General features: G+C 41.1%; 1 protein-coding gene across 2 annotated transcripts; it reads right to left on the bottom strand.

Annotated features, from left to right (window-relative positions):
* Positions 1-50,014: 50,014 nt before the first annotated feature.
* LOC124612752 (cytochrome c oxidase subunit 7A, mitochondrial-like) lies at positions 50,015-71,485 on the bottom strand. Of its 2 annotated transcripts, none has more exons than XM_047141142.1 (3): positions 71,362-71,485; positions 71,145-71,282; positions 50,015-50,548 (listed from the first exon to the last, which is right to left on the bottom strand). In XM_047141142.1, the coding sequence occupies exons 1-3, from the start codon at positions 71,374-71,376 to the stop codon at positions 50,411-50,413; spliced, it is 291 nt and encodes a 96-aa protein (XP_046997098.1). In that variant the 5' UTR covers positions 71,377-71,485; the 3' UTR covers positions 50,015-50,410. The 2 variants fall into 2 exon arrangements, with proteins under 2 accessions (XP_046997098.1, XP_046997099.1); XM_047141143.1 differs by having other exon boundaries at positions 71,145-71,279; positions 71,362-71,479.
* Between the last annotated feature and the right edge of the window lie 604 nt (positions 71,486-72,089).

Genomic DNA, 72,089 nt, shown 5'->3' with positions numbered 1-72,089 from the left:
CAGTCAATGCTCACTTGGTTAACACCATACCCTGGCATGCAATATTGAAGTAAATGCAAACTGGCAATAGCCATTTGAGGTATATGAAGATGTATACAACCAGTGACGTGGGGAGTGGGAGGTTGACATTCAGAAGACAGAACTCTTTGTACGGATAGGGCTGCCGTAGTCCATGTCTATGAGGGCTTGTTCTAGTTTTGAAGGAGTTCTGTTTTTTTTTTTTTTTTAACTGAAATGGAGAAGCCCAGTTCTTCTATGTGTTTGGAGGAATTTGATCGATTGGAAATAATTAGATTTTAATAAATCTTTTTTAAAATTCACTAAATGATCACTGACATATAGGTAGTTTGTTCATTCATTTTATATTAAAAAAGCCACAGGCAAGTGTGCTCATATGCTCTCCTATACACATATTTTCCATTATTCTTTATTGTGAACAATGAGAAGCCACCGAAAATCATACGCACCACATGCCACCCAGACAGTTGTGCCCAGGTAAGCCAACTGTGCACATATAAGTGTCGCTCCACATGTCCATGCCGCAAACATATCCCAATACTGCAGTACACCTCTAATATTCCCGTCTTCCCTGGGACACTTGCTTTGACACAAAATTTCTTTATGGTTTTTGACCATATTGTCCACAGACATACTTGTAGTGCTGGTAGACTCTGCTATTTCTTGTATCTCTTGTTCAACTAATGCCTGTAGCTGTTCGTCCAAACTTACCAAAGTGTTTAGTTCACTTGTTGTGTCAACCAATTTCCTACAATGTTATAATGTCTTTAACTGGTCTTGTGTACCTGAGATTTTATCATTTAATGTCTTAAATCCATCATGTACCTCTTTGAATTGCTCTTCATCCTGCTTCCTTATTACATGACATTGTTTTCGGATGCATATGTGTGTATGTGCGAGTGTATACCTGTCCTTTTTTCCCCCTAAGGTAAGTCTTTCCGCTCCCGCGATTGGAATGACTCCTTACCCTCTCCCTTAAAACCCACATCCTTTCGTCTTTCCCTCTCCTTCCCTCTTTCCTGATGAGGCAACAGTTTGTTGCGAAAGCTTGAATTCCTTGTGTTTGTTTGTGTGTCTATCGACCTGCCAGCACTTTCGTTCGGTAAGTCACATCATCTGTGTTTTTAGATATATTTTTCCCACGTGGAATGTTTCCCTCTACTATATTCATTCTGTAGTTTCTTAGGTAATTTACCAAGGTCAGGTCTACATTAGTAATTTTATCATTTAAAGAGTCTACTTTCGTAACTGCCTCCTTGCCTTGTCTTTTCAAAACTGACAATGCTTGTCCTTGGGTTGTAATATTATTTGACAGTTCTTCCAATTTCTTTAATTCTTCTGACATACTGTTATCCATTTTGCATGTAGAAACCAGTGTACAGTATAGACAAAATTTTACACACTTCCTTACACTTCAAAAATATGACTGAACACCATTGTGTAAAACCATTGAAATGTATCTCTACAACTTTTGATATGATAAACTACTAAACAAAATTTTTAAGTCAATGCTGTGCACAGCTCACCTGCTTAACAGTACAGGTAGCTGCACCACAGTGCCGATGTGTCATGTGAGTGTGAAGTGGTGTAGCAATAAGCCATTGTGCAGTTCTTGCGCATTCACGTGACTAGCCAGTGCACTGCAAAGTAAAGCTATGTTGCTGTTGTTTTGGTTTATGTCTGCCGAGATGCCATTGGACAATGATACCGCAATCATAACCTTGAAATCAGCACTCTAAATTCTCCTGCATCATCAACGTAATGCTTCTCAACTCACATGGCAGAAGTTTTCACTCAAGCATATGAATTTGCCTTGTGGCTGACCTTGTAATGGTCAACTATTTTCCTTCATCCAGTTCTTTGTAGCAATATACATGTCTTTAGTTTTAACTAGACGATAATTACTTCTCCTTAAGTTCTTAAATTATTTTGGATGACACTACGGAATGTCATCCCCACTGTTTACTTCAATTGCTCTGGCAACATTGTATTTTCTTGCGTTATTTATTGAAAATTCTTATTTCTGCAACATGTAACATTACACAAATGTAGGCAAGCTATTCGACCACCTGGAATTAGTATGAAGTAGGATGAAATTGTTTGTTTGGCTGAACACTAGTGGCGCAATGCTCAGGATGTGGCATGGGTGGCTCAGCCAAGGTGCTGCAGCCGCGCAAACCACAGTGACCACACCAGACCAGGCCAGCTCCGGTGAAAAGCTGTGAGGGAAGGTCCAGATGTGTATAAATCCTGGTACGGGGATGAAGAGATAGAGAAAGTATACGAGGATATTGAAAGGGTAATATTGTATATAAAGGGAGATGAAAATCTGATAGTCATGGGAGACTAGAATGCAGTTGTAGGGGAAGAAGTAAACGAAAAGGTTACAGAAGAATATGGGCTTGGGACAAGGAATGAGAGAGGAGAAAGACTAATTGAGTTCTGTAATAAATTTCAGCTAGTAATAGCCAATACTCTGTTCAAGAATCACAAGAGGAGGAGGTATACTTGGAAAACACCATGTGATATGGGAAGATTTCAGTTAGATTGCACCCTGATCAGAAGAGATTACGAAATCAGATACTGGATTGTAGGATGTACCCAGGAGCAGATATAGACTCACATCAAAATGTTGCAGTGATGAAGAGTAGGCTGAAATTCAACAGATCAGTCGGGAAGAATCAATATACAAAGAAGTGGGATACAGAAGTACTAAGGGATGATGAGACACACTTGAAGTTCTCCAATGCTATAGATACAGCAATAAGAAATAACTCAGTAGGCAGTACAGTTGAAGAGGAATGCACATCTATAAAAAGGACAATCACAGAATTTGGAGAGAATAACATAGGTACAAAGGAGGTAACTGCGAAGAAATCATGGGTAATGGAAGAAATACGTCAGGTGATCGATGAAAGAAGTAAGTACAAAAATGTTCAGGGAAATTCAGGAATACAGAAATACAAGTCGCTGAGGGATGAAATAAATAGGAAGTGCAGGGATGCTAAGACAAAATGGCTTCATGAAAAATGTGAAGAAATCGAAAAAGAAATGATTGTTGGAAGGGCGGACTTAGCATACAGGAAAGTCAAAACAACCTTCAGTCACATTGAAAGCAAGGATGGTAACATTAAGAGAGCAACAGGAATCCCACTACATTCCATCAGAACAGCTTAACAGCTCATGCATCCAAGTTGCTGACAAGAATAACATAAAAAAGAATGGAAAAGAAAATTGAGGATGTGCTAAATGATGATCAGTTTGGCTTTAGGAAAGGTAAAGGCATGAGAGAGGCAATTCTGACATTGCAGTTGATAATGGAAGCAAGACTGAAGAATAATCAAGACATGCTCATAGAATTTTTCGCCGGCTGGAGTGGCCGTGCGGTTCTGGGCGCTACAGTCTGGAGCCGAGCGACCGCTACAGTCGCAGGTTCGAATCCTACCTCAGGCATGGATGTGTGTGATGTCCTTAGGTTAGTTAGGTTTAATTAGTTCTAAGTTCTAGGCGACTGATGACCTCAGAAGTTAAGTCGCATAGTGCTCAGAGCCATTTGAAGAATTTGTCGACCTGGAAAAAGCATTCGGCAATGTAAATAGTGCAAGATGTTTGAAATGCTGACAAAAATAGGGGTAATCTAAAGGGAGAGAGGGGTAATATACAATACATACAAGAACAAGGAGGGAATAATAAGAGCAGATGACCAAGAATGAAGCATTCACATTAAAAAGGATGTAAGACAAGAATGTAGTCTTTCCCCCTGCTGTTTAAACTGTACATCGAAGATGCAGTGTTTGAAATAAAAGAAAGGTTCAGGAGTGGGATTAAAATGCAAGGTGAAAAGATATCAATGATAAGATTCACTGATGACATTGCTTTCCTGGGTGAAAGCGAAGAAGAATTGAAGGCATGAGAATGATAAGTGGATCAAGACCACCTTTTTTTAAAATTTGAGTTATTAGCACAAAATACAATTAAAATGGATGCTCCATCTATTGGTGTGTGAATGGTACTAAAATACCTCCCACAGAAGGTGTTAGATGCCTCTGCAAGTTATCACTTGGTAGATATTCACTTTTCATTGAGAGTGAGAAGTGGACGAAGACCAGTAAAATCCTATTCTCACGCTGAATGTGACAGGTATACCATGGCTACATCTACATGTTACTCTGATGAAAGTGTTGATGATCCTAGTTATGTTGTGACAGGTTCTAGTGACAGTGCTGTTAATTATATTCAAGAATCTGCTAAGAAATCCAAGAAAAGATCTAGAAATGTGGCACAATGGAAACAGGTCAACAGAAAACTTAACCGGAATAGTGGACAAGCATACATGTCCACCAGTCGAAAATTAGTTCCAGAACATAAATCTGAGAGTTGCCAATGAAAGAGGCAATGCACAAAGAGGTTTCCTGAAGATATAAAGAAAAATATTCTTGACAGTTTTAATAACTTGAAAGTAAAGAACATACAGGATGCATATCTGTTTGGTTTGATATCAATGCAGCCGGTTTCAAGGTATGTATAATATATATTATTACTTAATTATTTTGTTATTGGAGATTTACAAATGAAAATGTGTTTTGTATATTGTATGAATTAAGAAATCTTCAATTTAATATTTTAGGAGATAGCCTGATTTAATACAGAGAAGAAATTAGGTAAAACGGTGCAACTTAACCGAGTCTTTGGTCTTCGTATACTCCAAAGCACAAAAAGGGTTCATTTTACTACAAGGCATGTAATTGACAATATTCCATTACATTTTTATTGATGTGTAAACATCTTAGCTCTCTGTTCCCGGTATGGGTTATCCGCAACTTCGAGTGCCAGATGCATAAATAATTCCCATGAAATGCTGGTAACTCATAGAGCTGTGCCGTAGGTGAGTGGTAAAGCGTTTGCTTCATGTGCGAGAGGTCGATGGTTCAAATTCCCCTAGTGGCATAAAGTTTTTTAGTTCCTATATTACTATTTACAAGTGTTTTTTATATAAGTTTTTTGTAAATTTACTTTTGTTTCACTGATTGACTTTATACTCCATATAAGAGAAGTTCACTTTGATACCACAGTTAGTTCTCATTTTGTTGCTTTTGTGTATGCTGTATTTATGAATATTAATCAAGTTCTATGTGATTTAAGCAAGTGCTTTTATTTTGTACTTTTAATATTACTTTCTTTATTAAGAATGAGTGTGGTGCAGCCTGTGTTGAGTCTGGTCACTACTGTCCTGTTTTAATAATATTATTCCATTCTTTACGCTATTCTCATATTGTTTTATTACAAAATAAATCTTAATCAAAACATGATTATGATCAAAACCAGTGCACAACCTCAAATATTATTTTCCCAAAACAAACTAAAACAAGCTCATATGTTTACACATCAATATTTTCGTGAGTACCTTGGCATTCACACCATTTTTTATATAATACCTGTACTATATTGTTTTATTTATTTACCTATTTTAGGTTCATGTGGGTACAAAGGAAGCAGTTGTTTGTAAACAAGCATTCTCTGGTCTTCATGACAAAAAAGGGAAGGACTGACAGACTACTGCAGCATAGTATTCACAGTGCTTCCCCGCCTATGGATCAGAGACATCTCTCTGAAAATTCAAGATCTAGTAAGGAGCCTCAGTCTCTCATAGCTCAAGTGGAGGATCACATAAGAAGTTTCCCATTCCAATCATCACACTATTCGAGAAATGCTTCCAAAACAAAACATTCAAGCTCAGAGTTGACAGTAAAGAAGATGCATCTCTTTTATTTGGAAAACTTTTTAAGAATGAGCAGGACCAGTAAAGTTAAGGTGAAACCAAGTGCTAATTACGAGTACTACAATAACATTTTTCACACATGATTAAATCTGTCATTTGGAGCACCAAGGTTAGGCACATGTCCCAAGTGTGATTAGCTGAAAATTGATATCGAGACTGAAAGAGATGAAACAAAGAAAATGCTACTTATCGAATCGCTTGATCTACATTTGGCTAAAGCTTCTATTCTCTTCTTGTCCAAACTATTTATCGTCCATGTTTCACTTCCATACATGGCTACACTCCATACAAATACTTTCAGAAACGACTTCCTGACACTTAAATCTATACTCGATGTTAACAAATTTCTCTTCTTCAGAAACGCTTTCCTTGCCATTGCCAGTCTACATCTTATATCTTCTCTACTTCGACCATCATCAGTTATTTTGCTCCCCAAATAGCAAAACTCCTTTACTACTTTAAGTGCCTCATTTCCTAATCTAATTCTCTCAGCATCACCCAACTTAATTCGACTACATTCCATTATTCTCGTTTTGCTTTTGTTGATGTTCATCTTATATCCTCCTTTCAAGACACTGTCCATTCCGTTCAACTGCTCTTCCAAGTCCTTTGCTGTCTCTGATAGAATTACAATGTAGTTCTAATGGAATGTTGTCTACTCACGCGGCCTTGTTTCGACTTAGGTCTTTCAGTGCTCTGTCAAACTCTTCACGCAGTATCATATCTCCCATATCATCTTCATCTACATCCTCTTCCATTTACATAATATTGTCCTCAAGAACATTGCCCCTGTATAGACCCTCTATATATTCCTTTCACCTTTCTGCTTTCCCTTCTTTGCTTAGAACTGGGTTTCCATCTGAGCTCTTGATATTCATGCCAGTGGTTCTTTTTTCTCCAAAGATATCTTTAATTTTCCTGTAGGCAGTATCTGTCTTACCCCTAGTGAGATAAGCCTCTACATCCTTACATTTGACCTCTAGCCATCCCTGCTTAGCCATTTTGCACTTCCTGTCGATCTCATTTTTTAGACGTTTGTATTCCTTTTTATTCCACATTACCAGGTGCAGATATTAATAGTGACCACAACTTACTTATGGCAGAAATAGAAATAAGAATGAAAAAACTGAAAAAGGCGACAATGGTGAAAAAGTGGGATCTAGAGAAGATAAGGTCCAACAAAGAACAAATTACAGAAATGCTGTCTCGGGACTTTCTAAACACATTAAGAGACAAAGAAGCACCTGATAATGCCAACGAGTATTGGAATATGCTGAAAGAAGGAATCATTAAAGCAGGACAGCAAAATATAGGATATGTAAAAGGGAAAAGGTCAAAAAAACCATGGGTCACACAAGAAATGATTTCCAAGATGGAGGAGAGAAGAAAATTGAAAAACAAGAACACTGAAGATGCAAGAAAGATATACCAAAGGTTAAATAATGAACTGCGAAGAGAAACAGAGCAGTCTAGGAAAAAATGGCTAAAAGAGGAATGTGATGAAATTGAAGAACTGGACAGGAAGGGAAGGTACGACTTACTATACAACAGAGTAAAGACTATGACATGGGAACAAAACAGAGCAGGAAGTGCTACTATGGAAATTTTGAGTAAAGACGAAGAGGTAGTGTACAAAGATCGTGACGATGTCCTCCAGATATGGGAAGAATATGAAACTTCCTGGCAGATTAAAACTGTGTGCCCGACCGAGACTCGAACTCAGGACCTTTGCCTTTCGCGGGCAAGTGCTCTACCAACTGAGCTACCGAAGCACGACTCACGCCCGGTACTCACAGCCTTACTTCTGCCAGTACCTCGTCTCCTACCTGTTTGGAAGGTAGGAGACGAGGTACTGGCAGAAGTAAGGGTGTGAGTACCGGGCGTGAGTCGTGCTTCGGTAGCTCAGTTGGTAGAGCACTTGCCCGCGAAAGGCAAAGGTCCTGAGTTCGAGTCTCGGTCGGGCACACAGTTTTAATCTGCCAGGAAGTTTCATATCAGCGCACACTCCGCTGCAGAGTGAAAATCTCATTCTGGAAACATCCCCCAGGCTGTGGCTAAGCCATGTCTCCGCAATATCCTTTCTTTCAGGAGTGCTAGTTCTGCAAGTTTCGCAGGAGAGCTTCTGTAAAGTTTGGAAGGTAGGAGACGAGGTACTGGCAGAAGTAAGGCTGTGAGTACCGGGCGTGAGTCGTGCTTCGGTAGCTCAGTTGGTAGAGCACTTGCCCGCGAAAGGCAAAGGTCCTGAGTTCGAGTCTCGGTCGGGCACACAGTTTTAATCTGCCAGGAAGTTTCATATCAGCGCACACTCCGCTGCAGAGTGAAAATCTCATTATGGGAAGAATATATAAAAGAGCTATATGACACAAATAGCAAACCAGAAACTCTGGAACTTGAATCACACAACAGTGTAAGTGATGAAGGAAAAGGACTGACCATCATAATGGAAGAAGTAAAGTCTGCCATTGCTGCAATGAAAAATGGCAAAGCAGTAGGTACAGAAACAATACCGGGAGAAATAATAAAATGCTTGAACCACAATGGAATAAGAGAAATATTGAGGTTATGTAATAAAATATATGACAGTGGTGAATGGCCTGACGACTTTTTGACAACAGTAATGATTCCATTACCAAATAAAGAAGGAACCAAGAAATGCAGCGAGCACAGGACAATCAGCCTCATTTCACATGCAGCCAAAGTGATGTTAAGAATAATTAATAAAAGACTTGAAAAAGTAATAGAGGAGAATCTCGGCGAGGAGCAGTTTGGCTTTAGACGGAATACGGGCACCAGAGATGCAATAGGGCTCCTACGAATCTTGGGAGAAAGGTTTATTGAAAAAGGAAGAGACCTATATATGTGCTTCATCGATTTACAAAAGGCATTTGACAATGTGGTTTGGGACAAGCTGGCGACTATTATGAGGGAAAAGAAAGTGGACTGGAAAACCAGAAGACTTATAAACTCATTATACCTTAATCAAAAAGTTTCAGTTAAAGTGAGAGGAGAAAGTACAAACTGGATCAGACTAGGGAAAGGAGTAAGACAAGGATGCTGTTTATCACCTACTCTTTTCAACCTGTACTTGGAAGATATGATTGACCAATGCTCATTAGATGACAAAGGAGTAGAAATTGGAGGAAGAAGAGTAGGGTGCTTGAGATTTGCTGATGACATGGTCCTTCTAGCCACAGGGGAAAAAGAATTACAGGATTTGGTGGACACCATTGCAACTAACGGAAAAAAATATGGAATCAAAATTAACACAAATAAAACAAAAGTATTGGCAATAGGAGGAAATAAGGAAATAAAAATTGTGCTGAATGGAGAAGCACTAGAACAGGCGCAAAATTTTAAGTATCTTGGAAGCAGGATAGACACCGACTGGAAGTGCACCACAGAAATTAAAACAAGGATAGCAATGGCAAAAGAGGCGTTTTATAAGAAAAGGAGAATCTTCTGCAGCGGTCTGGACAGAGAACTCAGAAAGAGACTCATAAAATGTCTTGTATGGAGTGTTCTTCTATATGGTGCTGAAACATGGACTATGAGGAAAAAAGACACAGAAAGGCTGGAGGCTTTTGAGATCTGGACATGGCGGAAGATGGAAAGAATAAGTTGGATGGACAGAGTAAAAAATGAAGAGGTACTGAGAAGAGTGGGAGAGAAAAGACAGTTATTAGATGTAATAAAGAGAAGAAAAAGAAATTGGATTGGGCATATATTAAGAAAGAATGACGGACTGATAAAAACAGTTTTAGTAGGTTATGTAGAAGGGAAAAGGAAGCGAGGAAGGAAGAGATTCCAGATACTGGATGACATGATGGACGGTACAACATACAGCAGCCTTAAGAAGGAAGCAATGGATCGCAAAAAATGGAGAGGCAAAGGACCTGCTAATATAGCAGGTAACTGATGATGATTCCTTTTTGCCTGCTTCACTTACTGCATTTTTGTATTTTCTCCTTTCATCAATTAAATTCAGTATCTCTTCTGTTACTCAAGGATTTCTACTAGCCCTCATCTTTTTACCTACTTGATCCTCTGCTGCCTTCGCTATTTCATTCCTCAAAGCTACCCATTTTTCTTATACTGTATTTCTTTCCCCCATTCCTGTCAATTGTTCCCTTATGCTCTCCCCGAGACTCTGTACAACCTCTGGTTCTTTCAGTTTATCCAGGTCCCATCTCCTTAAATTCCCACCTTTTTGCAGTTTCTTCAGTTTTAATCTACAGTTCATAACCAATAGATTGTGGTCAGAGTCCACATCTGCCCCTGGAAATGTCTTACAATTTAAAACCTGGTTTCTAAATCTCTGTCTTATCATTATATAATCTATCTGAAACCTTCTAGTATGTCCAGGGTTCTTCCATGTATACAGCCTTCTTTCATGATTCTTGAACCAAGTGTTAACTATGATCAAGTTATGCTCTGTGCAAAATTCTACCAGGCAGTTTCCTCTTTCATTTCTTAGCCCCAATCCATATTCATCCACTATGTTTCCTTCTCTCCCTTTTCCTACTCACGAATTCCAGTCACCCATGACTATTAAATTTTCATCTCCCTTCACTACCTGAATAATTTCTTTTATCTCATCATACATTTCATCAATTTCTTCACCATCTGCAGAGCTAGTTGGCATATAAACTTTTACTACTGTAGTAGGCATGGGCTTCGTGTCTATCTTGGCCACAATAATGCATTCACTATGCTGTTTGTAGTAGCTTACCTGCACTCCTATTTTTTAATTCATTATTAAACCTACTCCAGCATTACCCCTATTTGATTTTGTGTTTATAACCCTGTATTCACCTGACAAAAAGTCTTGTTTCTCCTGCCACCGAACTTCACTAATTCCCACTATATCTAACTTTAACCTATCCATTTCCCTTTTTAAATTTTCTAACCTACCTGCCCGATTAAGGGATCTGACACTCCACGCTCCGATCCGTAGAACGCCAGTTTTCTTTCTCCATAACGACGTCCTCTTGAGTAGTCCCCGCCCGGAGATCTGAATGGGGGACTACTTTACCTCCGGAATATTTTACCCAAGAGGATGCCATCATCATTTAACCATACAGTAAAGCTACATGCCCTCGAGAAAAATTACAGCAGTAGTTTCCCCTTGCTTTCAGCAGTTCACAGTACCAGCACAGCAAGGCCATTTTGGTTAGTGTTACAAGGCCAGATCAGTCAATCATCCAGACTGTTGCTCCTGCAACTACTGAAAAGGCTGCTGCCCCCCTTCAGGAACCACACGTTTGTCTGGCCTCTCAACAGATACCCCTCCATTGTGGTTGCACCTACGGTACAGCCATCTGTATCGCTGAGGCACGCAAGCCTCCCCACTGATGGCAAGGTCCATGGTTCATGGGGTTAATTTTCAATATGACTGTAAAATGACTTGTTCTACATCATGACAATTTATCGTGCAAAATGATCCATAGAACATGAAAAGTAACTAATTTAAAGCAAATTGCCAGTCCCAGAGCACTTTGAAATCTTACCAAGATCTGACTGAATATTTACGCAGCTTCTTTCAGACAGTACTTCATCATAGGTAACTGCATCATCTTCAAAAAGGCTGATTTTACTATTAGTATTGTCTGCAAGGCCGTTAATAGACAACATGAACAGCAAGGGTCCCAACGCACTTCCCTGGGGCACACCCAAAGTTACTTCTACATTTGACAATGACTGTCCAATGTAGAAATAACTTATAAAAGCCCAGGAGCTAACTCACTACAAATAATAAACTTTAGCTGTGCTCCTGCAGTCAAATAGTCAAAGCATTGACCAGAATTGTGAATTAATAAAATACACAGGAATATTAAATACAAGATAAATAATTAATTTAATAGAAAGGATTCCATCAAATGTCTGTAATTGACACAGATGACAGAATTATGTTGAATAATGTTTATTCAAGAAAATACAACTCAAGTAAGTGGAAAGTGGTCCTATGATATCCAAATAAATTGCTGACAGCAAATTACCTTATCAAATGTAGTAAAGTTGTGTTGCAAGCATTATGATAATGGTAGTAGGAACTCCCAGCTAAATAGCCATCAAAGACTTGTGAAAACTAAGACCATTTTGTGATCACAATACACAAAATATTTGCTAGCTAAAAATAGTTCAGAGCTTAACTAGATGATTTACAAATTAATGTGAGAGATAATGAATAGAAACTCGTACTCTGTGTGTTCTCAATTCCATAATGCAACTGGAAAAAGTAGGAGCATTATAGTGACTGTTCATTGCCCAGAATAAATCACCTATATGGCCAAACCACACACATTATGACAGTCAAGTCTGCTTTCTTCTAGCATAAATGTAAAAAGTGTCCAGAATCTTTTCCTTGAGTGCAACACCTGAAAAGTGTCTGTCTCCACTTGACTTCAACAATGTTCCACTACTGTCTGCTTTTCCATTGGCTGAAGGCCATCTTGACCAAAAATACATCATTCTTAAGTTCTACAGACATGGTTTGACTCAGCCTGACCACGTCCAGCATTAAACTAATATATTTGAACAGTATTTAAATAAAGAAATGTTGTAAACATTTGGTCACAATCAGACCATATGTCTGCTTGATAGAACTGTCTTTTCGTTCTCATTTCAACAGTCGTGTCAGCTAACCACACGATTGGCCAGTTCTTACATTACCATGATTTTGTATTAGCAATTTTAACCAATAGTGAAATAAATAACTGGCAAAAATAGTACACATTCATTAAATAAATACACAAGTATGACAAGGTATGAGGTATTTGTGATGTGTCCATTTGCTGTGTTATTGTGGAGATTATGGTGTTCTGAGAGAGAGAGATGTATAATGAGAAGGATAGGAGTTGTCATAAATCAATAAATACATGATGTGATCGAAAGTGTCCACACACACCCAAAAACATACATTTTTCATATTAGGTGCATTGTGCTGCCAGGTACTCCATATCAAAATTCTCAGTAGTCATTAGACATCATGAGAGAGCAGAATAGGGAGTCCACGGAACTCATGGACTTCAAACGGTGGTCAGGTGACTGGGTGTCACTTGTATCATACGTCTGTACGTGAGGTTTCCACACTCCTAAACATCCCTAGGTCCATTGTTTTCGATGTCATAATATAGTGGAAATATGAAGGGACACATATAGCACAAAAGCGTACAGGCCAACCTCATCTGTTGACTGAGAGAGATTGTCGACATTTGAAGAGGGTTGTAATGTGTAATAGGCAGACATCTATCCAGACCATCACACAGGAATTCCAAATTGCATCAGGATCCACTGCAAGTACTATCACAGTTAGGTGGGAGGTGAGAAAACTTGGATTTCATGGTTGAGCAGCTGCTCATAAGCCACACATCACGCCAGTAAATGCCAAATGCCTCACTTGGTGTAAGGAGCTTAAACACTGGATGATTGAACAGAGGAAAAACATTGTGTGGAGTGAAGAATCACGGCACATAATGTGGCGATCCAATGGCAGGGTGTGGGTATGGCGAATGCCCAGTGAACGTCATCTGCCAGCATGTGTAGTGCCAACAGTAAAATTCGGAGATGGTGGTGTTATGGTGTGGTCATGGTTTTCATGGAGGGGACTTGCACCCTTTGATGTTTTGCATGGCACTATCACAGTTCAGGCCTACATTGATTTTTTAAGCACCTTCTTGCTTCCCACTGTTGAAGAGCAATTTGGGGATGGCAATTGCATCTTTCAACATGATCGAGCACATGTTCATAATGCACAGCCTGTGGCGGAGTGGTTAAATGACAATAAAATCCCTGCAATGGACTGGCCTGCACGGAGACCTGACCTGAATCCTATAGAACTCCTTTGGGATGTTTTGGAATGCCAACTTCATGCCAGGCCTCACCAACCGACATCCATACCTCTCTTCAGTGCAGCATTCCGTGAAGAATGAGCTGCCATTCCCCAAGAAACCTTCCAGCATCTGACTGAATGTATGCCTGCGAGATTGGAAGCTGTCATCATGGCTAAGGATGAGCCAACACCCTATTGAATTCCAGCATTACCGATCGAGGCCGCCACAAACTTTTAAGTGATTTTCAGCCAGGTGTCCACATACTTTTGATCACTTAGTGTAAAATAGACAGAAATACTTAGCTTTCAGGGATGACAGCTTTGGTGCAATCCTATCAACTAAGATATCTTTTGGTGAAATGCTTGAAGTGTTTAAAAATAGTTAATTCAAAGGTTCATCATGAACCTGTAAAATATTTACTTTTGTAGTTTTGAAGATACTGAAAATATTGTTATATAAGTGGATGTGCTTCATTTTTCTGAGGTCACAGGTGTATTCAGATTTGCTTTATTATTTGATTGTGATTTTTGTCGTATTTCTAAGTGCTGTAAGATGCGATCTTTCAGTTTGTCTGACACTCCACCATTGCTGGTGGACCAGCAATAGCAAGGAAAGAGTTTCTGAAGAAGAGAAATTTGTTAACTTCGAGTATAGATGTAAGTGTCAGGAAATCGTTTCTGAAAGTATTTGTATGGAGTGTAGCCAGGTATGGAAGTGAAACGTGGACGATAAATAGTTTGGACAAGAAGAGAATAGAAGCTTTCGAAATGTGGTGCTACAGAAGAATGTTGAAGATTAGATGGGTAGATCACATAACTAATGATGAGGTACTGAATAGAATTGGGGAGAAGAGGAGTTTGTGGCAGAACTTGACAAGAAGAAGAGGCCGGTTGGTAGGACATGTTCTGAGGCAACAAGGGATCACAAATTTAGCATTGGAGGGCAGTGTGGAGGGTAAAAATTGTAGAGGGAGACCAAGAGATGAATACACTAAGCAGATTCAGAAGGATGTATTCTGCAGTAAGTACTGGGAGATGAAGAAGCTTGCACAGGATAGAGTAGCATGGAGAGCTGGAGAGCTGCATCAAACCAGTCTCAGGACTGACGACCACAATAACAATAACAACAACAACAACAACTTTGCAAATTAATTTGTACATCTATTTGTACTCTTAACATCACCATATAATCCCCCCCACCCACCCACACTTTCAAAATGAAAACACCGATTGAGTTAGCAATTCCTACCTACCACCTATTACACATTACAAACATAGAAATTCTTCTACAGAATAGGAGTAGTTGTCAAGGAGAAACTTTTTTCAATTTATTTTCAAATTCTACCTAGCTATCTGTTAGACATTTTTGTTACAGTGTTGTGCACCTCTCTCTGTCCTAAAAACAACCTTAACGTTAAGTAATGAATGTCATTTTTTCTTCTAGTATTGTAATTATGTACCTCATTGTTCCTTTTTAACTGTAGTGGATTATTTACAACAAACTTCATGAGGAAATAAATATACTGTAAAGCAGTAGTCAGAATAGAATTGGAAGGAGAATCAGCATTGGTCATATTTTTTTGTTTTATTATCTGCAAAATCGATTTTTGGTCACTTAGACCAAATTTAGCATTGGAGGGCAGTGTGGAGGGTAAAAATTGTAGAGGGAGACCAAGAGATGAATACACTAAGCAGATTCAGAAGGATGTATTCTGCAGTAAGTACCATCCATTGGTTGGCTATACCATCAATCCCATAAAACTTCAATTTATCTATGAGTCTACTATGATTCACACAGTCAAATGTCTTGGATAGGTGATAGAAAATATGTACTGGTCCTATTTTGTTATTTAATCCTAGTAATATGTGGTGTGTGAACATGTAAATGGCATTCTCAGTACAGCCAGCCTTCTGAAACCCAAACTGTGATTTGCTGAGGTAGTTACTGATGTCTCTCTTATCACCTTTCTTAAAGAGCATTTTAACAATGACATATTTTAGTCTTTCTGGAAAAATGCCTTGAGTTAGCAATGCATTACATACTTCAGACAATACCAGACTTATTATATGGGAACAAATCGTTAGTACTCTACTGGAAACACCATCAAAACCAGAAGTGCTTTTGTCCTTGAGAGAATGTATGACTGTCTTAATTTCAGAAGTAGAAGTTGGTGTTACATTCATATGATGAAGTGACTCTCATAAAATTACATCAACATATTGCTGTTATCTTTCTCTTGACCTGTTGGTCCCTATGCTTTCTACTGTGTTTAAGAAATGATTATTAAATACATTTACTACCTCCGACTTCTTGTTTATAGCCCATCCATTCAATTAAATAGTAATGTTACCCTCTTCTGTGGTTGATTGTCCTGTTTCGTTGTTCACTATACTCCATATTGCCTTAACTCTGTTGGCAGACATACTGATTTCTGCCATTATGTGCATATTTCTTGATTTTTTAATAACCTTTCTTAGTAATGCTGAGTGTCTTTGTATTGCGCAACTACTGCAGGGTCTCTACTTGTTCTTACCAAAAGATACTTTTCTCTTTTCCTTACACAAAACGCTTTAATTCCCTTAGTGATCCATGCCGCCCCCCCCCCCCCCTTTTTTTTTTACGTGGCTGTTTAATGTCCCTTCTGATTAGCTTATGCAGAAAGCTATTTTCAAATACTAATATGAATTTGTCATGGAATAGATTAAATTTTGTATTGGCATTTGGTTCTTTATAAATTTCATCCCAGATTATTTCTTGTAAACTACTCTTAAAAACATTTGATGATTCTGACTGATTTCCACTGAGGTGTATCCACACTGTAAGGCATTATGTCATTTATCCTGACTAACTGTGCACCATGATAAGAGAGAGCATTCGTTACTGGGTAAACAGTTATTTTCTTGCTTTGTGCCTCATCAAAGAAAACATTATCGATTAAGGACCTACTGTCTTTATCCACTTATGTTGGAAAGTTAACTACTGAAAGCAAGTTGTAGGATCCAGATAAGATTTCCAGGTCAGGGTTTGTTGAATCCATGGGAGTGTGTCACAGAGATTTTGAAGGAACTGAACTGGAAGACTCTTGAAGATATATGTGAACTATACCAAGAAAGTCTATTAACAAAGTTTCAAGAACCAGCTTTAAATGATTATTCAAGGAATACGTTACAATGCCCTGTGTATTGCTCACATAGAAATTGTGAGGATAAGATTAATTACTGCATGCACAGAAGTATTCAAACAATCACTGTTTCTGTGCTCCATACATGAATGGAACAGGAAGAAACCCTAATAACTGGTACAATGGGATGTATCCTCTGCCTTGCACCTCATGGTGGTTTGCCAAGTACAGCTGTACATGTAGATTAAGTCATCTAAATGCAAGCTATGTCAGACTCTGATTGCCTGCATATGTTGTAGGTATGCAGTAAATGGACATTTTTTTAAAAAAAAAAGAAAGAGCATAGCACTTGCAGATGTGTAGCAATGGCAAAACTGCCTATGGGAGCGTTAAGAGTCCTATAGCGAAGTTGTCCCTTCTCCCTCAGCAGTAAAACAGTGGTGTGTCCCCATTTTGGTATATACGTTACTGGCCAAACCCGATTTTAGGATGAACTAGTTTCGCCTAGGTCACACTCATTCATCCTGTTACCGAGAGGATAAAATAGTTTAGCCTAGGTTGAATTTACATGCTTTAGGATAAACTGGTATGTCCTAGTCTGAACTAGTTTCACCTAGTTTGTATCTTCTATAAGCTTTTCAAAGTAAACTGAATAAAGGCACAGAAATAACATAGTCAATATGATTCATTAAAGTTATTTATTAACTAATCAGTAATTTCACATCTGTCATTAGATCAACTTACATATACCCATCCACAGAAATCACCTTATCTGCATTTTGCTTATTTACTTATATTTGCAAGGTTTACTTTGGGGACACTTAGAATTGCAGAGTATTTTGTTTTTCTTACACTTGTATTTGTTTTTGTACAGTTTTTCATGCAACTGCATTTCACAAAGCCTTGCCCAGATTTAACAGAATGTTTTGTGGCTGCGGTCCTTAAAGGTACTTCAGTATCCTGGTTAATATCTCCCACATCTAAAAACTTTTGAATGCAGACTTTGAAATTGGTTCTTAAAAAATTAAAGAAGTTACAACAAATATGGAAAATTTTAATAAAATTATGCCTGCAATAAAGTTTTTGAAGTACACCATGTTTGGTGCCAACTTTGTAGAGGCCCTCATCAGTCTCTTGAAGTATTACTCCAATTATGTTTCAAAGGTCACCTCTGCCTTTATCTACATCTAGGATAGGTATGGTTACGTTGTCCCCCATGTCAGAATTTTTCTAACATTTTGAATGTTGTTTGTGTCAATTTTTCACAATGTTATCATCATCACTGTCTTTGTACTGTTCACTACTGCTGTCATCTTCAATAGCCTTCACTAGGTCATCTTCGTCCTGAAAATCATTTCTGATTTCTTGAGGCAACGAGGCAGTTGAAAGTCCTACTCTGGGTTCGATTCCGAATAATGCTTTGTAAGGTGATTGTTTTATGCCAGAGTGGTAAGCTCAGTTATTCATGAATTGGACATACCTTAGTCCTTCCAACCACTTCGTCAAACTGCTGTCCTTTAACAAAGAACTTATATTTTCAATGTCTTTGTTGGCACGTTCAACAGAACCCCGACTTTGGCTGTTCCTGTATTTTCAGTTCTGACCAAAGATTTGATAGTTCACTTATAACAATACTGACAAATCTCTGCCATTATCAGATTGATGAATGCACGGCACCCCTACAGTTAGGAGTATGTCATTCAAATGATAAGCCACTTCTCCAGCCCTCTTTGGTGTTAACACATGAAGGAGAACAAATTTTGTGAGATGGTCCTCATAAACTCGAATGAATTTTAAATTCCTGTCTGATTGCGTTTGGAAATCAATCAAATTGAAATGGAATCTGCTCTTCATTTCTGAATGGACAATTAATTGGCTTTGAAATGAGCCCTCTTTTCTTTTTTGTCTTCTTTTGTTGACAAACATCACACGTTGATAAATAGAGGTATATCATTTCCTTTGTGATATGGAATATTTTTTTGATGTCTTGGCTAACATCCTATCATAACCACCATGAACCACAACAACATGAGCTGTGTCAATCACATCATAAAGTTCATCAGCTGGAACAACATATTTTATATTCCCTTCACACTGTACAATGAGTTTTTCACATCACCAGCTTTCAAAACAGCAATCGTTTCAGTCTTCTTTTTTGTAATGATGTTCTTTTTACCAATTTTTCCGTGTCTTCCACTTGTTTAACCAAATCTGCATATTCGTCTACTGATAACACATTATAATGAGAACACTTTTTGTTTTCATTCTGCAAAATTTCCTCCAGAAAGAACCTTTTCTCTCCACAGCTTCTGATTGGCTTGTCTACTACAAAGGCTCATCCATGATGAAATGCCTCACAGTAATTATACTAGGATTATAATAAAGTCTTTTAAACAAAACCAGCAACTTAACACGCACACTCATCGATGCAAAATACCATTCAAAACAAAGAACAGTGCAAGCAAAGAGTGGTTGAGAGGTGCGAGGGGGCAAGCCAGAGATGATTTGGGGATTCCCCGTTCGTACAGGCAGCGATGAGCATTCCGACTAAGCAAAATTAGACTAGGACGTACCAGTTTATCCTAAAGCATGTAAATTCTGACTAGGATTTGACCTAGGCTACACTGTTTGATCCCATTGGTAACTGGATGAACGAGTTTGACCTATGTGAAACTTGTTCATCCTAAAATCGGGTTTGGCCAGTAACATACACACCAAATCGCTCATTCTCAAATTACATTTTAACGTAGTCAACTCTTACCTCACAACCTTAGGTTACAAAACGATAAATAATTCCTTGCAGACTGACTTGCCAGCATAATTTTTTAACGGTTTTATTGTATCTTATACATTAGTGTCTTTCATACTTCATATCCCTTGATATCGTATATAGTAATTTTTGTTTTGTTTTCTGTGACTTTGACTTAATGCTTTCTCATTTTGCTGTTTTGTTTGCTATAATGGTCATATAAACCTCCTGGTCGTTAGCACCTTACAGTGTAAGGTTATACTGTTATTTGTGTATGCAATTTTGAGCGTATGCTATTGATAATTATATGAATATTTTGTAGCTTTGATCATATTAGGTCAGCTTTGTTTCTTGTTGGGTGTGCCACCTGTTAGTTTAAATACCTGTGATTACTACTTATGAGACAGCTCATTTATAACAATTTTTTAAAACGAGAAGACTCATTTTACATTGAGTGTATGCCGAGTTCTTTGTCTCTTGTCACTCCTAGCGACACACTGTTTCTCTGCCACAACCTAAGTCTGCCTTTTATACTACAAAGAATACCTTCTGTCTATCCACTGAGTCAGCTAATTTATGGAGCAATATAGGGGGTGAAGAAAAATGCCACACTTGGCAGTCGGCATGCGATTTCTCATCACAGTTCAAGACAAAAGTGTATCTAGCAAAACCTAATTCCATCAATATGTATAATAGAAATGAGACTTAAAACATGAGGCTCTGGCAATGCCATATCTGTGTGCAGCCTGTCCTAGAACAGCTAACATGAATTATGCGCTGTCCTGGAGTTTTCTCATTAGTCCAATGAGATCAGGCAATGCTGCAGGAAACAATACACAGACTCGCTGATGTTCAGGTCATGTTCATGCCAAACATTTCTTTCTTTTTTTCTCTCAGTTTAAGCATCAAATTGATCCTGTTTACATCTCCACATTGCAGTATCCTGAGTATTTCTTTCTGTTATTGTTGCCTTTATTTAAACATTAAGACATAACACAAACTTCTTACAGATGTAAACAACCACTCTGTTTCACCCATGACACAAATAAACCCAATAGAAAATAATATAGGCTACTGCAACATGATCTGTATCCCATGAGATACAAAAAACACATAAGTAGGCTACACTAGATTACACATTATACTACGCACAATAATTCCATTCTGTACGCTTGACAACTAGGCTTATCTTCACAGTTCTGGTACATTCATGTATGAGGAACATTCACTTTAAGATGTGTTCAAAGTGACCACCTCGCAGTTGCAAACATTTTGCCACTCGCTGGATAGTACTTTGCTGGAACCTATACAACATACCTGAATCCACCGTTTGCTGAAGTGGCATGCATGTGAGCTATTAGGTCGGGTACATCCATGGGTGGATTACTATAAAAGTGTTCCTGTAAGTGCCCCCTAATGAAAATTAGTGGATTAAGGACTGAGGAATGTGGAGGCCAGAACATTGGGCCTAAATAAACAATCCATATTACTGGAAACACTTCATTTAAATAGTTAGGCGTGTTCATTCCAAAGTGTGGTGTTGCACCTCCGTGCTGAAACCATAGCTGTTGCCAAACACCAAGGGAACATTTTCTAATGTGTCAGGCAAATTACTACAAAGAAATGCACGATACTGAGGCGCATTCAACTTGTCCAGCAATATGTAAGGCCGCAAAAGCACACCTCCCATGATTCAAGCCCACAGGTTTATGCCAAAGTGTGCCTTTCAAGTCATATTCATGAATGATGCCTGTTGTGTTCTGACCAATAGTGGCTGTTGTGGTGGTTGAAAATACCTTCACGAGTGAAGCTATATTCGTCAATCTGTATCACGTTATTTATAAAATGTTCCTTGTCTTCCACTTCACGCAAAAGCCAGTCACAAAACTGTATCGTCAAATAGGGTCTTCTGGCCACTGGAGTTGAGTTAGAGTATCATGATATGGATGCAGTTCTTCATCGAGCAAAACTTCAACAACCAGTATTTGAGACAACTGGAACTGCTTTGCCACATCACGGGTACTTTGCACTGAGAAGATTGGTAAACAATTTTAAGAACTGCATCCTCTGTGGATTATGTCTATTCCTTGGATAACTTCCATCCATTACTTGTATATGGAGATTAACAGTTTCCTGAAGGTGTTGCTCCAGACAACAAGGAACGTTCTTATCACAATGGTGCCCCTAAGGGTACCATGCAGCAGCAGCATGAGCAGCAGCGCCACCACCAGCAGCAGCTTGGTTATCGATGCACCCCGCAGCAAAAGCATATAGACATATTCATCGTCTGTCTGCTCCACCTGGAACCTGTGCTACATGAACTGGACAGGAACAGTTATGGTTGTGGTTGTGCACCGTATGGTTAGTAGACATATGCATGCACTTTAATGGATCCACTGTCATGTGACAAAACGATGTCCTGCTTATAAACAATGAGACCTAGGAGCAGATGTCTAAAATATTAAAACAGGACCTTATGAGGATTGAAAACCTAGCTCCATGGTGGATGTGGTTGTGATGTCCCAAAGCCTATGCAATGAGATATAATGGCTGATATAGTAGTGCAGGGTGATATACGTCATTCTGTAAATTCTGATGCACTGCATGATGTAACTGTGTTGTCAGTCCTCGTTTTCATATGTGTATTTTCAAAATGTACCTGATCTGATTTTGATAAATAAACTTTTGTCATTAATCTGGATGAGGAACTGTATGCTGGCCCCTTAGTGCTACATTTTTTCTTCAGCCTGTATTGTGCTTACAAGTAGGAGCCACACATTTTAACTTAAAGAGGCTACAGTAGACACACAAAAATGAAACATTTTGTGACAAGTGTCCGTCCATTACTAGCAATTTGTTAGTATTTTTAACAAACTTGCCACTGGTCATTACAAAATATATAGGTCTCGTCAACATCAGCATTAGCCAGATGAGCTTTCCTCATATCTTGTTTGATTTACGTTATTGGAATTCATTCGCAAATCCTTTAAGGTGATATTCCTGAACCTAATCAACTCAGCGGCCCGACATTGTTTTCCAAACAAGAAAACAGGACCTGTGTGGTGAGTGTATAACCAATAACCAACAGCTAACAGCCAATTTAGGGCTGTTAGTAGCCAGGGCCAATAAGGCTGCAATTATTTTGGCATTATCATACTTCTGCGCGATAACCTCGAAGCAGTTTCTAGGTTTCCTGATGTGACGTGTTTTAACATGTACTTCGCTTCACTTTGCACAGTAGAATTGAAGTAACAGAATTTCTGTACATCATCAGTTCAGTTATAATTTACAATAAAACTCAAAAAAGGCATCCCTGTATAATGACCACTTAAGGTAGTCCCCTTTGAAACCAACAGCTATTAAATGTCTAACTTTCGAAGAGCTAACATTGCTTGACGAATTCAGTGATTCCACAGATTGTGACAGGTGAGCATGTCTTTTCATTAAAGCTTCCACACTATATTCTAAGAGTCTTAGTAATCGTCAAATTCCAATGTATCCTTGCTGTGATCCATACATTCATTTTCAGTTTCTTGTGTGCTCCTGCTGATTCAAAAGTTACCGTAATCCGTATCCCAAGTAGACCCATAATTTCAGCTCAACCAATTTGATGGCAGGACTATCAGCAGTTTGCTCAAAACTTCCCATCCACAAGAGAGTGGCCCTTGTTTAATCAGTCCTGTTCTCTCACAACAATACATTTTGTGTGTGAGTAGATGACAGGCAGCCAGCAATTGCACTTACCGGCTGCAATCAGTACAGCAGGGCACTATGATTTGGAACAGCAGTGACATCACTGAGCCAGTAGCTGGCACTGTCTGGTACTGCAGTCTCAAGGGCAAACTTTCCGTGGGAGTACATTGAGATGTAATAGAAGACAGTGCCTTTCCTCCTCGTCATGAGGAACACTGCTGTTAAGGCTGTTGGTTCTGGACAAGCCTTCAACTCCTTGCAGCACTTAAAAGATGGAACCAAAACCATGTGCAGTTCTTTAAAACACACACATGTGCATATGCAGCTATTTCTGGTGTGCACTGTATTCAGTTCAGAAGATCAAAAAATGTCTCCAGAAGTGTTCACTTGCAGGTCTGTGGTACACATCTGCTGATCACTGCATATTCATACCACTTGTCTGCACTGAGCAGACAGACAGGCTGCTCTAGGTAGGTGCACATGAATAGATTTATAAACTTCCCCGACAGGGAAGCATGCCATAGTGAAAAGGCTGACCTGAACAGTTACTAGCCAGAATAATAAGTGTTGCAGAAATGAGAGATCGGTCTGACGGAGGAGATAGAGAAGATCCAAAGAAGAGCGGCGCGTTTCGTCACAGGGTTATTTGGTAACCGTGATAGCGTTACGGAGATGTTTAATAAACTCAAGTGGCAGACTCTGCAAGAGAGGCGCTCTGCATCGCAGTGTAGCTTGCTCGCCAGGTTTCGAGAGGGTGCGTTTCTGGATGAGGTATTGAATATATTGCTTCCCCCTACTTATACCTCCCGAGGAGATCACGAATGTAAAATTAGAGAGATTAGAGCGCGCACAGAGGCTTTCAGATAGTCGTTCTTCCCGCGAACCATACGCGACTGGAACAGGAAAGGGAGGTAATGACAGTGGCACGTAAAGTGCCCTCCGCCACACACCGTTGGGTGGCTTGCGGAGTATAAATGTAGATGTAGATGTAGAACATAGCTACTGGAGAAGAAAATTTATTTGTGATGGAGGACTGGAATTTGATAGCAGAAAAATTAAAAAGAAGAAAATATCTGGAGAACATGAATTAGGAGAAAGGAATGAAAGGGAAGTCACATGGTAGAATTCAACCCAAAGCACAATGTAATGATTTCAAACTGAAAGTAGATAATGTAAGAGCAATGAGCTGGATAAAATGATTGAACCAGAGGTTGTCTAGATATTGACTGAAACAGAGGGAAGGAACGCAAAAGAAAATGAAAGGGTAGCTTTGAGAGTTGGATCAGTGATTGCAGCAGAGGCAAAACTACAAGGCCTAATAGAAAAACATTGGATAGTACATAAAATACTCAAATTTAATTGATGAAAGTAGAAAATATAAGCAGGAATGATTGAAATATAAATGCAAATCTATAGAAGCATGCATGGTCATTGGAAAGACAGATGCTACATAAAGGAAAATTGATGAGAATTTTAGAGAAAAGAGCAGCACCTGCATAAATAGCACGAGCTAAAATGTCAAGACAGTGCGAAGCAAAGAAGTGTAGGCTGGAAAGAAGCATTCCACAGGGCATATCATGATTAATGGCACACAGTTGAAAGTACACAATACTAGAAGCAAGAAAGTCCAGTAAACATGAGCTCTAAAATGCATAGCTTAAGAGCTACGAGCACCGCATTGTCGCTGCTGTGAAATATCTCCTCTACTGAAGAAGTGCTCATAGCTCTTTATGGATGCATCTCAGAATCCATGTTTACTAGACTTTTTTGGTTCGACTATTCTGTATTTTCAACTGAATGCCTTTACACCATTAATTATGAAATACCCTGTATAGACAGGCTATGATTATAATGGAAAGAAACTTGAAGAAAATTTATGGAAAGGAAAGAAGACAGAGCACTCAAAAACTTCAGTCAAAAGAAGTCTCCTACAGTAGACAACATTCCCTTAGCATTATTGAGATCCTTGGGGAGCCAATTATGACAAACAGATTTCACCTGGTGTACAAAATATGAGACAGGCTAAATATGCTCAGACTTCAAGAAGGATGTAATAATTCCAGTTCCAATAAAGGAAGCTGTTGACAGGTGTGAATATTATTAAACAATCAGTTAAATAGGTCATGGCAGCAACACGCAAGGACAGATTACTTACAGAAGAATGGAAAGACTGGTAGAAGCCGACCTTGGGTTGCTGCCTGCCAGCCTACCTATTTAGGTCAGGACTGCACTCACATTTATGAATGTTACATGAACTTAAAACATGGAATGGAAAGTCATGATAATTTAAATAATATTGCATAAATTTAACAACCCACTGGATATTGGAGGTGTTTCGTCATTGACAGGCACAAAAACAAGACTGAAAACTGCTGATTTTTAGATGAGTCCTGTTTTGAGCTAGGGCATGCAAGCAATGCTAGGACTGTGATTTGGCAGGTAGACTGGATTGAAATGGTGTGACGGGTGGAGTGGGTTAGAGGAGAAAAGAGATGGGGTGTGAGTGGGCGTTAGGGGGAGAGGCAACATAGAATTGCAGGAGGGAGAAGCAGCAGGTGCATGGGTTAACAACAACAACAACACAAATGCACCTAACTGGTGAGTGTGTACAGTGCAGAATGACAACAACATGGGAGAGTGGATTGGGAGGAGGTGACAGAACAAAGGATGAGAATACTGCCAGGAAGAGATGTGGGTGCAGGGTATTAGTGAAGACTGAGGACAGGACGATTAAGGAAATCAAGTGTGTGATGAAAAGAATCACACTGATTACCTGATAAGTCTTCCGTCAACTGCCTGTCTGCTCCACATACATGCACCACTGTAGTGATCCCGTCACCAAAGTTCAGTATCACCCCAGAATCTTTCCCCTGTATCCATCTCTCTCCTCACCCCACACATTACTATTTCATTTTTGAGGGATAGCTATACAGACAAACTTGCGGCTTGGCCATGGGCAACTGAATGGCACCCTCTTATACCAATCTGTTTATAGGCAATCTAGAGGTACCCTTCCTTGCCTCCAAAAATCCCTTGTCTGGTTCACAAGGAGACTTCACGGCAATCATAATTTTATAATTTTTTAAATATTTATGGTATGCAAAGTACAGAACTCAAATATCAATTGCTCAAAGCAGTTTCACATAGCTCTAAAAAATTCTAGCAAATCAACTTGAAGTTATCCGAGTGTCTTTAATATCCCAAAGTGCGACCGTTTTTTTCGATAGGCAGCATAAGTCTGTGGCAGAACCAACACTTGTCACATGAGGGGAGGGGGGGTTGAGGTGTTTTCCTGTTGTGGATTGATTTAAGTGATCGATACAATGTGAGATGCCAAGTCGTTACTTGTTCTCTGTAATAACAGTTGCTTTCTTTTCCAAATTTCCTGGTCACCATCTCTTTTTCTCTTGATGTTGCGGTCCTGCTTGGCAGTGCCAAGTATCTGACTTATTTCCCAATTGTAGAGGGGTGAGGAGTATAAGAAAGCTTCCACACTTAAACAACTCACTACAAAATCACAAAACATTGCTTCTCAATTCTTTTATATTCAATTACGTTCTCAACTCACAACAACTGATAATTTAAAAAGCTTTTCAGACATCATGTTCATACGTGATACTTCATCTGTACTGAAGAGAGCATGGCATAGAGTCTATGTAACATTTTTATTTAGTGCTCAGCCACTGTCGACAAGCCCCTTTCTTCTTTGAAATCCACAGCACCTCCAAAGCACGACTACAAAGTGCGACTGACGCCTCACTGGCCAGACCAAATTACACATCCATTGTTGCTTTCTGCAATGTGCCTGCATTTTTCTTTCTCATATCTACACACAAATTCCAACAAACCCAGACACAGTAGATGCTCTTTATGCCATTAGTAATTAAAGTCACGTTTTTCACATGCAGATCTTTTATCAGTCTAGTAAAAGGAAAGTGAGACTTGTTGATATGTTTTATAGCAACATGTACCACTACAGGGTTGGTTCGATTCCTAGCCAATGCAAATTTTTAAACAAAGGTACATGTTCTATGATCATTTCTGTGAAATGTACAATACATAAAGATGGAAAGAAAAAAAAATTGTCTTTTAGACTGGCAATAGCTGGATCATTTATCTCATTTCACTCATTATCATTATCATCATCACCACCACCACCACCATTATTATTATTTCTTTACTTTCTCAGACGTTAAGTCTGGTTAAAAATGGAAAGTGACGCGGACCTTGATCAAGCGTCACTTCCTTTTAACTGTACGGTATATGTTATATTGCATTTAGGAACTTTCGGGTAATTGAACATGTATCAATAATTAGGGATTTCTGTAGTTGTATATATAAGTTAGGATGTAGCTGTATTGCATTGATGTACTGGTGGATATTGTGTGGTATGACTCCTGTAGTTGATAGTATAATTGGTATAATGTCAACTTTATCCTGATGCCACATGTCCTTGACTTCCTCAGCCAGTGGGATGTATTTTTCAATTTTTTCTCCGGTTTTCTTTTGTATATTTGTTGTATTGGGTATGAATATTTCGATTAGTTGTGTTAATTTCTTCTTTTTATTGGTGAGTATGATGTCAGGTTTGTTATGTGGTGTTGTTTTATCTATTATAATGGTTCTGTTCCAGTATAATTTGTATTCATCATTCTCCAGTACATTTTGTGGTGCATACTTGTATGTGGGAACATGTTGTTTTATAAGTTTATGTTGTAAGGCAAGCTGTTGATGTATTGTTTTTGCTACATTGTCATGTCTTCTGGGGTATTCTGTATTTGCTAGTATTGTACATCTGCTTGTGATGTGATCTACTGTTTCTATTTGTTGTTTGCAAAGTCTGCATTTATCTGTTGTGGTATTGGGATCTTTAATAATATGCCTACTGTGATATCTGGTGTTTATTGTTTGATCCTGTATTGCAATCGTGAATCCTTCCGTCTCACTGTATATATTGCCTTTTCTTAGCCATGTGTTGGATGCGTCTTGATCGATGTGTGGCTGTGTTAGATGATATGGGTGCTTGCCATGTAGTGTTTTCTTTTTCCAATTTACTTTCTTCGTATCTGTTGATGTTATGTGATCTAAAGGGTTGTAGAAGTGGTTATGAAATTGCAGTGGTGTAGCAGATATATTTATATGAGTGATTGCTTTGTGTATTTTGCTAGTTTCTGCTCGTTCTACAAAGAATTTTCTTAAATTGTCTACCTGTCTATAATGTAGGTTTTTTATATCGATAAATCCCCTTCCTCCTTCCTTTCTGCTTAACGTGAATCTTTCAGTTGCTGAATGTACGTGATGTATTCTATATTTGTGGCATTGTGATCGTGTAAGTGTATTGAGTGCTTCTAGGTCTGTGTTACTCCATTTCACTACTCCGAATGAGTAGGTCAATATTGGTATAGCATAAGTATTTATAGCTTTTGTCTTGTTTCTTGCTGTCAATTCTGTTTTCAGTATTTTTGTTAGTCTTTGTCTATATTTTTCTTTTAGTTCTTCTTTAATATTTGTATTATCTATTCCTATTTTTTGTCTGTATCCTAGATATTTATAGGCATCTGTTTTTTCCATCGCTTCTATGCACTCGCTGTGGTTATCCAATATGTAATCTTCTTGTTTGGTGTGTTTTCCCTTGACTATGCTATTTTTCTTACATTTGTCTGTTCCAAAAGCCATATTTATATCAATTCTGAACACTTCTGTTATCTTTAGTAATTGGTTGAGTTGTTGCTGCCAGTAGTTTTAGATCATCCATGTATAGCAGATGTGTGATTTTGTGTGGGTATGTTCCAGTAATATTGTATCCATAATTTGTATTATTTAGCATGTTGGATAGTGGGTTCAGAGCAAGGCAGAACCAGAAAGGACTCAATGAGTCTCCTTGGTATATTCCACACTTAATCTGTATTGGCTGTGATGTGATATTATTTGAATTTGTTTGGATATTAAGTGTGGTTTTCCAATTTTTCATTACTATGTTTAGGAACTGTATCAATTTAGGATCTACTTTGTATATTTCCAATATTTGTAGTAACCATGAGTGGGGTACACTATCAAAAGCTTTTTGGTAATCAATGTATGCGTAGTGTAGCGACCTTTGTTTAGTTTTTGCTTGATATGTCACTTCTGCATCTATTATCAGTTGCTCTTTACATCCTCGAGCTCCTTTGCAACAGCCTTTTTGTTCTTCATTTATAATTTTGTTCTATGTTGTATGTGTCATTAATTTCTGTGTAATGACTGAAGTTAATATTTTGTATATTGTTGGTAGGCATGTTATGGGGCGATATTTATCTGGGTTTGCTGTGTCTGCTTGATCTTTAGGTTTCAGATAAGTTATTCCATGTGTAAGTGTATCAGGGAATGTGTATGGGTCTGCAATGTAACTGTTAAATAATTTATCTAAAAACACAGATGATGTGACTTACCGAACGAAAGTGCTGGCAGGTTGATAGACACACAAACAAACACAAACATACACATGAAATTCAAGCTTTCGCAACAAACTGTTGCCTCATCAGGAAAGAGGGAAGGAGAGGGAAAGACGAAAGGATGTGGATTTTAAGGGAGAGGGTAAGGAGTCATTCCAATCCCGGGAGCGGAATGACTCCTTAACCTCTCCCTTAAAACCCACATCCTTTCATCTTTCCCTCTCATTCCCTCTTTCCTGATGAGGCAACAGTTTGTTGTGAAAGCTTGAATTTCATGTGTATGTTTGTGTGTCTATCGACCTGCCAGCACTTTCGTTCGGTAAGTCACATCATCTGTGTTTTTAGATATATTTTTCCCACGTGGAATGTTTCCCTCTATTATATTCATATCATATGTTAAATAATTTAGTTAGATGTGAATGTGTTGAGGTGAATTTCTTTAGCCAGAAATTTGCTATTTTATCTTTTCCAGGGGCTTTCTAATTGTGAGTAGAATTAATTGCTTGGGTGACTTCATGTTGCAAGATTATCATTTCAGGCATTTGTGGTATCATCTTGTATGTATCTGTTTCTGCTTGTATCCACCGTGCATGTCTGTTATGTTGTACCGGGTTTGATCATATGTTGCTCCAGAAGTGTTCCATGTCTGTTATGTTTGGTGGATTGTCTATTTTAATGTGTGTGTTATCTATTGTCTGGTAAAATTTCTTTTGGTTTGTGTTTAAAATTTGGTTTTGTTTCCTTCTATTTTCACTTTTTTTGTATCTTCTAAGTCGTTTGGACAATGCTTGTAATTTCTGCTTCTTTTCACCTAATCGCTGTATCACTTCTTGTTGTGAGATTTTACCTAACCTTTTTCGTTTTTTTTTCTGACATTTCATTTCTTATAAATTGTGTTAGCTGTCTGATGTATTTTCTCAGTTTTTCTATTCTGATCTGTAGCCTGTGTTGCCATGCTGGTTTTGTGGGTTTCTTCTGTGTGTTGGTTGGTTCTGATCTCTGCCTAGTGTGTATATTTAGTGTAGTGAGTGCTCCTATATAAACCAGTAGTTGTAACTCTTCCATAGTTGTGTTGTCATTTATTTTGTCATTTTGTTGTCATTTATTTTATTATTATTATTATTTTCATTTTTCCTGTTGACTTGGAGTAGCTATGTCATTTAAATATACAGTTCATCAAACATGCTAATTAACACATATCTTTCATTTTATGAAAAATGCATTTCATCTTATTGCTAATTATGTTTTGCATACAAAATCCAGTAACTTTTGTGAATATAAATCCTTAATTACCAATATTTTATAAAATATCATAAAAATTAAAAATAATTTCAAAAATTAATTTCTTTAATCTCCTTGTATTTCATACTTCACGGAAATGCTCATGGAACAAGCACTTTTGTTCATAATTTACCACATCTGGGAACCAAACCCAGGCCACCCACGTGGCACAGGAGTATTCTACCCCACAGCTACACAGGCCATTGAAAAGTGGGAAAATCGACATTGATTTAGAGTATTAAAGACATTCAGAAAACTTCAAAGAGAATTTTTGAGAGTTGCACAACCTGCTTTGGATGATTGAGTTTTGAAGATGTACCATAAATATACAAACACCCAGTTGGTGTGTGCTCTCCATGTCAGATTCATTGATGATATCCTTAAGACCTGCACCCTGGGCCAAGAGACCCTATCCTCTTACCTCCACAGGCTGTACAAGTTCTCTCCCAATTGTTTCACTTGATTCAACTCAGCCTTAAGTGTCACCTTCATAGACGTTGATCTCTCTCTCTCTCTCTCTCTCTCTCTCTCTCTCTCTCTCTCTCTGATGGTTCCATCCACGCTTCTGTTCATATTAAGCCCACTATACGTCAACAATATCTGTTTCTAGGAATTCCTTACCTCCAACTTGGCCTCATCATCCTTCCCCAGGTCTGTTCCCAAGAACTCAAACCTCTTAACTGAATAAATAACAGCCATCTGCAACCTCAAGACAGACTGGATCTAATCACCATCCCTTCAGACAAAGGCTTCACAACTGTTGTGATGAATTGAAGTGATCCCTCCCCCCTCCACATGTCCACTTTTCACTTCCTAACATCCACAAACCTAACAATCCTGGATGCACATTGTGTTCCCACTGAGAGAATGTCCAGTCTAGTTGACTGACATACCTACCAACTGCTTGTAGACCAGCCTCTCATATTAAAGAAACAAACCGTTCCCTTCACTAACTGTCCACCACCCCACTACCATCTGGATCCCTATTTGTCACAGCCAATTACATTCTTACACATAACTATTACTCCTTTCAGGAGAAGATAAAGATAAACACACAGTGAGAAAGAAACGTCTGAAATGACAGTCTTTCACTTACTCCAACATCAGTTGCATAGACCCACACAAACACACTGTCTCACTGGCCTTAGTACAACAGAGAGGTTTGAAATGTGCTATGTGTAGGATTAAAACAAAACTAAAACCACAGAAGAGTGGAAAGAACAGCATGTGGAAATGTGACTGGGTGATCACTTATGAAAGAATTTTGGGTAACTCAGTCACCCAGTTAACACATTACAAGCATCTCCCTAAAATTTTAAGAACCACATTGGACACATCACAAAACAGTAAAAGTCTAAACACATTAGTTTCAAGGTCACTTAAAAACAGAGATAGCAGGTCTGCTGGCAAATCTGGTGCTTACCTCTGGTCTTACAGTAAACCAGTCAAGTAAAATGTGACACACAGTGACCTGTAAACCACAAGAACCACACATTGGAGCAAGAAGAATGCATCATAGATCTGTGGCCTACGCGAAGATGAGTAAGGAGGAAGTCATCCCATCTTCACATCAGAAAGGAAGTATGTCATAGCTACATCATGGGCTTCATTAGACACAGCTTATTATCAGTCTCTTCTGGCCACTCGTCTTCCCATCGACATATGACTGTACCGCAACAGCTAGGTGATAGCATGCAGGGGGATAGCACACTGAAATAACTGAGGATTACTACATGCCTCCTTGACTACTACATGCACCATTTCGTTTCCTGCAACATCTCAGCAGAAAGACACCACCTTCTCAAGACACTGTAGCTGGAGGGAGGTGACATGGATATTTCAGACTACTTTATCTGCTGGGTACAAACGTTGTAGAGCGTGAAGCACATCCAGAGAATCTGAACCACTGATGAATTTAACACTAAGGAGATCTCATCTGTTCCAGTGCCCACAACACTGCATACAGTTCCGCGTCGAACACAGTAAAGTTTTGAGGCAGTCAGACTTTGAGGACATGATCAGGGAAAACAGCATAGCAACCAACAGACTCCCTGTTTCGACACACCTATAAAGACAGCTGCAGAATTGTGGTGCCCAGTTAAAATAGCAGAAAATAAAGCACAAAAACATATGCAGGAATGGAATCTCTCACGTACTACACAAAATCTAAAATCACCCTGGGCCTCTGCAGTAACCATGGTGGCTGGCAGTTAAAACCCTGGATTTGTGGCTGTACATGCTCTACGCCAAGTGACTCCAGCACACGCTGGCTAGCCCACTCCCCTCATGGTGGATAGCATCAATAATCTTTAGATAGGGCGGTCTCGCTGACCCATACACTGTGCAGCCATAGTCTAGTTGTGAATGCACAAAAGCTTTATAAAACTGGAGGAGATGCGCCACGCCCATCTGCTCCCATTGAACTTCAGCTGAGGCACTTTATGATACTCTGTGCCTTCTGGGTTCTGGTTTTCTGATATCTCAGGTTCTAACATTTGCACGAATTAAAGTGTGAGTATGGGTCTGGGTTATACCAACTTATTCCCCCAACCACATTCCACTTCTTTACGAGATGACTTACTTGGGATTTGCAGCCACCCTTCTTTACTGGCTAGCCGGCTGCTGGATACTCTGTCGAATAGTGGTAGGTACAGGAAGTTTTAAGCATCTTTCTACTTATAAAATGAGTAGGCATACAAACTTTCCTTTTCGTCAGTTAACAATGTATTTGACTTTCATGCACAATATAATTCACACTTTCAATATACATACGTAACTTTCTTTTAGTACCGTCGAATATTAGAAACAAAATGAGCTACAGTTAAAAGAAAGTTGGATTGACTACTATGAATTTATTAAAATGATTCAGAAAACGTGTCTTGCCTCTACCAAGGCTGAGTCAAGAGTCTCCAAGAGCACTTTTTCAACTGTTCTCATTTTAATTAACAATAGTCACTGACACAATAAGCACAGAGCGGAATGTAAACTCCATGGTTCTTCCTTACACACCCACTAACACATCTATGGACTGCCTGACATGTACTTGACGGTGCCATTCGACCACCGCATCTACTTTCTTCCCGCGACTGATTTTAAACTTGCACACACAAACATGTGATGCACAGTAAGTAGGATTTTGCCATCATATCTAGAATATCATGTGTTCAAGATGGTAGAAGGCTGAGTGGTTCTAGAATTTACAAAGAAATTCTCAAATCACTACATATCATCCTCCTCCTCCTCCTCCTCCCCCTCCCCCCCCTGATCAAACACAATATTTCATACATAATCATTATACAAGTAATATCACTCATAATAGCATTTCATATCTTAACAGTACACTTTTTTTTTTAACTGTATGTTTATATACATATCTATCCTTTGAGTAACTATTCTCTGTCCTCTCTTGCACAATCTTTAACTTATTTTTTCTCTGCTCTTTTTTTTGCTTTACTTTGTTATTAAGACATGAGGATTTATTCGTTGTTTTAGTCAAATTTACTAATATTTAGGAATTGTGAGGATTCTTTTTCTTTTCTTTATTTCCTATTTCAATCGAAAACTTCAGGTGTTTATGACACATGAGTAATCTATTTTCAATTCTAATCTTTTTGTACTACCTTTTTCCTAATATGTACTATTTTCATTGGTTGTAGCGTGGAGGAATTCTGGGCGAAATGAAAGTGTTCTTTTGACACTCAGTTACTTCCATGAAACATAATAATGCTAGTTGTTCATAGACTTTACACTTACCAGAATAATTCCTATAAAATTTGTGACTTGTCATGATACTGTCCCTGTCTCCTAGGATCAGCACCAATTCCTTGCTTGAGGGTTGACCTTATGAGAGCACTTCCTCTTTCCATTCTGGTAGGTAGGCACCTTACAAAACATCTCTATTTTTTAGGCCACAGATCGTCCTATCTCCATCTGCCCTTTATACTTAGTGATTGCCGGGTACGGCCCCCTTATCCTTTCTGAGTAGGCCTCACGGTTCATTACCCTAAGTGTATATTTGTGTATTCTGATTTTTATCTAAAGATAAGATGTAGGTTATTAGTAACCACGGAAATAAGGAAGGACTTCAGCGACAGAAGTTTACGAATACGGAAAGAGTGAAAAAATAGACAGGTCCTCAAATGAGAAGTAAGCAAGGAAAAAATTGATGTGGATGCTAAGATCAAAGAAGAGAAAGAAGATAGCCCCAAAGACAGGAAACCCTTCCCACCCTCCTTCCCCAGGATCCCTACCTCTCAGGAACTCGAGTGAGACGCCGAGAGGTTTGTTGTTAAATCATCGCCTACAGAACAGACTTGGCCCACCTTCACCGTCGAGGTCCCCGAAGGAAATCCTAGCAACCCTATGGAAATGGCAAATGATGAAGAATCAGGCACACTTGTTTGTGAGGTGCGATATGTGTTTTGTGTTGGTCACGTAATTTGTTCTTATGAATCATGCTTTTAGCTACAATACCCACCTCTTTCAAAATTTATACAAACACTTATCTATATCACATCTCATAAAATGTATAAAATACTCTGTACAAAATAGAAAAGCTATACACTTCAGTATAACAATTGTTCAATTAGTCATGTCATATTACATTTTCCACAAATACACTACTTATTCAGTTTATTTTGTCTAGATATCACCTTTTTTCTGATCCTCTTAAGTTGTTCTCTATTTTATGGTCATATCTGGTTTTTTAAGCAATAAGATTATAGGATAATTTTAGATTTTAAAGGAATTCGGTGCAAGAAAACTATTTTGGAAGAAAACCGAAAACAACTCGGGATCCGACGGTCATCACTCTGCCTGTTAACTCAGAATGTTAACGTCCCTGGGGGATAATGACTCTGCCTGTGTCCCATGGATCTAATACTAACTTTTCTTCTGCACTGGCAGACCAGTAATTTTCTTTAAATTTCTTTTGAAAGTCTCCCCGAGAAGAAAAATTCTCAATATTTACTGTTCCCCATTCTGAGGCTCTCTCTAGAAGGTATCCCACAGCAATTTTATCTTCTTGGAATCTTTCCAATTTTTTGGCAAAGCTTGGTTAAATCTTTTTAAGAAATGGGTCAGATGTACCTCTCTGTCCAGCTTAAATTTAGGGAATTGTCTAGAAACCTTGAATTAGCTCCCCATTGTAAATCAGTCACAGCTTCAGCTTCACTAGTTAATACAACATTAGGTGAAGATACCCTTTTTTCTACCTTAATCTCTTTCCACAGGTCGTCCATACCCTTCCTGGTATCATTAAGTTTGGATGAAAGAATAGGTCATATGTTCCCGGATGTTATTCTCTTGGTAACTTTTTGATCTAGTTTCTCCAAATTGTTCCTCGAAACTAATTACATTTATAATATCAGAGTTGGATATTTTCTCTTTGAAATTCTGTTCTACATTATCTACTTGTGTACTGACAACTGTAATTTGCGACTGAATGACTGGCATCAACTCATTATTCTTCTCTACACTCTCTTTCAAAGTATACAAACCATGCCTTACATCATTATATTTAATATTGAACACATTTTCAATAGATCCTAACTTTTCAATAAGTTCTGATTCTACATTGTTACATTTGTCCTCAATGTCCAGTTCTAACCTTTTTGACAGATCTTGCTAATTGTCATTCTGTTTATAAGGTCAGCCAACATATGATTTATATGAGTGGTTAAAGAATTTGTCAGCTCGTTCTATTTTTAAATTCTCTACTTTAGTACTTAAAGTGTCAAATTCAGTCTTCAAAGCACCCATGCCTTCGTATAGTTTACTAAATTCTTTACTTCGAGTGTCTAGTTTGCACTTAACAAACCTAAATTTGATCTTTGAATATTTAGAATTTCCCTCTGAGCATTTAAAGTTTCACTTTGGGAATTTAATTGCGAACCTAATGAGTTTAACTTAAGACTAAGCATTTAACTGAAAATTTACTGAGCCTAGTTGTGTATCTAATAACTAACTTAAGACTCTGAGCTTTGATTAAATTTATCAACTCAGCCTAGTTGGGCACCTCTTTGATAACTTTCACGGCAATAGCTGGGTCTAGAGTTTCCCCAGCCTGTTGTATATTTTCCATACTCTTGTATGCTTTAGCTCTTGTAAGCATTTAAAACTAACTTTAAATATGATAATTACACAAAGTTTACTCAACAGTATCTGTTACCACTTCATATTAAAGTAATGAAGTTTTGTTCCACGCTCACTCGGTGTAGAATTCTCGAAGCATAGGTGAGCAGATGTGGAGGCAGGTCAGCACAGGTGAACAGCAGCTGGCACCAGTGGCCTCAGATGTACTTTGGTTTCTGCGTCTACGTCCCCACGATGTGTGTGTGAGCTGTATACTTCCCGCACTGGACCTTTTTGGTTGAAGTGTTCTACTCATACTACTTCTTAGACAAATACATAGAAACCTTCTTCGCTGTTTTTATTGTTGTGACTTTTTTATGTCTTCACCATTTTTCCATTCAAATTTTGCTCCATTAGATACTTGAACATATTCCAATGTCTCAGAGTAAATCCCTTGTCGTATTATGTTTAGTTGCTATGGCAACACACAACAGATTCTTTACTCATTTTTAACTGAAAATTCCCGTTTTTTTTTTTTTTTTTTTGGTCCTTTCACGCAGGTCGCCACGTTCTAACGTTTTGTGATGACTTAAAGTGCGAAAGTAGACATACAAACTTTCCTTTTCATCAGTTAACAATGTATTTGACTTTCATGCACAATATAATTCACACTTTCAATATACATATGTAACTTTCTGTAAGTACCTCGTACTGTCGAACATTAGAAACAAAATGAGCTACAGTTAAAAGAAAATTGGCTTGACTACTACGACTTTCTTAAAATTAATCAGAAAACGCGTCTTGCCTCTACCAAGGCTGAGTCAAGAGTCTTCAAGAGCACTTTTTCAACTGTTCTTGTTTCAATTAACAATAGTCACTGACACAATAAGCACAGAGCGGCATGTAAACTGCATGGTTCTTCCTTACACACTCACTAACACATCTATGCATTGCCCGGCAGGTACTTGTTGGTGCCGTTTGACCGCTGAGTCTACTTTCTTCCCGCGCCTGATTTTAAACCTGCACACACAAACATGTGATGCGCAGTAGGTAGGATATTACCATCCCACACTCGTATCTAGAATATCGTGTTCGAGATGGTAGAAGGCTGAGTGGTTCTAGAATTTACACAGAAATTCTTGAATCACTACAAGGTGTGGTGACAACTGGAGAAGGAACAGAAAACAGCACAATTGTCCACTGCATTGTACAGGACTCCTTACTGTAGTTGTGATACTGCTTATGGCTAAGGCAAAGAGGTAACAAAACACCACAGAGCGAAGCGGCACAGTTTTTAGCACACGGGATTCACATTCGAGAGGATGGTAGTTCAAACCCACATTTGGCTATCCTGATTTAAGTTTTCCATGATTTTCCTCAATCGCTTCAGACAAATGCTGGGATGGTTTCTTTGAAAGGGCACGATCGACTTCCTTCCCCATCCTGATCTAATCCGATGGAACCAATGACCTCGTTGCTTGGCCCCTCCCACAAATCAACCAACCAACCTGCTTAAAACACTGCCCTGGGGAACACCATTCTCCTGCCCAAAACAATCCAAAAGCATATCACCTACTTGGGACATAAAAAAGTGCTTTGTACCACTTCTGCACAAAAAATATTTAAGGTTTTCATTTGACTCACCCTCATATGTAAGACTGAAACATTCAAGCACGATTTCGTTTGATGATGCTAGCAAATGTCAAAAGCATCCAGTACCAGATTTGATCATGACCAGGTACAGTATCACAAGTCTCAGATAGTGTCAATTCCAGCTTCCACATGGAGAGGGTAATTGGATCTGAAGTCCACTTGCACTTTCACCCTGTCTTTCTACCTGGGAGTGGAGCCTACCATGTGAGGAGGCTCACCTTTGGGGCGAGATGATGGCCCCAGTCCAACACCAAGGTCCATTAGCTCTGTAGAGTAATCAAGAGATACGTCGGAGAGGATCATCTCAACATCATCGGACATTTGACTTTTCAGCTCTGTCTGTGGTTGATACTTTGTCTATGATTTTTTGCCCTGGGTGGGCTCTGGAGCCACAACCAGGGCTGTGGTAGTAACAGCACTGGACAGTCAACCAGGCTGAACCTTTGGAGGGGCAGGGAGCTCCAGAATAGCAGTAACCACAAGCTTATCTGCTATTCTAGGGTGAGGTATGGGCTTCAAAATAACTGCAGCAGAACAAATGCACTGACAGAGGTACTTGCGCTAACACTGGCAACCTCCATTTGTGTAGCAGCATCAGTTTTAGGGACTGGCCGTTTAACAACAGATGCAAAGGAGGTACAAACATCATGGACTACATGGCCTCATAGATCTTTTTAGTCTCCCCATACGAGATATGTTTAGTGGTTTTGATCTCTTGTATCTTCTTTTCTTGAAGAAAGACACTACTGCATACAGGGTGATCCCCAGAGCAGTTCACACACTTTACAGAAGTTGAACAGCTCCTTCATGGATGACCTTTCCACTTTTGCCACAAGTGGCTTCTCCCTTACATTTGACAGTAGTGTGCCCAAACTTAAAACAGCACATTGGGTTGGGGAAATAAGGCTTCATGCTGAGGCAAAGGAAGCCTCCACAACATGCTCTAGAGTTTCGTGCTGTTGAAAGTAAGTATAAAGGAGTCCAATTTCACTAGATTGCCATTCACCCTTTTCTTAATACTTCGCACATCAGCAATGCTGTCTTGGGCCAACTTTCTGGGAATGTCAATGAGATCCATGCAAGTCACAACACCTTTGCTGTAGTTCTAGGTGGTGTGCAGTTCTGTCTCTACTGCCTACTCACCAAGACATCTAGCTGTTTGGAGGTTCACTGCTTTCTGGGAATTAGAAGTTTCCATCAACAACATCCTGATGCACAAGCACCTGACTGACTTTAAAGAGCCACAGATTCCCTCTAAGCCCTTTTGGATATACACTCCTGGAAATTGAAATAAGAACACCGTGAATTCATTGTCCCAGGAAGGGGAAACTTTATTGACACATTCCTGGGGTCAAATACATCACATGATCACACTGACAGAACCACAGGCACATAGACACAGGCAACAGAGCATGCACAATGTCGGCACTAGTACAGTGTATATCCACCTTTCGCAGCAATGCAGGCTGCTATTCTCCCATGGAGACGATCGTAGAGATGCTGGATGTAGTCCTGTGGAACGGCTTGCCATGCCATTTCCACCTGGCGCCTCAGTTGGACCAGCGTTCGTGCTGGACGTGCAGACCGCGTGAGACGACGCTTCATCCAGTCCCAAACATGCTCAATGGGGGACAGATCCGGAGATCTTGCTGGCCAGGGTAGTTGACTTACACCTTCTACAGCACGTTGCGTGGCACGGGATACATGCAGACGTGCATTGTCCTGTTGGAACAGCAAGTTCCCTTGCCGGTCTAGGAATGGTAGAACGATGGGTTCGATGACGGTTTGGATGTACCGTGAACTATTCAGTGCCCCCTCGACGATCACCAGTGGTGTACGGCCAGTGTAGATCGCTCCCCACACCATGATGCCGGGTGTTGGCCCTGTGTGCCTCGGTCGTATGCGGTCCTGATTGTGGCGCTCAGCTGCATGGCGCCAAACACGCATACGACCATCATTGGCACCAAGGCAGAAGCGACTCTCATAGCTGAAGACGACACGTCTCCATTCGTCCCTCCATTCACGCCTGTCGCGACACCACTGGAGGCGGGCTGCACGATGTTGGGGCGTGAGCGGAAGACGGCCTAACGGTGTGCGGGACCGTAGCCCAGCTTCATGGAGATGGTTGCGAATGGTCCTCGCCGATACCCCAGGAGCAACAGTGTCCCTAATTTGCTGGGAAGTGGCGGTGCGGTCCCCTACGGCACTGCGTAGGATCCTACGGTCTTGGCGTGCATCCGTGCGTCGCTGCGGTCCGGTCCCAGGTCGACGGGCACGTGCACCTTCCGCCGACCACTGGCGACAACATCGATGTACTGTGGAGACCTCACGCCCCACGTGTTGAGCAATTCGGCGGTACGTCCACCCGGCCTCCCGCATGCCCACTATACGCCCTCGCTCAAAGTCCATCAACTGCACATACGGTTCACGTCCACGCTGTCGCGGCATGCTACCAGTGTTAAAGACTGCGATGGAGCTCCGTATGCCACGGCAAACTGGCTGACACTGACGGCGGCGGTGCACAAATGCTGCGCAGCTAGCGCCATTCGACGGCCAACACCGCGGTTCCTGGTGTGTCCGCTGTGCCGTGCGTGTGATCATTGCTTGTACAGCCCTCTCGCAGTGTCCGGAGCAAGTATGGTGGGTCTGACACACCGGTGTCAATGTGTTCTTTTTTCCATTTCCAGGAGTGTAGAAGGGCAAAACCTTCTCAAAACTGCCCTCTTTCCACTTGACTATGAAGACCACATTCTGACTAGCAGCTTGTGTTCTGTTACTTTAAATACCACCACTCCGAACAAGTCCAGAATGAGGAAGACTGGCTGCACAAGCCCTCATTTTATAGTTTGTTGGTACCTACCAGCAGCCCACGCTTTCCACTTGGAGGAGGAGGAAGAGAACATTTCGAAGGACCCATACCGGTCCCACGAGCAGCTAAGGAAATAAAAGTCCACCTAGATATAAGCTCACGTGCCGGGGCAAGCATTATACAACTTAGGTGTGACAGGTTCTCCAGAGGATGCCCACTAAGCACTGTTCCACCTCAACAGCCATGTAACTCATCAGCAAGCAGCACACCTGAGACCGAGGGTTTTTATATAGATGTTTTTACTGTCCTTGTGAACTGGGCGGTCAACCCAAGATCCCCATTCCCTGTGACACAGCACATTCCACTGCCTCACCACACGGTAGTCACTGAAGCACGCCCAGAGCTCAGGAATCCCAGGATTATCAAGCCCGTACCCAACAGACAAATGCTGAACTTCTGAGGGCTGCCCTATATGAGTGGCATAGCAGTCAGTCTCAGTGCACACTTCCCCCACTGCCACCCAACAGTCCAATCATCAGGAGGGGGCAGAGGGGAAACTGCGAACACGTTGCATTTAAATGGCAATGCAGTTGCACTGCTCCGACTGTTTCATATTTCACATGTATCAACAACATAGATCACAAGCAAAATAAATTTTTAGTGTTATTTAATTAGTTTTGACATGCTGAAGACATAATTTTTATCTTGTACGAACTGTCAGCATAGATTTTCACACTTAGGTTCCCACGTAATCTTGTTTTGTAAATAAAAAAGGTCTTTCACACATGCATGTTTAAATATTATACCACTTTTGCAACCTCATTATGGAGACATGGAATCTCCGCCCAAGGAAAGTAATGTCGAAGTCGTGGGCAGTTTTAACGTAAAAGGATTTTTCTTTTAAACAAGAATTACCTTGCAAGGCAATCAATTACATCTGCACATGCACAGGGATACTTTCAACAGAAATGGTCTCGTAATCTGATGTAAAATTGGCAGTGTCCTCAAAACATTTAGGAAACTATAATTCTTTCAATGCCACCATGAATTCTTCAAACCTCACATTTAATGTCAATGAGGTTATAACTGGACTGTGTGTGTCAGAATGTGTTCCCTTATAGCCTAGCTACCTGCAGATAGCAGATCTACCGTGAAGAGAATTCATTTTCTGTGTACGCTGAAAGTCACAAGCACATTGGCAGTGTGGCACACAGTGAGTAGATGTGTGAAAAGGGAGGTGATGGGACAGAGAGGGTGTGGAAACTATTGGGTGGAGGGTGTGGGGATAGTAGGTTACCACAGTTTGTGGCTGGGATAATTTCTGGAGCAGAGAGTGTACTGTAAGGATAACTCCTCCATCTGTGAAGTTTAGAAAAGCTGGTAGTGAAGGGGAGGATCCAGATGGGTAACTTTGTGAAGCAGCCATTGAAATCGAGCATGCTATGTTCGGCTGCATGTTGTGCCAGAGGGTGGTCATTCAGCTTAGTGGATAGCAGGTTGGTAATCATACCAATATAAAAAGTTGAGCAATGATTGCAGCAGAGCTGGTATTGCTTTCACAGGTGGCCCAGCTTCTGATGGGTAGGGAGGGGTGAGCCTGTGACAGAGCTGGAATACAAAGTGCTAGGTGGATGGATTAGGCAGGTCTTGCACCTGGGTCTTCACAGGGATATGATCCTTGTGGCAAGCAGTTCATATTGGGAGTAGCACAGGGATGGACTAGGGTGCTGTGGAGATTGGGTGGGTGATGGAAGAGTGCTTTAGGAGAGATGGTAAGGGTAGGTTGTCCCTCATTTCAGGGCACCTTGATATGCAATCAAAACCCTGATGAAGCATGTGGTTCAGTTGCTCCAGTCCAGGGTGGTATTGGGTGACGAAGGGGGAATCTCTTTGTAGCTGGTTCTTGGTGGTGGTGGTGGTGGTGGTGGTGGGAGGATTGGGGTTGTGTGGGGAAATGGCAAAGAAATCTATTGAAATAGACCAGGTGAGGTGAGATGAGGTGAGGTGAGAAAGAAGGTGTTGAGCTTGTTGAAGGAATGAAGATAGGGCATCTTGGTCCTGAGTCCATATCATGAAGATAACATAATTGGACTTGAACCACACAAGGAGGCTAGGAAGGTTTCCTCTACATGATCCATAAGAACGTTGGCATATTTGGGTGCCATGAGGTGCCCTTGGCTGTGCTGCAGATTTGTTTATATACCTTCCCTTCAAAGGAAAGCAGTTGTGGGTTAGGGAAAAATTAGTAAGATGTAAAAGAAATGATATGGTGGGTTTGGAGTCTGAAGGACGTTGGGAAAGATAGCATTCAATAGTGCTAAGACCATGGGCATGAGGGATGTTGGTGTATAGGGAGGTGGCATCAACAGCGATGATTAGCAATCAAGGATGTAAAGGGATTGGGATGATGCAGAATCTGTGAAGGTGGTTGGTGTATCTGACATGGGAGGCTAGATTATGGGCAATTGGTTGAAGGTGTGAGGGCTGAAATTCTTTCCGTGGGGGCACAATAACCAGCCACAATGGGGCGTCCAGGATTGTTGGGTTTGTGGATTTTGGGGAGCAAGTAGAAGGTGGGTGTGCGAGGTGTCATAGGAGTGAGGATGCAAATGGATTCGGGGGAGGACCTAAGACTTTAAGCAAGGATTGGTGGTAATGTTGGACTTCTAGGATGGGATCACTCTGGCAGCATTTATTGGTGAAGGAGTCATAATTGGCAGAGGCAGCGACTGATTCATAATGACAGTGGTGGAACCTTTGTCTGCATAAAGGATGGTTATTTCAGGATTTGTTTTGAGGTTGCATACGGCTGTCCTTCCTTCTACTGAAAGAAGTGTGTTCTTAGGAAAGGACCTGGGGAAAGGTCATGAAGCCAAGTTGGAAGTAAGGAATTCCTGGAAGGTGACCAGGGGTGATTAGATAGGCTCACAGTTGGATGGTGATATGCACTGAGAGACAGGGTTCAATATTGGTATTAGGTTGCCTGTGGTTGGAGGAATAGGTGGGAAAGCAATCATTTCCATTGCAGAGATTGGCTGAAGGAGAGTAGGTCTTTGCCAAGTTCAGATTGGTTAAATTTGGCTGTAGAGCTCAGGACAATTCCTTTGTAGAGGACAAACTTCTATGGGGCTGAGGATTTTGTGGAAAGGTTAACAACAGTGTTCTGTGAATGAATCTACTCTGGGTTTAGGAGTGCTGTTAGGGAGTTTTGGGGATGTGGCAAACTGAAAATATTTCACCTAGGCAGTGTCCGAGAGCTATGAGGGGTTGATGAAGAGAAACACTGTGGGTAGGATAGGGGTTGGATAGTGGTGCCCCAAGGCAGCAGTAAGATGTCAGCGGGTTCCATAAGTTTACGAAAGTGGTGTTGGAAATGCTCCTCCAGATGCTGGAGAGCAGGGCATTCAGTTTTAGATATGTTATGCGTGTAGCAGGGACTGCACAGTAGCAGTACCTAGTGGAAGGCACAAAGGTGGTTCTGGGATACCTGTGCCATGGAGATATGGTTTAGCAGTACCAGTTTTGTGAAGACCAGAGACTGGTGGAATCTGAAAAGGTGAAGGTCACTGTGACAGGAGGGGTAGGATCCAGAGAAAGGAACTTTAAGGTTAGGCCATGGGGGAGGGAGGGAGGGAGGGAGGGGGGGGGGGGGGGGGTGGAAGCGGGTGGGGTTCCATGGTTTTGGCAGCATTTAAGGAACAGATGTGGGACTGGGTTTTAGCCAGGGAAAGGGATACTTTTCTAAACTAGTGCTGAAAGAAGGAGCAGGGGTCCTTTGTTGTTGGGATGGCCTTGGGGAGATGGGAATGACGCAGAATTGGACAAATGAAGGTTTGGGTGGTTGTGAGAGAAGACTGATAACAGGAAAGACACGTAAAAATACATACAGACACACAAAAGTACACGCAAGTATGTAAAAATTTACAAATACAAAGAAACAGACAAAAAATGCAAGAGAAAAGGAATGAATGAGGTACAGGAATATGCCCATGTTGGGATAAGGGAAAATGGGAGGGATTGGTTTGGTCAAGATTCACAAGTTAGTATGGCAAGGGTGGGTGTAGAAAATAAAACATGAAAATACATGAGAATGGGGGAGGAAATGTGATCAATAGGAATAATTACAACTATTGTTGTTTAGGGTTTGAGGCATGAGATGCAGCACCAACAATCTGCACGGTCATGTAGCCATATGTTGTGTGAGGACGAGATTGTTGATACAGCATAGTTCGGAAGTCAGGTACTAAGAAGAGTAATGCTTTAGAAAATAGCTGTTAGTCAAAAATCGAACAATAGGAACTCCACATTGGAATATCCACAATATTAGGGAAAGGATAGATTGCTACTCACCATGAAGTCGACATGGAGAGTTAACAGACACTCACAATAAAAAGACTACTACAAATTAAGCTTTTGACCAAAGCCTTCTCCTTCACAAACCTGGTACTGCAAAAGCATGTCTCCCTGGCATAGTCATCTCAGAACCATATCTGTCCCCTCTGCCAGATAATGCTACCATGCAAACCCTCCTACATACATCGCTTTTCTTGAATTGAATCCCCTGCTCTCCAGCACCTGGAGGAGCACTCTAAACACCACCTCCGTAAATTACCCTACTGCCACCTTGGGACACCACTACCCAAACCTATCCAACCCAAAGTGCTGCTCTTTATCAACCCTTCATAACACACTGACTCTGCCCAGGTAAAATTTTCAACTTGCCCCATCCCCAAAACACCCTACCGACACGCCACTAAATCTAGAGCCGAAACATTCCCGGAACACTGTTTTTCCACCTTTCCACCTCAGCCCCACAGGAATTTGTCCTATCCAAAGGCATCACGTTTAGCCCAACAGCCGAATTTAACCATGCTGAACTTGTCAAAGACCTACTCTTCTCCTCCAAATCACTTAAAGGGAAACACTTCTTTGCCACTAATCTCTCCATCCAAAGTCTACCATATCCTAACACTGAAACCTGCCTCTCCGTTTATACCGACATCCAACTGTGATCCTCCCACCTAAGCAACCCATGGATACCTTTCCAGGAATTCCTTACATCCAACGTGGTCTCATCATCCTTCCCCAGCACCACTCCAAAGAACACCAGCCTTTCAGCAGTAGAAAAGACAGCCACACAAAACATCAAAACAAATCCTGACTTAATCATCCTACATGCAAACAAAGATTACACCACTGTTATCATTAATCACAGTGATTATTACACCTATTAACACTGCCAGAGTGATTACCTCCCAGGAGGCCACCATAATCTGCAATCCCTACTTACAGTGTTAGACCCTACCCAGAACCTCTTCCCTGAATCAATTTCCCTCCTCACCCCTACGCCAGTTTGGTTTGTGGATTTTGGGGACTATGCACCTACATAGTCCCCAAAAATCCACAAACCAAACTCTGAACATCCCATTGGAACTGTTTATTGTGCCCCCACTGACAGAATTTTGGCCCTCATTGACAAATGCATCCAACCAACTGCCCAAAATCTAGACTCCCACATCAAAGACACCAACCACTTCCTCTAAAATCCCCACACTTTATCTCCTGAATCCCTACTTGGCACAGTTGACACCTGGTCCCTATACACCAGTCTTACCACTCTTTAACATTGCCTCTCCCAACATCCTTCAGACTCCACACACACTGCCTCATTCCTCATATGCCTAATTAACTTTATCCTAGTGCATAACAACTATTCCGAAGAGAAAATATACAAGCAAATTCATGACAACCATGGGCAACGACACCCTCATATGTCAACCTGTTTATGAGCTGTCTATAGGGAACTTTCCCAGCCTCCCAAAACCAAAAATCCCTGGACTGGTTCGGTTTCACTGAAGACATCATCTTTCATGATCTGGATTCAGGGCCACGACACCGTATCTTCATTGCTTCACAAGCTTAACACCTTCTCTACTACCCACTTCACCTGGTCCTCCTCAACCCAGCGTGTCACCTTCCTGGATGTTTACCACCACCTCTCCAATGGCTTAGCCCACACTGGACCCACCAATCACCTCCACTTAGACAACTGTCACCCCTTTCACATGAAAAGATCCCTCCCGTACAACCTGGCCACCTGTGGGTGGCATACCTGCAGTGACAAGCACTCTCTTGACCAGAATGCTGAAGATCTCATCAAGCTTTTGCAGACAGGCACTATCCCCCAGGCATGGTCTGCAAACAAATCTCTCTCACCCCCCCCTACCTCCCTCCCCCCACACATGCCCTATCCTCCCACAACACCAAGAACCAGCTACAAAACAAAGGAGTTCCCTTCCTTACCCAATACCACCCTGGAGAAACTGAACCACATCCTCTGTCACGCATCCTAGTACATCTCTATGCCACTCCTGATCCCAACCTCCTGCCACAGGGATCACATCCATGTGGAAGACCTCAATCCACCCCCCCCCCCCCAACACTTCCTACTCATATCTTTTCATAGGCTTATCATACCACATCAGAGGCCCTGCAACCTATGATAGCAGCCATATCATACAACAGCTCTGCAGCAATCATTGCACAGCTGTGAGAATGAACAACTACTGCCGAACTGTGGCTAAGAGCATGGTAGGCCACCCTGTGGCACAACATACAGCTGAACATAAATTACATGCGGGATCTCAACAGCTGCTTCACGACGTGGGGCATCTGGATCCTTCCCTCCAGCACCAGCTTTTTTTGAAATGCACAGGTAGGAATTGCACTTACAATGTGTTCTCCACTCCATACATTATCCTGTTTTCAACCTATGGTAACTTACCCTGTGTCCAACAGCTTCCACCCCCTATCCTATCACCTCCTCCCTATTCATGGCCCCTTACCATCACTGTGTGCCACCCTCTGTCTTTACCCTTCCCTGTTACTCTCCTTTTCTGCTCCCTCCACTTTCCTGCCCCTCAGCCTCCCGACATTGCTCCATTTATTTAACAATGAAGTTTGCCAACAGTCATGCAATTGAATTGTTAATTTATTTTATTTTTAAAAATAAAATAACAACTCAACTGCACAGCTGTTGGCGAATTTCATTGTTAAATACTTGACCAAACACTGCCCCATGTCCACAATGGATCAACAGAGATTGCTCCACTTAGTCCCTACATGCTCTGCCACACAACACTTCTCCTCCCTCCATCTGCACCCTGATATTCCACCCCCCCCCCTTCCCTACTCCACCCCAGACTGCTACTTCTATGTCTACACGATTACTCTGCAATTCAGTGCCAGGCAGAGGGTTAAACGAATCACATTCAGCTATTTCTCTACCGTTCCATTCTGTAACAGAGCACAGGTGAAACGGATACTAAAATTGTCCTGTGAAAGCTCTGATTTCTTTTAGTATGAGAATCATTCCTCCCTATGTAGGAAGACAACAAGAAAATATTTTCACGCTCTTGAGGAGAAAGTTAGCGATTGAAATTTCATGAGAAGATCCTGTTGCAACAAAAAATGCCTTCGTTTTAGCGATTGTCACACAAATTCACGTACCTGTGGCTCTCTCTCCCCTATTTCACAGTAGTACAAATTGAGTTGCCCTTCTTTGAGCTATTTGATGTCTTCTGTTGATCCTATCTGACGTGGATCCCACACCACCTGCCAGTACTTTAGAAAAGGAGGTACGAGTTTAGCGTAGGCCTTCTCTTTAGTATTCCTTAGTATTTTGCCAGTCAATCCTAGTCTGGTTTGCTTTACCCACAACATTACCTATGTTAGCATTCCAATTTAAGTTATTTGTAATTGTAATCCCCAAGTATTTAGTTGAATTTACAGCCATCAGATTTATGTAACTGATTGTGCATCCAAAATTTGGAGGATTCTGTTTCGTATTCATGTGGAGGATTTCACACTTTTCATTATTTAGAGTCAATTGCCATTTTTTGCACCTTAGTCATTTTGCAATTTGTTTTGATCATCTGATGATGATAAATGACAGCATCCTCTGCAAACAATTTCAGCTGCTGTTATTAGGACGCACGGAAAATTACTGTTACACAGTTGAGATTGTTACAACATGAACCAAACTGACATTCCAACCATTAACTCACAGCAACGGTCCACTGAAGGCCGCATTATCCTGCCTCTCAGATCTGTTCAGCTGGAGCTCTCATTAAGACAAACAATTTTTTTTTTTTTTTTTTTTTTTTTTTTTAAGAACGGTTACTCAATACTTCAATCTTGGTACATGAAAAAGGCCTCCTGCGTTAACAACATGGTCGTTGCAAGAAGACCCTATAATCTCCACTACCTTGTTAAAACATGCCACTGACTTGAAATTAACAAACTAGTGCTTGCTACCTGATTCTTCTTACAACAGCTGGCCTTCACCTCTTTCATGCCTCCACCAAGTAGCAGAGGTTTTCTTTTCTTTCATACTCTTATCCGTAAAAACTGCGAAATACTTTTCTCTTTCTTGTTTTTGTCAATGTACAGAAATACTCTATGGTTATAAGGTTTATCATCAACAAAAACTTTCCAACTAATAGTTATATCTTCAAACTTCCTTCACAGCATCAGTTTTGTGTTTGGTGGTGGAAGTAAGATAGAAGTAGGTACATCAGTTTTATCTCAGATAATGTTTCTTCTCTTTACTCAATTGTTACATATACATAAAACAGAAACATATTAAGTCATTACAGTCATACAGATTTAAAACTGTATGCTGGACTGATGTGAAGTTCCAAGTCTGCATCTCCGTTGCCAGTTAACAGAAACCATCACATTAATGCACTTTTAACAAGCAATGAGATTTATTTAAGATATGACATTCAAATTAAGAATAAACAGAAAATAAACAATGTTAATAATCTTTGTAACAATTCACTGTAAACACTAAGTACTTCTCAGTATTTATTAAATGCAATTTACAGATTTGTACAGTCACCTGCAATAACTTACAGAAATGAGAATCTGCCTGCACTAACTACCTCTCCCATTTACACAAAGAACTAATACATCTACTTTCTAGGCACTGCCATATCATAATAAAATTTGAAGGTCATGCCAAGTCCAACAGCACAAAGTCCCAATGTTGTATGGTACAGTACTTTGTCCACAATTCCACCTTTGAGAAAAACGGGAAGGCCATCATTAACCTGGAAAAAGAAACCAAAGAAGAGAGTGTTTACTTTATATTATCCAAGCACATGCTATGCAAATCTTACTCTCCATACTTTTTTATGTTTTTCTTATCTTCTATTTTGTGCAAATATTCCCAGTACTTGCACTCAATAGTTTCATTACACATGTTGCTAAGACACTATCTACAATGTTCTATTTGTGGATTACTGTGGGCAGGTGGGTTCAACTGAACATTACTGGCAAGTACAAGTAAACTAAAAAACATACCAAATAATTGTAACTTATGACAGTGTCTGAAGACAATGTCTAGATCAGGTGGCATTTTTATGAATTGTATGAACTGGAAGCAAGGACTACCACTCAACAAATCTGCTATATTTATTTACTTGCTCTCTTGTTCTGAAATTGGAAGCAACAGTGCCATGTTATGCCAGATACTGAGAGATTACGGCCATATGAACAACACTAGTGGGACAGTTTTTCTGGTAACTTTATTATTATTATTATTATTGTGTCAAACATATACATCATCATTAATGCATTTCACGGCAATTGTGATTCCAAACACAATTTATAAATTTTTTCATTATGTACAAGAAACTATACACAAAACTTTTATGAGGATGTTCTCCTTGGAAAAAAAAAAGAAGTGATTTCCAGCATTGGTTATGTCTATTGAGTAGACAACAAAGAAATTTAAGTTGATCACAGGTAATTCTTCAGCGGGAAGCATGGCAATTCATGCTGTTATGGTTAAGAATAATGAGCAATATGATACAGTAGATTTCACAGTTAAGAGTTAACCTTCGCTACTTTCAAAGGAACTGCAACCACTCATCATTGCTGATTTAATCCATGTTCATGTTATGTGCAGGTCTTGGCCAGAAATGAAAGTGACAGAAATGGAAGCTCTAGAAGGCCAAGGCGGGTGTTTTTTTTTTTTGGGGGGGGGGGGGGGGGGGGGGGGGGGGATGACGACACTGCATTTATTGATGTTTTCATAAAAGCCATGAGAAGGAAATGCGTAGGAAAGTGTATGATTGCAAATATGTTTTCAGGAAGGGATTGTACACTTTAATTATAATCTCTTCTTCCAAAGTTTTTTGCAGAGTCCTTGTGGACTGTAGTGTGTAAAATCCTTTCTCAGATATTTATTTGCCTTTCGTTTTCTTGCCTTTAATGAAAATATTAATAAATAGCTAATATTGAGTATTACATCAATTTTTTGCTGTGTAAGTAAAGTAAAAAAGAGTTTAGAAATTATGCTAACATAAATGGTTCACAAAAATGCCTTTTTTTAACCCTTGGCCATCTGGAGTTTCCACTTCTGTCATTTTCGTTTATAGCCACATCCTGCTTATACCATGAAATTAGGGCCAAATTGGTAATATGTTTCGGTATGATCCCCTTGTTTAGAAACTCCTTGAACACAATAACTCATTTTACATGCATGCATACAACACATCCTGATAACAAGGGGCCTTCAAACTCAATCATCTACATTCTACTCACTAGCAAATGTTAGAAGGATTTCTGCACATCTCACGCATTTTCTTTAGCAATTTTGGGTGCTCTTATTCAGAGCTTTACATAGTAGTATCTAAACTGTTAAAATTAAACTAATGAATGAATGATACTATCTTAAAGGATGTGTACCTCATATTCCATCAATTTTGAACACATGCTATACGCCTTGTTTCGGAGTTTGGTAATAATTACTGGCTCGGTTGTACAGAATTTTTTAGAAATCAATCTTTCAATTTTACGTGCCAATGAAAAGCACTATCATATGTCAAGGCATATTCCTGATTTATCTTCTCGGACACCAGGTATTTTACGAGTCTCTTGATATCCAGTTCTTCTTATATCATCCTAATTTTTCACCAAGCATGCATACTGCAACAAATATCCATTATCTCTGCAAGACTTTCAAAGATCATAAAGTTTCCCCATAAATTTCTTCACTCATCTAGTATTATGTCTTCTACTTTCAGTCAAAACTGACATCATTCTATTGAGCTTTCCATGGCTCATATTTCACTTCTACACAATGTTGGGTTTCATACATACACTTTTGATGTTTGATATCAGTACGTACCAGTCTCTATTACTGAAATGAACCTATATTTGCCTCCACCAATATTCTGCCTTACTCTCCACATGTATGCCTGTTTCCACTCGGAAACTTTTCACATTCTCCACTGCTTCTTTGACAAACACCAAGCATCTAAAACCTTCCAGACACTACAGTGAACAGACTGTAATCATACGAACTACGTATCCAAGCGTAATTACTTGAAAGTTCAAAAAAATGGCTCCAAGCACTATGGGACTCAACTGCTGAGGTCATTAGTCCCCTAGAACTAGTTAAACCTAACTAACCTAAGGACATCACAAACATCCATGCCCGAGGCAGGATTCGAACCGGCGACCATAGCGGTCTTGCGGTTCCAGACTGCAGCGCCTTTAACCACACGGCCACTTCGGCCAGCACTTGTAAGTTCACACACACTTCATTACAGTCTTCTTTTGTCACTATCTCTCTGTTGAGTGTGGACCCCAGAGACACCTGACAAATGTAGCTGCTGGCTCATTCCTTGTAGGCTAGCTGAAGTTGAGCCAGAACACTTCATAAGATTTATCAACCAACATAACATCAGATATATTTACCTTTTTTCTTTTAATCCAGTCACCTTAGTTGATTCTCTTGAAGTAGAGGTCCTGCTAATCACTGCCTCTGAAATCACGTGTGAAGGCAAAGAAAGGCCAACTTCTTCATAACTTCTACTCATCTCACATAAAAGCATGTCCACTACTTTCCTTTTACAAATATATATTTGCTTGAATGGGTGTACAAATCATTACAGTGACATCTGAATTAAAGTAGAGCACAACTTTGATACTACATGCACCTCTATGGCTCAACATGACATTCAAGATTACAATATATTTCATCTTCCACAAAACCATCTAGTCTTGTTTTATTGTTGGAGATTGTGGTTGCTCTCTAATGGTCAAACCACTGCCAAGCCACAACAAGAAAAGGTAAAAGCCTCTGCTCACAGCAGGTGAAGCAGTTTGTCATCACACCTTGCCATCTTCTCATACTCCACACCTACTCTTTAACGTCTGCACAAACAAAAACAACCACCCACTCACACTACATGTTTTCCAACTTACTCCCTACTTAATGTTATTCTGTCACAATCATCCTTCTTTGTACTACACAAGGAGTGAAATGTCATTTGCCTGAATGTCACTATGTTGAGTGTGGACCTCAGAGATGTCTGACAAATGGTGGGCTGTAGTGGATGTAGTGGAGAACGAGTGATGGTCTGCGTTTTGATTGGCAGCAAACTGAATGTGGGTGTTTATGACTATAATTTTAATTTGCAAGCTCCCCAGATAACAAAAGTCTGTAATTTCATATGAACTTTATCTGCCAATCAAGTGAGGGAAATTTGTGGCTGAAGAAAATCAGATGCATTTGCTAGACTGGTCTGCTATCAAAACTTTATTGCCTCCCATTTAATATTTTTGAGATGAACTAGATAATGAGTTGTGTGCCAGCCAATTCTACAAGTGTGGCTTCAGGAATGAAACAGACATAAGTTGCCTTTATGTGTAATGATCAAATTGTTCTAAGCTCTGATAGCATGTCTAATATTTTATGGATTTTAAACACCAGTTCATGACCTAGATTCTATACTGACAATTTCAGCAACTCCTAAGGCAACATTTGGAGTTCAAATCCTTCACTATTCTGAATCTCTCGCTAAATTAGTGGTTCCCCTATTATTATGACTTCAACCCCCTAATGTGGGGAGCCACACTGGGAACCAGAAAGAAAGACTAGTTTAGCTTCAGATGTTTTTTTGTTGTAAAAGGAAGTATCCATCGAGAGATTTTGATGCTCCAATAAAGTGCAATTTCTGAGGTGTCAACTTGTGTGTTAATGATTAGACTTGTAAAACTATTAAAATTCCATTACTGATGATTGACACATTTAAAGGGCAAGGACTATCCCTAGCTTCCAGAAATGTTAGTTCCTATCTCGCTGAGAAAAGAGGGATATGATTGGGAGGGTGGAAGGAGGAGATGTCTCTGCAACTCTAAGTTAAAAGGGACAACCCCCCCCCCCCCCCCCCTGAAGTGAGCCCAAGTCAAGACGAAGATAATGAGGGAGGTGACAGAATAGGTTACGGTAAAGATGAAAATAAAGCAGGAAAATAACAAAAAAGCTGATGGAAGTTCGGTAAATAAGGAAGTACTACCAATGAAGAAATATGTAAGGGTAGGAAATGGGGGGAGGGGGGTTAACAGAGATGAAGCATAGGAAGCTGGTGGAATGCAATATGCTGGAGAAGAAACTTCCACCTCTGGAGTTCTGGGAAAATGGTGCTGGACGGGAGGATCCAAACGGCTCATGTGGTATAGTAGGCACTTGGGCCCAATGAGTCCTACTAAAGAACATACTCAACCAACTGTGTACAGTTATGCCCCCAAGGTATACAATTGTTTTGCAGGCATGCAAGAGTTCAGCCAGTGGCAATTATTCTTATGTAAAAACCCATTTATTGAAGATGTTAGTTGGCAAAAAACATTTATTGTTTCACATGTTGCGCTACCTTTCTGAAGTTTTAAGATTAAAAAAACACACACACATGCACGCAGAGAGAGAGAGAGAGAGAGAGAGAGAGAGAGAGAGAGAGAGAGAGAGAGAGAGAGAGAAAATAAATTTTAATTTCCCCAAACAAATTCTTCAAATCAAATTACTCAAATTACTAATGGTGTCATCATGTTGTTGTTGTGGTCTTCAGTCCAGAGACTGGTTTGATGCAGCTCTCCATGCTACTCTATCCTGTGCAAGCTTCTTCATCTCTCAGTACCTATTGCAACCTAAATCCTTCTGAATCTGTTTAGCGTATTCATCTCTTGGTCTCCCTCTACGATTTTACCCTCCACGCTGCCCTCCAATCCCTTGATGCCTCACAACATGTCCTACCAACTGATCCCTTCTTCTAATCAAGTTGCATCACAAATTTCTCTACTCCCCAGTTCTATTCAATACCTCCTCATTAGTTATGTGATCTACCCATCTAATCTTCAGCATTCTTCTGTAGCACCAAATTTCAAAAGCTTCTATTCTCTTCTTGTCCAAACTATTTACCGTCCATGTTTCACTTCCATATATGGCTACACTCCATACAAATACTTTCAGAAACAACTTCCTGACACTTAGATCTATACTCAATGTTAACAAATATTTCTTCTTCAGAAACGCTTTCCTTGCCATTGCCAGTCTATATTTTATATCCTCTCTACTTCGACCATCATCAGTTATTTTGCTCCCCAAATAGCAAAACTCATCTACTACTTTGTGTGTCTCATTTCCTTATCTAATTCCCTCAGCATCACCCGGCTCAATTCGACTACATTCCATTATCCTCATTTTGCTTTTGTTGATGTTCATCTTATATCCTCCTTTCAAGACACTGTCCATTCCGTTCAACTACTCTTCCAAGTCCTTTGCTGTCTCTGACAGAATTACAATGTCATCGGCGAACCTCAAAGTTTTTATTTCTTCTCCATGGATTTTAATACCTACTCTGAATTTTTCTTTTGTTTCCTTTACTGCTTGCTCAATATACAGATTGAATAACATCGGGGATAGGCTACAACCCTGTCTCACTCCCTTCCCAACCACTGCTTCCCCTTCGTGCCCCTCGACTCTTAGAACTGCCATCTGCTTACTGTACAAATTGTAAATAGCTTTTCGCTCCCTGTATTTCACCTCTTCCACCTTCAGAATTCGAAAGAGGGTATTCCAGTCAACATTGTCAAAAGCTTTCTCTAAGTCTATAAATGCTAGAAACGTAGGTTTGCCTTTCCTTATCTTCTAAGATAAATTGTAGGGTCAGTATTGCCTAACATGTTCCAAAATTTCTACGGAATCCAAACTGATCTTCCCCGAGGTCGGCTTCTACCAGTTTTTCCATTCATCTGTAAAGAACTCGCGTTAGTATTTTGCAGCTGTGACTTATTAAAATGATATTTCAGTAATTTTCACATCTGTCAACACTTGCTTTCTTTGGGATTGGAATTATTATATTCTTCTTGAAGTCTGAGGGTATTTCGCCTGTCTCATACATCTTGCTCACCAGATGGTAGAGTTTTGTCAGGACTGGCTCTCCCAAGGCTGTCAGTAGTTCTAATTGGAATGTTGTCTACTCCGGGGGCCTTGTTTCGACTCAGGTCTTTCAGTGCTCTGTCAAACTCTTCACGCAGTATCATATCTCCCATTTCATCTTCATCTACATCCTCTTCCATTTCCATAATATTGTCCTCAAGTACATCGCCCTTGTATAGACCCTCTATATACTCCTTCCACCTTTCTGCTTTCCCTTCTTTGCTTAGAACTAGGTTTCCATCTGAGCTCTTTATATGCATGCAATTGGTTCTCTTTTCTCCAAAGGTCTCTTTAATTTTCCTGTAGGCAGTATATATCTTACCCCTAGTGAGATATGCCTCTACATCCTTACATTTGTCCTCTAGCCATCCCTGCTTAGCCACCATATTACATAAAATTTCAAATTGTTAGGAAATAAATCAAAACCCAAAATGCTTAGCATGTTAAAAAGCAGAATGTGCACTTTATAGTGTGTTGTAGGGATCACACTGTGGGCCTGCATAAGCCTCGGTATTCGTATCACACAACTGCAAGTCATGTTGAAAATTCCAACAGCTCAGATACCTATGGAAGGTCAAACCACACATTTTACCAAGTCTTTCCATACCATAAGATGAGCATTGCTTTTTGTACTGTCACTACTGGTTCTGATTCTCACATCTGGACCACGGTAATGAGCTAGAACATGATGTATCAGACTGCAGCATACTTTTGCAGTTGAAACAAATCCTCCACTCCACACACAGGCAACAACAACTAAATCCAGAACATAAACGGCAGTAACAGGAATTTAAGCTTTACTCAAAATATATGGCTCTAGAAAAGTGACCATATATCATTCTTTGTAATTAATGGTAATTCAGGGGATCTGCAGACATTCGACTATGCATACCTCTAAAGTCTGCTAAGCACATACCAGAGATGTTTGCAGTCATGGAAATACTTTGATGGCATCTTAACCCTAAGTGGTTTCTTGCAGTAGGACTTAATGATCTGCAATCCCAGTTGTTTGTTGCTGGCACCTGTGTTACTATTCACAATAACAGCATTCTAATGAACACAAAGTCTGGCTTATATACATTATCTACAGCTCCACAGAATCTGGTGTCTAGATAATTTGATCACAAAGAGTGCATGTAAATTTTGTTAATGTTTAATAACACTTGTTCTTTTTGAGAACAAACTGTTCTCCTTTCACTAGTCAGCCTCCTGTGTGTCTACACGTGCATTTGGAACACTGAATTTCTGTTAGTACTAAAATTTAAACTGTGAGAATCATTCCAAGTATCACTCATCCCATTTTCATTTCAACTACAAATGACGGGGTCAGCAGAAGGAAGAGCCAACCCACATGAGTCTGTTCCTTAAGTTGTTGCACATTATATGCTTGGTTAAATTCAAAGACAAGACAAACATAAAATAATCATATATAAATTTGTTTTGGAGACTGTTCTTTCTAACGACACATGTGGAATTAAGTGTTATCAGTTTTTTGAGCATTTGAACATGCAACAGATAATGTGATCAGACTAATCATTGTTAAATAATTGGGAGTAAACATTTTCTTCTGATGACCCCATCAAATGGAACATGTAAGAGCAACAGCAACATTCTTGGAACTTTATATGCAGACGCTGCATTCTTTTTCCAATGTTGTCTTTACTGAATTGTTATTTTATAGCAGGCTTTATTCAACACGATCGCACACTTAAAATAAATTAATTAATTAATATTTTTACAGTTTCAAAACTGATACTATTTTACCTTAGCTAAATGTCACAACCATGTCACACCTCCCCCCCCCCCCCCCCCAATCTTCCTCTCTCATTCATTTACGTCGTAATATGACAGATTAAAATACATTTGCGTTACAATACAAAAGTATCTATATGAAGGGTAAGATAAAAGCAACCAACTAGCCAATGCAGAAAAATGAAGACAACTAGGTTTTACACAAAATTTGAAAACTCTCACATTTGTCTGTCTGTCATCTAAAATATGTCCGCCCCCGGTAGCTGAGTGGTCAGCGCGACAGACTGTCAATCCAAAGGACCCGGGTTCGATTCCCGGCTGGATCGGAGATTTTCTCCGCTCAGGGACTGGGTGTTGAGTTGTCCTAATCATCATCATTTCATCCCCATCGACGCGCAAGTCGCGCCGAAGTGGCGCCAAATCGAAAGACTTGCACCAGGCGAACGGTCTACCCGACGGGAGGCCCTCGTCACACGACATTTCATTTCATCTAAAATATAGGCTTAATCAGTTTTTTTTCCACAAATGCAGCAAGTAAAAAATGTGGCATATCAAACACTGTGCTTCAGCACTACTGGGCTCTGGTGTGCTCTCTTGCAGGGCGAGAATATAAGGGAGCGTATAATTTTAAGTTTTTATTAAATTACTTTCTTTCTTTTAGTGGTTCTCACGAGGCAGACCACAGCTGGGTGAGTTATCACTGAACACAGTTTCTTGTCCACCACTTCTAAACATAGTTCTTCCCACTAATATTTAACACTTTGCATTAATTGTAATTTAACAGTACGCAAGGGAACTGTGCTACACTGTGTGCCTCACATGCCACTCATGGTCAGGCTTGGTGGAGGATGTTACTTTTCTAAGACAGATTTGCAAATTCCACTGGATGAAGAATCACAGAAAGTATTTGTTGTAAATACACACTTGGGACTGTTCAAGTATTTGTGTTTGTCCTTCAGCAGTGCTTCCATTTGCCCTTCAGCAGTGCTTCCACACCTGCCATTTTTCAATGTTACTTGGTACAGCTGTCTGCAAAAGTGCCATTTGTTCAAACTATCTTGACAATATTGTAGTCTCAGGTCGTACACCAGCAGAACACGTTGCCAATTTGCACACTCTTTTTCAAGTGTTGTCGGAAGCAGGGCTCAACTGTCATCTCGAAAAGTTGACTTTTTTCAAACTTAGGTCATGTGATAAACAGTCAGGGTGCGCACCTCCTCCAATCTCATTTGCTTGCAATCTGTGACCTGCCTGTTCCTCGCAATGTGTCTGAACTGCAGTCAGTACTAGGCAAGATGACGCACTACATTTGGTTCATACCAAATGCCACCCAGATCACGCCTCCATTGCATTGCTTCTGTCGCAAAAATGCGCCTTTTGTGTGGACTAAAGACTGTCATGATGCATTTCAGAAATTCAAACACGCTTTGCTTTGTGACAGGTGTTCAGTGCATTTTGACCCTGCCAAGCCAGTAGTTTTGCGAGTCAATGCCTATGGAATCGTCGTCGTGCTTTCACACAGAATTGGTACACATGACAGACCTGTTGCTTTTGCCTCAAAGTTGTTAAACTCAGTGCAATTATTCTCAAAGAGAAAAGCAGGCTCTCGCTACTGTGTATCGTGTGGCAACATTCCATCACTATGAATGGTTGCAAGTTCTATTTAGCGACAGATCCCAAGCCTTTGTAGTCCTTGTTTCATTTGTCAAAGCTGGTTCCTGCACGCACAGTTGAAAATTTGCAATGCTGGACTTTGTTGCTTTCATAGTATCAGTATGAAATTGTGTACAGACCTACAGCAAAGCATGGCATTGCAGACGCCCTATCTCATCTTTTGATTGGCCCAGACCCTGATTTTGAGGCATCTGCCACATCTTGTTGCCAATCAATGGGCAGTACTCTGAATTACTGGAAACTATTCCCTTGCATTACAGAAAAATAGCACAGGTCATGGAAGCAGACCCAGATCTCAAGATTTTGTTGCATTATATCACATGCCTTGGCCTCATTCATTGAATAGTATACAGAGCTCAACTGAGCGCCGATATTTTGCACATCTTCATTGCCTTTCAGTTCAACAGGGTGCGATTCTAGTTCAAAATGACAATCCCATGTGCTTATTCCAAAAATGTTGCTAAAGGATGTGTTCTGACTGCTCCACCAGGAACATTGGGGAATTGGACGCATTAACAGTTATCACAACGACATTTTACTTGGCAGGGCATGGACGCCCACTCTGAACAGACGATGTCACACTGTCGCGCATGTGCTGAGAACAATCTGCTCTGCAACGGACATTCGCAGCTTGGCCCAAGACTTAATCGCCATAGCAATGAGTGTACAATGACTTTGCACTCATTGGCTTGTAGCGGTAGACTCTTTTAGCAAGTTCCCATTTGGGGTGCCTAAGAACAGCACATCATGTAGCACCATTTAAGCGTTGTCCTCCATATTTTGCATCGAAGGTTTGCCAGAAGTAACTGTGTCTGACAATGGACCATAGTTCAATTCACATGACTTATCAGTTTTCCCTTCCAAAATGCCACACCATTGTCATGCAGTGAGGCTGCAAATGACAATGGGGATGCAGACAGGATGCTGGACTTAGAGATGGGTCAGGAGTCACGACTGAAGGATGGTGTACTCGCAACCGTATCCCGCCATCTAGCTTCCGAGGCAACAGAAACATCGTCCGGGAAACTGCTGTGCCAGGGTAAACGTCCAGGCCTGAGGCTATGTACTGGGACTATGATGGCGATGACAGGTCCAGGTCCATGCGGTCAGTGAGTGGGGATGGCAGGGCCAAGTCCACATCGTCCATCCGCTCCTCCAGTGTGCCCTGGTGGCACCAGCGGGTGGCTGGGAAGTCCGTGTGGTCCCACTGGTGAAGGTCCGTCTCGTGGATGGGAGTGATAGGAGACGAGAAAGAGTTGCAGCGCTAGTTCCTAAGTGTGGGTGGTGCAAAGCTTGCCCATCTGTTGCTTGAAAGTGCGTACGAAGCATTATGCTTCTCTGTTGGACTGCGAGTGAAACAGAGCACTTGTTACATGACAAATGTCATTGCGTTCCCAAAACTGATCAGTCATGTGAATTGAACTATGGTCCATTGTCAGACACAGTTACTTCTGGCAAACCTTCGATGCAAAATATGGAGGACAACGCTTGAATGGTGCTACATGATGTGCTGTTCATAGGCACCCCAAATGGGAACTTGCTAAAAGAGTCTACCGCTACAAGCGCGCGCGCGCGCGCGCGCGCGCGCACACACACACACACACACACACACACACACACACACACACACACACACACACACCAACCTGCTGGACGTGAATCGAACCTGAGACCCCACGATCCAGAGGCAGCAGGGAGGGGAGAGGGGGGGGGGGGGGGGGGGACGACATGCTGGTATAAGCTGGCACCAGCAGACCAGGCGGCAAAGAGGTTGTGAAACGACAGAGGCCAACAAAAGACTCCCAAGAAACGCCCTGATAATGCCAACTCTGCCGCCACTATTTAGATTGTCGCTGTGGACCGGAGAGCGAGTATGTTGTGCCAAGCAAGTACCAGTGTCATCAGTTGCAGCCCAGCGGGAATCGCAGTACCATTTAGCTCCACCACTAATTCAGAGACAGGCAGCACATAGCAACCACAATTGTGAACACAGCAGACTTTGTACTTCACCAGCAGTGAGGCTAACATGGAATATTCAGAAGAACTTGTACCATGACTAATTTCTTGAGTTGAATAACTATCCATTCTTATGGATAAAAAACCCAGTTAATGTGTGCAATTTGTGTTTTAGAAGGATGATACCAGCCACCAAACAACATCCTCTCCTTGCTACTATGGTACAGCTCTACAGAGACAAGGCGACATAAAATGAACAAACTTCATTACCTTCTTCAGATTTTAATTTTGCTTTGGGTAATCTTTTTCAGTATTGCAATCGTGCAGTTAGATAACAATTGAAGTTAACAATTTTTTGGGAACTTGCTCTACCAGGTGGTGATACTTTGGTGAAGGCCAATACATGTTATTTCACCCACAAGGTAACTGGAGGAGGGGAATCTAGGACAATGCCAGCTGCCATCATCACTAGTGTCTGGAACATGGGTAGATGGCTACCGTCCAGGTGTGGAGCAGCAGGGAAACATATAGACAATGGGGCAGGACAACTGATATGAGGACTGTGGGGTACAGACACTTCAATATTGTTTTAGAACAAGCTTTCAGTGCGATCCACCAAGTCCTGAAGACTTTCTGTGTGTTGATGGCAGTCACTTGACCCCACAACATCCCACTTTCTCTTCTGAGAATTAATCTGGCTGATATGCCTTTTGAAGCTTGATTTGCCTCACTATGTGGATACAGATGGGAAAACACTTGCTAAAGATGGATATTCAAATGCTAAAAGGAGGTATTGTGACTGGACTTGTGAGATGGAATTTGCGATTGGCTCATAGTTAAAATCCTCCCAAGGGTGGTTGGTTGGTTTGTTTAAAAGAGGGAGGGGAAGGGACCAAACTGCGAGGTCATCGGTCCGTTGTTCCCGGTAAAATAATTACACAATGGAAAGACAAAAAGAAAGGAGACATATAGCACAATAATAGGAGAATAGAACAACCAGAAGAATAACAGGACGACAACCAACACTACCATAGACAAAATAGGAAAAGAAAACCACAGAGAGAAGCAAGAAACTGATAGAAAAGGTAAAAACAAGAGAGCGTATGACTGACTGGCTGGCTGGCTAGCCACGAGAATAAAAAGGAAAAGTCAGCCACTCTGCGACACATTAAAACATCCACCCTAAAAGCATTAGGGTGGAGAACACGAAGGGACAAAGGACATGCTCTACAACTTATATAAAATGATAAAACCCACCACCACGTATAAAACGTAAAACTAAATTAGCCGATGAGGCGTTGTCAGCTAAAATTAATGGCATGAGTCCGGCAACTGAAGAGTTCGTCGCAGGGCAGCCAAAGAAGGACAGCTCACTAAGATATGGGCCACTGTCAGCCCGGCGCCGCACCGGCACTGAGGTGGGTCATCACAGCGCAGGTGGTAGCTGTGTGTCACCCAAGCGTGGCCAATGCAGAGCCTTGGTGTACAGCATGGAGGTGTACATGAATGGACCACAAGTATAGGTGATAAAGGCAAGGACTCCAGTTCGGGAAGTAGGGATCGGACGCAAACTGCAATTGGAAGCCCTGGCCTGGGCCGCCGATGCACGAGATAAACTGCAATGGGTGGGAAAAGGAGACGGTGATTCAGATGCGCAGGAGAACTACGAACCTGTGCAACATAACTGGCCAGCAGTTCAGCAGTTGTACATGCCTAACCTGCAATGGAGGGACTTGTCCTAAGCTCTCCTGCCACTAGGCGAACGCCACCGTGGTGCACCGAGTCGAGTAAATGCAATGCTGAGGGTGCCGCCGAACCATAAACCAGACTCCCATAGTAAAGGCGGGACTGAACAGGACCCTGCAGAGTTGCAGCAACATAGAGTGTTCTGCACCTCAGTTGGTGTTGCTCAGGCAGCAGAGTGCATTGACGTGCTGCCAGCACTTCCGTTTAAGCTGACGTATGTGAGGAAGCCAAGCCAATCGGGCATCAAAAACCAGTCCTAAGAATCAATATGTCTCCACTACAGTGAGTGGAAAATACAGAGCGGCAGGAAATTTTGGATCAAAATCGGGAGCGGGCTTCCGAGACCCCACTCGTATCATGTGGCAAGGGTATGATGTCACCAAGTTATGTCATACGCTTTTTGTAAATCAAAAAAGATGGCAACCAGGTGTTGGCATCTGGAAAAGGCTATTTGGATGGCAGACTCTAGGGACACAACATGATCAGTGGTAGAGTGACCCTGGTGGAAGCCGCCCTGACATGGAGCCAGTAGGCCTCATGACTCCAGGAGCCAACCCAACTGCCGACACACCATACATTCCAGCAGCTTACAAACAATGTTGGTGAGGCTGATGGGCCGATAGCTACCCACATCAAGGAGGTTTTTATACTGGGTTTGAGCACTGGAATAATGGTGCTCTCCCGCCACTGTGATGGAGAGACGCCATTGCACCAGATCCGGTTGAAGATGATGAGGTGGTGTCGCTTGTAGTCAGATGAGAGATGTTTAATCATGTGACTGTGGATACGATCTGGCCGAGGAGCTGTGTCAGGGCAATGTGCAAGAGCACTGAGGAGCTCCCACTCTGTAAATGGGGCATTATAGGATTCACTGTGGCGTGTAGTGAACGAAAGGAATTCCCCTTCCAGCCACCGTTTGAGAAAGCGAAAGGCTGGGGGTAATTCTCTGACGCACGGCACACTGCTCGGCACACTGCTTGGAAATCGCGAGTGTGTCGGTAGATAAAATGCCATTTATGTTAACACCGGGAACACCTGTTGGGGTCTGGTAACCGAAAACATGTATGATCTTTGCCCAGACTTGGGAAGGTGATGTATGACACCCAATGGTTGAGACATTTATCTCCCAACACTCCTGCTTCAGTCATCTGATAAGTTGGCAAAAGTGGGCACGGAGACATTTAAAGGCTATGAGGTGGTCCAGGGAAGGGTGCCGCTTATACCACTCGCCGACTCTCCTTAATTGCTTCATTGACTTTCGATGACCACCAAGGAACCGCTGGGGGCACCATAAAGAAACAATTGCTGCACTCACCTGCTCAACCATCACACTGATGTGACCATGTGGGGGGAGATTCAGCAGTGACAGCAGAGGTAAAGGTTTCCCGGTCCACCTTGTTTAAAGCCCATCTGGGTAGGCGTCCGTGGGCCTGATGCTGGGGCAGTGACAGGAAGGTGGAGAAGTGGTCACAACCACACAGGTCATCATGTGCTCTCCAGTGGACACATGGGAGAAGTCCTGGGCTGAAAATTGATAAATCAATGGCCGAGTAACTATCACGAGCCACACTGAAATGTGTGGGTGCCTCAGTGTTTAAGACTCAGAGGTCGAACTGAGACAGTAAAGTTTCAACATCTCTGCCTAAGCACTAAGAGATGGGCAAACACTTTCATCCTTGGGAACTAGTTCACTGCTGATCGTTCTTTTTGGGAACCGTTCATTTTTACTTGTTCACCATTCATTTGTGCTTGCTATATGGTTCTTATGAAAAACTGAAAACTAGTAGTGCAGGTGACTGAAGGATGGAGGGCACCAAGAGGGGGCACTTGCCTCCCTCTGGAGTATAGAGTTTTTATTCATTACAGAATTCTGACACACTTTTAGAAGTGATTTCTGTGATTCTGCAGAACCTCTCGTTTAGCCAATTGTAGCGTTGTGTGGCTGATCGCAGGGAAATAATATACGGTGGCGCAAGGAAAACCGGCCCCGAGTACAGACTGTTCGCCAAATACGGACGATGTGTTGCCTGTTACGAGCACATACAACAAACAGACAAACATGTAATAATTAGACAGTGAAGAAATAACAAGCTAATGCAAGCAACAATTGCAAAACAATTGATGATAATGTGTAGAGAGCTGGAGAATAGAACATGACAAACTCACGTGACGCGCATGGGCTATAGCACATGTAGTCTTGTAAACTTGTTGGTGGCTGTTTCCTAACTTAATAGACCACAAGTGTCTTGTATAAAATTCTTCGTTTCGACTTCCACTACATAGCTATGCTACGTTGAAAACAATAATCGTTTACACCCTATATATACTTCACGTTGTCTCTGTGTTCGAAGGCGAAGTAGACTTCACGGAAGCATAAAATAAAAAGTGGTTTTCTCATCATACTTGCGTCACACGCTTAGTGAAAAATTAGGTTTTTATGTTGCATTATTAAAGTTAATGCAGCAATAATGAGATAATAAGTAAATACGATTTTATGACAATCTATGTCTTTTCAAATGGAGAGGCACCGCCGCTTTTCGTACTGAGCCAAAATGACCCACAATCGACCTCCCCCCCCCGGTCCTTTTGTTCATCTTGTTGAACCGTTCCTTTGCGCCCGTTCCTTCACAAAGTACCCATCTCTACTAAGCACGGTACCATCCCACTAGGGTTTATAGCGTTAAAATCTCCCAAAAGTAGGAAAGGTTTAGAGAGTTGATCAGACAGTGCAGTTAATGCATTCTGGGACACTGCACCATCTGGAGGAAGATATACATTGCAGACAGTTATTTCCTGTGTCATCCTTATTCTGACAGCCACAGCGTCAAGGGAGTTTGAAGGGGCACAGTTTCTACAGACTGAGTTTAGGGCATAAACACAAACTCCACCTGACACTCAATTATAGTTGCTATGGTTCCTGTAGTATCCTTTATAGCCGCGGAGGGCAGGGGTCCGCATTGCTGGGAACCAGGTTTCCTGGAGGGCAATGCAGAAAGAAGGTGTAAGGCTTAACAGTTGCCGTAGCTCAGCCAGGTGGTGGAAGAAACTGCTGCAAAGATGATGTCATTGTGAGACTGAGAAGGCATGGATCATTCAATGAGGTAGTTTACACCTCAGGGTCACCTGCTGCCACCGAATTTTTGCCTGAGCGAAGAGATGTAGGTCCTCAGTGGACACCAGAATATCCATCTCATATGCAGACACACAGCCTGTAGGTAGCGGTGGTGCATGTGCCACCACAATTCCCTTGGTCTTGGGGAACTTCTTTTTGGATTTCTCTCACTGTTCCTTGGGTTTCCCTGGTTGGGAGGACTTCACTGATTCAGTCTGACTCAGGATGAACATGAAGCTCTACGACCAACTTCTTTTGGGCTCTTCAGCCACTGGTGGGTGTCATCTTTCCCACACGCAGAAACCTGGGAATGGAGTGACCCAAGGGACCCCTTCCAAGTGAGAGGAGCTGAAGAAGACTTGCACTTCTCCGGCTCAGAAGTGGGGACTGATACCCCCCATGGTTGGGTGTGGGGGGTGGTGTTGCTTCTGAAGTAGCTCTAGCTGCCCCCCCCCCCCCCCCACACCAAGGGGGCAGCTAGAGACTTCTGATTCTGTGAGGCGACAGTAAAGCGAGGAACTGACGGGGTGACAACTGTTCTTGTAGTGGCGGCATATTAGGAGGTCATAGCCACAGGACATAGGCGCTCAAATTTTCTCTTAGCCTTAGTGTAGGTCAGTTGGTCCAGGGTCTTAATTTCCACGATTTTCTTCTCTTTCTTTTAAATCCTGCAGTCTGGAGAGCAAGTTGAATGATGCTCTCCACAGTTGACACAGATGAGAGGCAGGGCACACGGAGTACTGGGATGTGATGGACATCCACAATCTCGATATGTGACGCTGCAAGTACAGTGGGAAGACATATGGCCGAACTTCCAGCACTTAAAAGCACCGCATTGGGGGAGGGATATATGGCTTGACATCACAGCGGTAGACAATCACCTTGACCTTTTCTGGCAATGTGTCACCCTCTAAGGCCAAGATGAAGGCACTGGTGGCAACCTGATTATCCTTCGGACCCCGATGGACTCGCTGGACGAAATGAACACTTCGCTGCTCTAAACTTGTGTGCAGCTCATCATCAGACTGCAAAAGAAGGTCCCTGTGGAATATAATACCCTGAGACCATAGTTAAGCTCTTATGGGGTGTGATGGTAACAGAAACATCCCCCAACTTGTCACAAGCAAGTAATGCCCGGGACTTGGCAGAGGATGCTGTTTTTATCAAGACCGACCCAGAGCACATTTTGGAGAAGCCCTCCACCTCCCCAAACTTGTCCTCCAAATGCTCCACAAAAGACTGAGGCTTCATGGACATTAAAGATTCCATCAACTCTTGTACATACGAGGTGCCGGGGTGAATAAGCTTCACTGCCATCCTGGCATGGTGTGGCCAGGGAGGGGAACAATTTGGGGTAATATTTCTTAGCATTGAAGTTAGACTTTGCTCGCTTAGGACTGCTGGCGCTGGACCACCAGCAAGAGATGACGTACTACACTTCGTGACATGTCATCCACCCTGATGCCACCCACTCCGACCAGGGGGCCTCCCAACGGGTGCCACCTAGCCTCAGCAAGAGTCGCCTGACAGGATGGTCATTGCCGGGAGTCCCGATGCCTCAGGGAGATGGGCATCTACTCCATGGCATGTGTGGGGAGTTAATGGTGCAGGCATCAGCACAGCGATCCCTGTGTTGTCAGGGGGCTACAACCAACAGGGTACATGGCGGCCCCACCACAACGGACTGGCTACCATGCTGGATATCAGGTGACAAGGAGTCCATGGTCATCACCTGTGTAGTACGGCGCCCTTCCCCAATTGGCTCGCTCTTTGGAATAATTTTGAGATATGGAGGTCAAACCCGACAGGGGACCATCACATAAGGGCCGAAACATTTGAGACTCCTTTTAGTCGTCTCTTACGACAGGCAGGAATACCTCAGGCCTATTCGAACTCCTGGAGCTGCAGGTGGGCCTTCTAAGGCTTACCAATGTCTGTACTGTTCGGGTAATTCCTTCATGGTGCACTGTTCCTGCCTCCCCCCCCCCCCCCCCCCCCCGCTTAGGATTTATTTTAGCATAAGAGGCCTGCGGTCTACGATGATCATAAGGAAAGGAATTTGGGGGGGAGGGGGGGAAGGTAGACTGACTGTAATTACAAAAATTACAGAGTAATGCAACGACAGAGATTTGCATTGTTGTGCCATTCTTCCATCGCATTCTGTGAAACTAAAACCAAAGTCAAGACAGAGCAGAAAGCTCAAAACAGTAAGGTGCATTTACTGTTGTCAGCAGCATGTACTGTGAGGGGATGGATCCACATTTGCATTGCCTTTCACACATTTTCAGTGCAAGAGAGATACAAACAAAATGGCGTACAGAATTAAACTAAATACAACTGCTCTGTGATGTCAATCAATGGGTATCACAGTTCGCGGAAATACGGAAGCGTCCGATGCCACCCGTCTGCTTTGACCCATGACGTCACAAATATGGCGGAAACAAAAACAAACACACACACTTTCCACAAGAAGCCTAATTACACTAACGGGACAAGCGCGGGAAATGGGGTGTTTTGGGTGGGGGGCAAACTAAATATAAACAAATTTAGACGCCTTGCGTACCTACAACGAGTAAGTGAAGACGGCCATGCATGAATACCGACCCACCTCCCCAGGGGTCGTAACCCCTGCAACCCATAGAAGATAAAGATGCTTCAGTAGCTGATTAGTGTTTTTTGTCTTAAAAAAAAAAAATCTCACGGGATAGAACGAACAGATCAAAGATAAATATAATAAACTAAAACAGAAACTCGAGGAAACAGATAATTAAAATAAGTAATAAGTGTTTTTAAATTTAAAAAAATCTTACGAGATAGAACGAACAGATCAGAAAAGTAAATAAAATAAGATAAAACGGAACTGGAGACAGCCACACTCAAACCAAACTCCGCGCCGTCATGACGTCACACACGACACCCTTACGTCACGGGTCAAAGCCGACGCGTTGGATCGGATGCTTCTGTCGACCCCAGTTCGCTTATACCAAAATTTTCAGAAAATATGGTTGAAAAACCTCTGAAATTTTGTCAGAATTCACATTCACGCTGCATGTCTTTAGCATAGAAATCTTCCTCATACTAATACTTCATTTCCACACAAGTTTTCTGAATCCACTGCAGCAGACAATATCTTTACTTTATCCTTCACCTGAGTGGTAAAGGAAATAGATAAGTTTGTAGACTTATGTTCTCTGAAAAAGGCATTTCAACTGATTAGGAGAATATAGCTTTCAGAACAATAGGTGGACATGAAGAGCAAGTGGATATGATCCTACGACTGAGCATTCTGTATACAGCAAAAGTGTAGATGAGACAACCGAGTATGATATGGCCAAAGATCTACTCAACAGAGTGACATTAAGCATAGTCGCCAGTAATTCTGTGCATTTGTTACTTTACTTTCCTTATGAAGAATAGTGGACCGAGCTCTTCTCCAGTCTCATAAGACTGATCGCAGCGTGTGGGATTATTGACAAATATGGAAAATGATGGGCCAGTCTTGCAGGGCATTTGTTATAGAACCGAAATTTCATTTGAGCCTGGTTACCTGATCCTTTGAATAGTTTCATATTTTTCCACCAGGCCACAAATCAGCCAACAAAGACATGAGATCCCGCAAGTTAGGTAAATACACCAATGTATCTGCACATCGTCACACTCACTCAACAAGGAAATTCTATATGCAGTGTTCTATGTAAACTGGGTAAAAAAACAAAAACAACCCCTACCGTAATTACTTGCTGGAATGATGACAGCATTCTACTGAATAACAACCAATAGTTGGTAATGTCAATGGCCAGCCTCAATTATGTACAGGAAAGGCAAAGTTATACCTTCGGGCTGACACTTAATAGGACACTCAAGTAAACTTTGCAATAAAACCGCTACATGGCAAACAGAGTGTCACATCCTTTTGCACAGTGTTGGGATCACCTCAATATGCAAGTCTTCTTAATGTTACATTTGTTGCAGACTCCGTCGATGTTTGGCTCGAGCCAATAGACAACACGTAAAGTAGCCGATATGGTGTGTCAAATCATTGTAGAGTTGCGGGTAGCCACCAGTGATTTAAAAAACGGTAACACTTTCAACAAAAGTCACATGGCATAGTTATTACCGTCCAAAAGGCATCGCTAAGGCAAATAGCCTTCTCCTTTATGTCTATTTCCTACTATCTTACCTGAAATTTTTCCTGTTTCGCCTTCAGCTTTTTGTATCCTGGATGCACATTATCTAACGGAGCGCCGGTTGTGGCTTTCCTCGTCAGCTGTGATGTCGATAATTGCCGTGAACTTAGCTGCAGCAGCTGAACCGCCTTCTGAGGGAAACAAATTTGCCAATGAAATCGTATATCACAATTTTCACTCAACGAATATTTGAAAACATAAGTTATATACCTTAGCCGAATTCATTATCTCCGTTATTTAAGAGCAACAACCCACACCGAACGGACACTCAGTAACTTTATTCGGTTTCGGTTAGATTATCGGCTATCCTTTTTTTTGCTCCCTTGGCTTATCAAACAGGCGTCTAAAGCTAGCGAAATGAGGGATGCTCAACTACCGGACCTACCGATAGATGGCTCTAGCGCGTGCCGCCAAGAGATCCTATCATTGAGTGTCCGCCATATCTGAATTTGGCAAAAAAAACGAAGTGTCAAAACACGGATGAAAATGTTTTTCGTTCTGCGCCCTCATAAGTATTTTAAATTGGATGTTCTAGATATCTACACATCAACATAATGAAGTGTTTCTAATCTAGCGAGAAAAAACAGTGACAGTTCTGCTATGAAATTCCTAAATTCGAGTGTGTTTTGAAAGTTTGACAAGCTGACCTATAAATTGTTTACTATTTTATGAGTGCTTTACTTATTTGCCCGTTTTAAAACACTATTTAAGATTCAATGGAGGTCAACAAATTACCTTACTTGCCGAAGCTTTTAACTACTGGTATAATTCGGAAAATCAAGTGTGGACAACAGTGAAAACGTCTCTTGAAAAAAAGTTGACATCGTGTGCTTAGGGGTGTCTTTACTGACAACAGAAATTACAACTGAACCATTAAAGTATTACTTACGTATAAACAGAAAAAATCGTTATTTTTTCTTTATCTGAAGTGATGCATT

This window comes from Schistocerca americana, chromosome 4 (genome assembly GCF_021461395.2).
Source record: "Schistocerca americana isolate TAMUIC-IGC-003095 chromosome 4, iqSchAmer2.1, whole genome shotgun sequence".
NCBI classification, from domain to species: Eukaryota; Metazoa; Arthropoda; class Insecta; order Orthoptera; family Acrididae; genus Schistocerca; species Schistocerca americana.
The sequence above is the reverse complement of the archived record's forward strand: the minus strand, read 5'-3'. Positions and strand labels throughout refer to the sequence as shown.

Coding starts and splice junctions, on each gene's coding strand:
- LOC124612752 (XM_047141142.1), bottom strand. Junction 50,549..71,144: donor CGAAACAGGAAAAATTTCAG/GTAAGATAGTAG, acceptor TTCTTTTTCCAG/GTTAATGATGGCCTTCCCGT.